This window comes from Peromyscus californicus, unplaced genomic scaffold (assembly GCF_007827085.1).
Source record: "Peromyscus californicus insignis strain IS unplaced genomic scaffold, ASM782708v3 Scaffold_8__1_contigs__length_139910024, whole genome shotgun sequence".
Classification (NCBI taxonomy): Eukaryota; Metazoa; Chordata; class Mammalia; order Rodentia; family Cricetidae; genus Peromyscus; species Peromyscus californicus.
Genome location: NW_026294606.1, coordinates 102117513 through 102181446, shown reverse-complemented (window position 1 = coordinate 102181446; position 63934 = coordinate 102117513). Strand labels below are relative to the sequence as shown.

General features: G+C 40.2%; 1 pseudogene; it reads left to right on the top strand.

Moving 5' to 3' along the window:
• Positions 1–4344: 4344 nt before the first annotated feature.
• LOC128104560 (mitochondrial fission regulator 2-like) lies at positions 4345–17577 on the top strand (annotated as a pseudogene).
• The last annotated feature ends 46357 nt before the right edge of the window (positions 17578–63934 follow it).

Below are 63934 nucleotides of genomic sequence, written 5' to 3'. Positions count from 1 at the left end.
TTGATAAAGGAATCAACCCATCAAGAGGATATACCAGTTTTAAACACAGACTCACCCAACACTGGATCACCTAATTACATACACGACAAATAAGTAGATGTGAAGAGAAAGACTGCAAAGCAGCAACAGTAGGGATTTCAATACTATTGTTTTAACAACGAACAAATGATGTAGACAGAAAATCCACAGGGGAACAGGTGACTTGATGTATTGGACCAAATCAACCTAACAGACAAACACACATCTATACAACAGGAGTAAAAAAAGTTAGTTGCTAGATAGGGAATTCAAGATCAGAGACAATGGTCAACTCCATCATTATGCTCCCCACCCCACCCCACCCCACATTTTACACACAATGAGAAATGAAAGGAACTTGGCTCTCTGAGAAGCTAGCTTGGATCTTTAAAATCATTGTTAGTTCCAAAAGGTCTGAGCACATGCAGTTCCCTCAGCCTCCCACTCTATGACCAGTATATGACCTTTGGGGCCAGTGTATGACCTTTGGGACCAGTATATGACCTTTGGTAGTGGTATTTCTCCAGTCAGGACAAATTCAAGAGAAAATGGCCACTATGTATGTCCTGGAGCTTCAAGTCAACACTGTGTGTGTACTAAAGACATGGTTACGCAATTCATTGCATAACTTATTTGTCATAAAAAGTGGAACAAGTCACATAATTCCTTGCTAAGCACTCCCCTCTCACTAATATTAAGAAGCAGCACTCCAACTGCCCATGTGGAGTCTTCACTCACTAGGTCCCTTGAACTGCTCACCAGTACTTAAGGTTTCTTTCAAGTACTTCATCTTCTAAATAAATCTGTGCTTGTTGGTCTACTGTAAATGGGTCTAAATTTTTTTTATTGGCAGTGTCAAAACTTGGACCAAAGGGACCTGGTCTCCTGGCTGACCTCCCTTATAACAGCAAGAGAATATCCATTTTTCTCAAGCACACATTGAAAATGCTCTGTGGCATAGCATATGTTAGGCCACAAAAAAGTCATAACAAATCAAGATTAAAATCAGACCAAATATCTTTTTTGATTAGTAACAGAAGAATTGTACAAAGTTCAATAATACATGGTGTCTTGTGACTGTGATAAAACACCCTAATAAAAGCAATGTTAGGGCAAAAGGTCTTATTTTAGCTCACAGTCCGAGATCTAGTTCCTCATGGTGGGGATGTCAAGGCAGCAGGAGTTTTAAGCAGACGGTTGAATCACACACACACACACACACACACACACACACACACACACACACACACACACACACAGACAGAGAGAGAGCAGTAAATGCACAAGTGATTTCTATAATGAAAGATCTTCTGTCAAGGAAATGGTCCCACAAGCAATTAAGACAGGTCTTTCCATGTTAAGTAAGATAATTAAGAAATTCCATGACAAAAATGTCAAGAAATTGGTCTCCAAGTGATTACAGATTTTGTCACATTGACAATTAACACTAACAATCACACATGGAAATCAAATAATACGCCCTTGAACAATCAACATATTAAAGAGGAAATTAAAAGGGAAACTGAAAAATATCTGTGGATACATGAATATGGAAACACAACATACCAATTAATAGATTCCTAGAAACAAACATGTTACTAAAACTGAGTCAAGAAGAGAGAGAATGTACCAATAATGAGTAAGGAGATCAAATCAATAGAACTTGTGTCAAATGAAAGTCTAGGGCAGCATGGCTTCACAGTGGACTTCTATGGAACATTTAAAGAAAGAATCCTGATTGTATTATTAACTTTTTTATTGCTGTGATGAGACACTATGACCAAGGCAATTTACAGAAGAAAGAGTTTATTTGGGCTTATGACTCTAGAGGGCTAAGAGTTCATCATGGACAGGAAGTAGCAGGCGTGGTAGGTAGCTGGAGTAGCAAGCTGAGACTCCTATCTTAAACTGAAAGCACAAAGTAGAGAGGGAGTGAACTAGAATGGCTCTAAACTCTCTAATGGTCCGTGAACTCTCAAAGCCTGCCCCTGGTGACATACTTCCTCCACACCTACACATCCAAACAGTGCCAGCAACTGAGGACCATGTATCCAAATGCCTGAGACTATGGAGGACATTTATCATTCAAATCACCACACCAATCTTTTGCAAACTCTTCTAGAAAACTGAAGAGGAGGGGTAAAGCTCTTATTCATTTTATAAAGTCAGAATTACCTCTATACGAAAGGACAATGTCACTACAATAAAAGAAAATTACAAGCAAACATACATGCAAAATTTTTCAACAACAAAATACTAGCAAACTGAATCCAATAGCACATTAAAAGGATCATTCATCATGATCAAGAGAGATTTATTTATGGAATGTAAGAATTATTCAACAAAAATCAATCAATATGATATACCATATTAACACAGATGTAAGGAACAAAACCCAGTATGATCCTCTCAACCAACACAGAAAAAGCATCAACAAAAGTCATCCTTTGATGATAAAAACATTCAACACACTAAGAATAAAAATAATTACCTCCTGACACAGAAAAACACCATAAATGAAAGACCCATAGTTAACATCATATGCAATGCTTGTGTTAGTCAGTGTTCTCTAGAGGCATAGAACTGACAGAATGAATATATATTATAAAGAGGGGGCTTATTTAGAGTAGCTTACAGGCTGTGGTCCACTAGTCCAATGATGGTTGATTCCCAGCCAAAAAGGCCAAGAATCTGGTAGTTATTCAGTCCATGAAGCTTGATGTTTCAGCTGCTCTTCAGTCTGCATTGGAATTCAAAAGAAGTAGGTTCGAATATCAGTGAAGGAATACTGCTGAGGCAGGAAAGGTGGACTTGTCAGCTAGAGTGAGGGTAAGCAGGCAAAATGTCCTTTTGTGTAGGCTCAGATTTAGAGAGGGCCTTCCTATCTCAAATGATTCAATCAAGAAAATCCTTCACAGGTGTGCTCAGCTGCTTGGGTTCTAGTTGATTCCAAATGTAGTCAATTGAACAACCAAGATTGGTCATAACAATGCTAAAAAGTTGAAAAGGGTTTCCACTAAGACCAGGAATAAGACAAGGATGCCCACAAGGATGTCCACTCTTGCCCCTTTCAGTCAACAGAGCCCCAGAAGTTCAAAAAGAAATTATACAGGAAAGAGGAAAACAAGTTATCTGAACAGAAGGGATAAAGGGAATTTGTTCAAGGATGATTGGTTGTACACATATAAAACCCTGAAGTCTCTAGCTGAAAATTATTAGAACTGACAAATTAATTCAGTAAAAAAATAAGATAAAAACCAATGCATAAAACCAGTAGTAGCTCTTTATAATAACAATGGGAACTATCAGAAAAAGAAATTAAGGAATTGCTACCATTTACAACACCACCAACAAAAATTATGAATAAACTTTACCAAGGAGAAGAAACATCTTTACACCCAAAACAACAATGAAAGGAATGAGAAATGGCCTAAGTAAATGGAAATGTGGCCTGTGTCATTGGCTTTGAAGAAGTAATTCTGATAATATGCTCATGTTATTGTAAGTTATTTATAGATTCAATGTTATCTTCATCAAAATTCCAATGTTACCTTTCACAGAAACATAAAGAGATTCCTAAAATTCATATGAAACCTCAAAAGGCCTCAACAGCCAAAGCAGTCTTGAGTAAAAGAACAAAGCCACAGTGACCAGAACAGCACAGTCCTGTCATACAAACAGACAGCCCAGAACTATACATACAATGAAAAAATAACCACCTCATCAATGGATGGCCTGGGAAAACCAGATATCTACATGTACAAGAGTTAAAATGGACCATTTTCTCATCTACACATAAAAATTAGTTCAAAAGGCACTGGTTATTATTTGCTTTTACTTTTTTTGTGGTGCTGGGGCAAACCCAATACCTCATGTGTATCATACAACCAATAAACCTAATATAATTATAATGTAATTGCATGATTTTCCATATCCCTTTCTTCTCTCCAAACCCTCTCATGTACCCCCTCTTATTCTCTTTCAAATTCATAATCTTTTTCTTAGTTGCATGCATGCACATACACACAAATGCACGTGTATGTATTCCAAAATATATAAATACAACATGCTCAATTCATATGTTACATATATATGATATAATTATATTAGAATCTCAAAAAGATTTAAAAAATTAAAAACCTTAAACTATAAAATGATTGATGGGGAAAATACTTCTCAACGCTGGTCAAAACAAAGCTTTCTTGGGCTCAATCCCAGTCACAGACCAACAGCTAGGTTTCAGTCGGCAGCTGATAATTTTTGGGGATCGATGCTGTGGCTGAGGGCTATGTCTGGGTCTGTGTCCTACCGTAGACATCTGTGTTCATGTCTGTGGCCCATGTTACTACCAAGGGTGATGGAAGAGCTGGCCCTGGTGTCCTGGGCACCAGAGAGCTAGTCCTGTCCCTCGTTGGCCACTTCAGCCAGAGAACCTCCAACCCCCAGAGAAATGGCCCCAGTATCGTGGGCACAGGAGAGCTGGTCCCAACCCTCAACAGCCCTCGGATAACTGCCCCCCTCTCACTGGCCACCACAACAGGAGAGCTGGCCCTGCATATGGGAGAGCTGGTCTGACTCCTCACCATGTGTGTGGGAGAGCTGACCATGCCCGCTCCTAAGGGGTTTAGTCTGGGTGAAGGCCAGGACTGACCAACTCAGCTACCACTCAGGCCTACATCCAGGTGCTGTGGGATGGTCTGTATGTCAAATGTGTTGCTGATTGGTCAATAAATAAATCACTGATTGGCCCGTGGCCAGGCAGGAAGTATAGGCGGGACAAGGAGGAGAATAGAGAAGGGAAGTGGAAGGCTGAGTCAGGGAGACACTGCCAGCCGCCATGATGACAAGCTGCCTGGGAAGATGCCGGTAAGCCACGAGCCATGTGGCAAGGTATAGATTAATGGAAATGGATTAATTTAAGCTGTAAGAACAGTTAGCAAGAAGCCTGCCACGGCCATACAGTTTGTAACCAATATAAGTGTCTGTGTTTACTTGATCGGGTTTGAGCGGCTTGGGACTGGCGGGTGAGAGAGATTTGTCCAGACTGTGGGCCAGGCAGGAAAACTCTAGCAACATCCAGGGCTTTGAGTTGGCCCACCCCAACATCTACCCCCCATCTATGGCCTGCTGAAGCATGTGAAGGGACTGATCCTGTGGAACCATAGCTTCAGGATCTCCATGACTCAGGGTAACAGCAGGATATCTGAGAGGAGTTTTGGTGAGGGTCCAGTATTGACTTACAGTAGCAGAAGTCAGAGGTCTCAAACCAGACCAACAACTCATTGCAATGAACATTTGCAAGGAAAGCTGTTTGGTCAAAAAAGTCTACTGTGTGACACACTGCAGCTCCCAAGGCCACTACAACAAATGCGTATGTGATAGAGAGGTGGGAGAGACAGAGGAACAAAGTATTTGTTTGTTTTTTCCTTTTTCTTTATTTTTTTTTATTACTTTTGGGTAAAGAGGCTACTTGGGTAGAGGGTGGACATGGAGGAACTGGGAGATGAGTGGGATTGGAATACATGGTGTGAAGTTCCCAAAGAATCAATAAAAAATGTTGTTAATAAAAAAAGCATCATGTTATAGCCCATAATCATATAGTTATGACTCCATTAAATTCTTTTCTTAAAATCTTCAAGAAACTAAATTTTCTTAACTTCAAAACTTACTACAAAGACAGGCATGGTGTCTCATGCTTGTAATCAACATTCAGGAGGCTGAAGCAGGAGGATTGTTGAGTTCAGTATCAGCCTGGACTGAAGCCAGTCTATACTACACTATGAGACAGTGTCTCAAACAAAGACAAAAACCAGAAAAACTCTGCTACACTGTTTTATAGTAATATAAAACATTACATTATAGTAATGTATATTATAACATAGTAATTATAACTATGTTATAAACATAAAAACATAGAGACAAATGGAACAGGATAGAGAACCCAAAATAAACTCTAAGAAATGGCCCAATTATTTACTTCAAGGGTGACAAAACTATTCAATGGGGATGAGAGAGAAGACAACTCTCTTCAAGAAAGCATGTGGAAAAAAAAACTAGATATCCACATGCAAAAGAGAAAGCTTGGACACTTAACATCAGACATCAAAATTGGGTTAAAATGGGTTAGTGACCCGAATGTAAAGGCTAAAACCATAAAACTCTTATAAGAAAACATAGGGGGAAAGCTTTAATGTATTGGATTAGACAAGCACTTCCTGAATACAACACACAAGGCACAGACAGCAAAAGAAAAAAAGCCAAACTGCCTCATGAAATTAAAATTTTCATGAAAATTAGAAGCTCTTTTTGGCTTCTGAGAACATTACCAGTAAAAGTAAAAAAGGAACCAACAAAATGGGGAAATACTTGCGAACCACAGGTCTAATAAGCGTTTGAAATCCAGACATATCAAGGTGTTCCACATGAAGCCCAACCAATTCCAATACAACCCATGGCTAACAATCTCACCATCTGAATCATCCATATGAGCCTATTTCTATTGGGTGTAGTTGGAAGTTTTCCTGTGTCCCAGCTGGCCGGCGGTCGGGACAAATCTCTCCCACTTGCATCCCCCAAGTAAACACACAGGCTTACATTAATTATAACTGTATGGCCATGGCTCAAGCCTTTTGCTAGCTAGCTCTTGTATCTTAAATTAGCCTGTAACTATTAATCTATGTATCGCCACATATTCTGTGGCTTTACCTGCGTCCCATTACATGTTGCTCCTTGGCATGTTGTCATGTCCTCCCCCCCCCCCCCCGCCTTCTTCCTGTCTCTCTTTGAATTTCCCGCCTGCCTCTAAGCTGCCTTGCCATAGGCCAAACGACTCCATTTATCAACCAATCAGAGCAACATATATTCTCAACACATACAGAAAGACATTCCCCATCAATTGGGCATTGGTTCTCTTGGTTCTATCTAACATAGGATCTTTCTCGTGTCCATTTTTAGCTTTGAGTACCAGTATTTAGAGAATTCTAATGAGGCAACTGATGGGTTAGGACAATTTTCCCATAAGACCTATTCAAGTTTGTCTCTTGTTGCAGGATATTCAATCACACTGTGAACCCCAAGACTGTGTTAATTGAATAAAGTCAACCTTGGGTCAGAAGGCAGAGCCAGCAACTAGTTGACAGAAAGTAGTTACAGAGAGTCAAAGAGAGTCCAGAAGATGGATAGAGAGATGCACAGGAAGTAGTAAGAAGGGACTTTGAGTATGGAGGTCTTTTTGGTTTCACACGGTGAAAGGATGCTCTCTTTTTGAGATACCAGGAAAGGAGGAAGGTCAGCTAGTTGCTTCTCAACCTCCCCGAGTTAGCAGTTTTTCGCCCCAGCCTCAGGCTCCAGAGTCTTTATTGGTAAAATCATAAGATATAAATTTAGATAAAAACAACAGTCTCTGGAGTAGCCAAGGACATAAGCACCTCACTAATAGATAAAGTACACCAGGATCTCTAATTAATTGAAGCTAATTATCAGTCCTTGGCTGGTCTATTTCAGGTTTACCCTTTCTTGTAGACATAATCAAATGTCATATCCTTCATAGTGGCCTTTGCATGCCAATATTGCTTCTATGTTTCATGATTTTTGAAATTTTTTGAAATTTCAAAGCCTCTGAGAAGTCTTTAAATGGAGATCCCTGGAGATACAGGAACTGATAGACACTTCAACAAGTAGATGCACCTCTAAATGCCAGATTCATCTCTCTCAGATGTCTCACAAGTTGGCCTCATAATTTTCTAGTATTTCGTTAATATGACTAAGCCTTGGATTCTTCTATTTTATACAATTTACCCTATTGTTTTCAGTAGGAGGGATAATCCAAATTAATGTAGAAGTCAAACTCTGCAAGTTACTTTAAAAAGATTATAAAATCCTGTGTGTGTCTGCTTGTACATGTGGATCAGTAGGTTCATACTATGGGTGCAGGTGTAAATATATGTGTGAGTGTGTGCATGCAGCAGGCAGGGGACAACCTCGTGTGTCATCCTTACAAGTGCCATCCACTTCCTTTGAGACGGTCTCTTGATGGTCTGGACCTCACCAATTAGGCTAGACAGGCAAGCCAGTGCACCCCTGGGATCCTCCTGTCTCTGCCTCCCTAGCACTAGGAATGCAGACACACCACTACGTCTGGCAATTTTATTTGAGTTCTGGCTGAAGTGTGAGCCTTGTGCTTGTGAGGCAAGTACTTTACCATCTGAGCCATCCCTCAAGCCATGGCTATTATTTGAAAATATATCTAATTGTCCAAGTAGAATTTCACAAAAATGTCAGGAGACCATTTATATCAAAATCATCTAGGATGTTGGTTTAAAATGCAAATTTCTAGCTGGGCATGATGATACCTGCTTATAGTACCAGTACTTATGAGGTGAAGGCAGGGCTATCAAGAGTTAAGTCCAGGCTACAGGCTAGTCTGTATGAACTGTATGAGACCCTGTCTCATACAGCAATAACATCAAGTACTAAATAAAATGGAAATTCTTGAATCCTGTCTCCAATGTGACTGACTCAGGACTGCATTTTACACCAAAGTCCCAGTTCCCTGATAAAGGGGGGGTTGCTTTGGCAGGTAGGAACATTTTCATAGTTTCTCATTGTCTTGTGTACAGCAAAGGTACTTTTATTTATAATGATGCTTGACCAGTCATAAACAAACTACCACTTTATAGGTGAATTAATGGAAATATCTGCCCTTTAAATAAAAGCTCCTAGTATAATCCGCATCTTTAGAGTGTAATTAAGTCCAGGAAAGACAAAGTAGAACAGGATTCTGCATTCGCACAACAGTCTTCTTTAAGTGGCTGGACAGACATACATATCTTTACACCAAAATCATTATATTTTAGACTTTTACTTAAACATAAACCATTAGCCTGAAACAAGAGACTTGTATCTATAAATGTAAGAAATCCAATGGAAAGAGAAAAATGAAGAAAATTTAATCTCATTACTAAGATAACAGGTCTTAATGGGAAACTTCAACAACAGAAACCATTGTATCGTTTCTCTACTAACTTGGGAGTCTTATTTCGGAATTTGTTAGATCAAAGAATTTCTAGATCAAGATAAATGATAAGGATGAACACTACAGAATATATTTAAACTTAATCATGGCTCTTAGATACATTTCCTATTAAAATTAAAATTTTCCATTGAGATGAAAATTTCAAGTTTAGGAAAAATGTGAATGAGTGTATTCTCTTACACAATTTGCTTCTACTGCTCCTTGGCAGCTGAAGGTTTGTGCTCAGTTCTTACTTAGTTTTACTTTAGCCAAGACATATAATAAGTAGCTTTTATTAACTTCAACTGAGGCATTAGTTATTTTAACCCCTTCATTTGATTAAGTATGTTTGTGTGTATATAAAATCATCCTAACAGTCAAATCCCAGGGCCTTGTACATGCAAGGCAAGTATTCTATCTCTAAGCTAGACCAGCAGTGCATGAAAATATTACTAATTTCCTTGAATGTGATTTCCAAAATGCAACACCATATTTTCTATAGTCATGCTGAAAAGCATGCACACGCACATACCTACATGCATGTGCATGCGCGTGCACACACACACCCTTATACACCTACATCCCTACACCCACACACCCCCACCCCTCCAATTGTGTTCTTTCACGTGATCATTGCTTCACTGGTAGGGACACTTTAATCAGCTTTCGCTGACCTCTGTCACTTGCCTCTTCCCATTGCTTAGCCATTTTCATAAATGTTTGCATAGTCCTTAATCCTTTAACCCGTTCTAACTGCAGCAAATCCCAGAAGTCCGTTCTTCCATCCAGGACCTTAAGCTCTGGTAAGAAGGTGTGTGTCTCTTGCTAGGTTGACCTGTCCTCTGGAGATTTTCAGTCATGTGTTTAGTCTGTGTCTTCAAGGCAGTGTTTTCTTTCTTTTTGTCTCTGCTCTATAACCGTCTTTCTAAAAGTTTCCATGAAACATTAAAAAAAAAATAAGCCAAACAAAAACAAAATAAACAAGCAAAAACTCCAAACTCACATTATCTGGGAAAAACACAAAACAACAAGGCTAATCAGAGAGCTTAAAAGAAAACCTACGAAGCAGGGATCGATCTGGGACACTGATTGTCCTATTCCTCAGGTAATATTACTCAGGTCAAAACTATGTTGTACTTTAACAAGAAGTGGCTATTGGCTGAGTCCCAGCTCTAACTGGCTCATGCTCTGCTTTCTATCTTGGGTTTGGAAGTGAACCCCTTATTCCTGAGCACCGGCACTACTGAGTCGGAAAGTGAAAGTGCAGTTTATGATTATGACTGCTTTCACACATGTGTTAAGTCAGGGATACAACTCTGTTGTACTTGCCGATATCCACACAGCTCTTGCCCACCTTTCACACATGTGTTAAGTCAGGGATAGAACTCTGTTGTACTTGCCGATATCCACACAGCTCTTGCCCACCTTTCACACATGTGTTAAGTCAGGGATAGAACTCTGTTGTACTTGCCGATATCCACACAGCTCTTGCCCACCTTTCACTTACCGGTACCGAGTAAGGGAGTCTGCCTGTTATTTCCTCTCACAAAGGCTCCGTTTCTTTATTTCTACCTTAACTACTATCTCCAAGAATAAGCTCTACTTTTGTTCATGAAGATAAACCCAAGTGCGGAGACTGCTAACCTCATTAGCAGAGACTGTGACTGGCAGTCAGTCCCTTCTTGTCATGTTTTAAGTCACAGAGAAGACATAATGCAGAGGTAAAGGACAGGGATCAAGAAATAATATCATTACTATTTACTAAGTATAAAGTAATTTGGTAAATTTCATGCCATATGGGCAGTTAATGTTTATATATTTGATATATATTTGAGAGAGAGAGAGAGAGAGAGAGAGAGAGAGAGAGAGAGAGAGAGAGAGAGAGAGAGGCCCTCACGTAACCCAGGCTGGTCTCAAACATAGCCAAGGATAACCTCCTACCTCCCTCCATCTCCCAAGTGCTAAGATCACATGACCATTACGTGCAGCTCCGAGGCTTCATGAAAAATAATGTTAGAATTAATGAAAGTAAAAATTTGGGGAAAACTTTGTTAGAAATCTATGGCTCTAACCATGAATATCAGACATTTCTCATTTTTGTTAAATACTAGAAAACAATTTAAGATTTGACTTAAGGACTTACAAAGTTTTTTCTTTTCTCTGTAAAAGTGAGGATAAAGAGGCATGAGAGGCACAGAAGTATCTGGGCTGCTTCTCTCTGTGATGCCATCTCAAATATTAAAAAAAAAATCCAAGTAGGCGCTCACCAAGTTACAAAGAGTTGAAACAACTCAGTGAAACACTTTGGGCACTTACAGTACATTTTCCGTTAGCTGCCTACTTCTTCCTTTGTTCAGATGTTTGCAGTGGGAAAGGGAGCTGTGCTGCTGAGAGACAATTCCCATAATGCACTATGGTCTGTGCTACATCTGAGTCCTCTGCTCATTAAGGATACCTATGCCTTTCCTCTTTGTTTTTTAAGAGGGCAGAATGCAGTAATGACTCAAATGCCCAGGCCTCTCCCCAGACATCATTTTTCTAACAGTCCGAGAGGAGCTGATTCAAGATCAAAGGTCAGAGGCTCTGTTCCACTTGCCAGCTGGCAGTAAGCTCCAAGGACGGAGGGTGCACGAAGCGTGACGATTCCTGAAGATGCTCGTTCACAGAGCATGGGCCGTACCCCCCACAGACACCTAGGAAATACTCATTTTATCCCATCCTGGTGGGTTGGAGAAAAGGGTCAGTTTTTTGGAGTGGTCTTGCAGAACTTCGCATGCTATGATCCCAGCTCAGAGGCTAACTTGATACCAATACAATAAAGCTGGAGAGTGGATAAAAAGTTTCTATTACAGATAAACATTATCTACCCTGGGGCTCAGGACACAACCATACACTGAATAAGAGGCAAACATCTGGAACCAGGGTGGAGAGAGAAACAGCAGCTAGCATGAGCACTCTCTGGAGTGACCAGAAAACTTCCAAATGGGGAAATCGTAATAGGAAATATGTATCTGTATTTATTTTGGGTGAGTTATTTTCCTCTCTGAACTTCTTTAGATTTTGTGTACTTTCCCTGTAACACATCCAGAATTTGGCTGTTTTTCCCCCTCCTAAACAGCTAAACTGAGATGCTGTATATAAGAAATGGAAAGTGACAAGATATGACCGAGACATTGGAAATCAATCCAAACTAAATGTGCTTCTTAACTATAAGTGAACAGTTGAAAACACTCCTCTTTTATAGCCATGGAGATAAATACTCTGTTTTTATTAGGAAAAAATTGCTTTGGACTGAATAAAGTCATTGGATTAACAAGTCAAAGCAGATGGCTTATTGATGTTTCAGAAAGGAGTTGCCAAGGTCTAGTGAAAACAGGGACTTGCTCCGAATTAACAAATTACCCTGGTATAGGGGACATTGACAGTTCAGCTCTAACAGATTTATGGGCTACTGCTGGGTGTTTTATCCCCATTTGGATTGTTACAATAAAATATTGTGGCATGAGTAACCTATAGCCTTATTGCAATATACTATACTGACCTCTGACCCTAAGGACCCAACAGCAAAACTGTGTATTAGGTTTTTAATTTGTCTTAATCTAACTGGATCAGCACTGGTGTTGTGTGGGTTATTTTGATGAGGCTGTTCAGTGTCATTAACACATGGCATCTGGTTTCAGATTTGCTAGGACTCAGTAAGTTTAGGTCTCAGAGATTAGAGAGTCATGTGTTGAGACCCAGAAATCACTAGCAAAGTGGCACACAGTTTGAGCCCAGAGAATGTATGACAAGACTGCTATTTCTCAACTTAGAAGGCAGTGTTTGTTTCTTGGGAAATTTCAGAATCTTTGTATTTGAAAATAGATCTTCAAATTTCATTTTTTTTCTAGATTTCTCTCTCTCATCACTTCAGATCTGCTTGATTTTTTGATATTGCCCGTTCTTTTAACTGTGTGTGTGTGTGTGCGTGAGAGAGAGGGGGCGGGGAGTGTGGGTATGTATGTCATGGTGTGCATACGGAGGTCAGAGGACAACTGTGAGGAGTCTATGCTTGCCTTCCACATTTGTATGGATTTGGGGGATCAAGGTCACCGGGCTTTTAACTGTGTGTGTGTGTGTGTGTGTGTGTGTGTGTGTGTGTGTGTGTGTGTGTGTGAGAGAGAGAGAGAGAGAGAGAAAGAGAGAGAGAGAGAGAGAGAGAGAGAGAGAGAGAGGGGGCGGGGAGTGTGGGTATGTATGTCATGGTGTGCATACGGAGGTCAGAGGACAACTGTGAGGAGTCTATGCTTGCCTTCCATATTAAATGGATTTGGGGGATCAAGGTCACCGGGCTTTTAACTGTGTGTGTGTGTGTGTGTGTGTGTGTGTGTGAGAGGGGGCGGGGAGTGTGGGTATGTATGTCATGGTGTGCATACGGAGGTCAGAGGACAACTGTGAGGAGTCTATGCTTGCCTTCCATATTTGTATGGATTTGGGGGATCAAGGTCACCGGGCTTTCATAGCAGGCACTTTAACTCCCTGAGTCACCCCACTTGCTCTAATACTGCATCTTATCATCATTTTTTCACAGATTTAAAAATATGTATGAATAGGTGTATGTGTCTGCGTGCCTCTTTGCCATTGCGGGGAAGGTTACCTGTGGAGGCCAGAGGAGGGTGTTGGGTTTCCCCAAGCTGGTTACAGCAGTTGTGTGGCTCCCGATTTAAGGTTGCCGACAAGTACACTTGGGCCATCTGGAAGAGCAGCAAGCACTCTTCACCCTGGCCATCCCTCCAGCCCCTGACACTAGTCATTCTCTTCTCATGGCTTGCATTCCTGCTTTTATGTCTTTATTATTTAAAAGTAGTTTATGGCTTCTGATAACACTATTATTGAAAATCCTTGAGCCAGGACTGGTGTGCTGTGCCAAAGGATGGCTTGCTTCTCTTTGACAGTTCCTCATTTTTGGATATCAGCTCATTGTTAGTGGCATTCTGTTCATGGGGATCCTTGGTTGAGAGCATGACTCTTTAAAATTCTTGGTTTTGCATGCCGCATGCTGAAGTGCTGTGGAGATGTTTTTTGATCTCAGTGACTTTTAACGTTGATTTCTCAGGAAGCAAGGTGACCACTGATGTTTAGAGGAAGCCACTGTCTGCTCTCCAACTCCGTCACATGCTCCTTTTCTCCCCCTTCTTTCCTCCTTCCTCCACCTACCTCACCACCCACACCACACCCTACGGACCTTAACGGAGAGTCAGCAGTAGTCTGACCATTTTTTTGAGCTCAGTCTCCTAATAAGACTCCCCTGTTCTTCACTTGGGATAAATTGTAGGAGAAAATTTGAACTTGAGGGGTTTTGTTTTTTTCCAGTGCAGGAGATTAAACACATGTACTCGGGCATTCGAGAAATAGTGTGGGTAGCACCAAGCCACTGTCTGGCCTCAGAACCTTGGTTTTATATGGGAGTCCTAGGGTTATCTCTGTCTTTCACAAATCCAATCCTTAAGTGCTAAGAATGGCAGCCTTCTCTAAGAACCACAATGTTGGCTTACACTCAGTTTCTTCATCCTCTTCATCTTCAGATTTGGGCCCTTATTTTTTTGTTAATTCAGTTATGCACGCAAAAGCTCTGTTTGGGGGTTTTTATTTGTTTTGTTTTACACTCCACACAGCAATATCTGACTGTGGTTCTAATGGTAACAAATCTATAAAACTGTCAGAACTGGAAGCCACAATCTTACTGAAGATACGTGCGTTTGGGGCTGGGTATGTAGTTCAGTTGGTGGACTGCATGCCTAGCAGGTATGATGAAGCCTTGGGTCCTATAGTCAGCATCGCACAAACCAGGTGTGCTGGTACAGGCCCATGATCCTAGTGCTTGGGAGGTGGAGGAAGGAGATCAGAAGTTCAAGATCATCCTTCACTACCTATCTATCCAGTTAGAGGCTGGACTACATGAAAACCTGTCTCGAAAAAGAAAAAAAGTTCCTTTTTACATAGATAAGTAGAAATAGAAACTTAAGACCCAGAAAATTAGTTCTCCTAACTTAATCTACTTCCTAAAATACTTTATGAATTACATATTTCATAGTAGCATGTTTCTTTTGTTTGGTCTATTTTATATATTCTGGGAATGGTATTTTTTAATTGGGGCCAACATACAGGATAAAATACCAATATCCCTGTCTCCATTTTTTTTTTTTAATGAACCAGGATCTTGCTGTGTAGTCCAGGCTGTCGTCTCAATCATCTTATTTCAGCACACCAAATACCAAGACTACAGGCATGCCCTGCAATGGCTGGCCGAATAGCCATGTTTTGTCACATCTGCAATCCTAGGACTTAGGAGCCTACAATGGGAAGACAAAGAGCTTGGGGCCAGCCTAAGACATAGAATGAAATGTTATCCCCAAACAAACAAACAAAACCAAAGCTTGAAATACAGTTAGTGTTCTAAGTAGCTGGTTTTACATAAACTTTAATTTCACCAAATTTATACTACAATAAATATTTGGCTTAATTATGGTATTTTCAAAGATATTTTGCATATATTGTTACAAATATGGAAAATGTTACATTAAATGGCCTCAAATATATATCAGAAATATGCAGCCATTTAAACATTTCTGTGTTTTCCATAGACTCAATCCATAACCAATAAATACAATTAATACATCACCCTTCTGCAATTCTAACATTCCCACCTGCCATAATCCTAAATCTGCTTATGGCCTGCTACAACTAATGGCCTAACCAAAATACAATGAAAACGAAGTAATAGAAGGGAGAATTAAACATTGTAGTTGGCGGGGGAGAGACTAGAGAGATAGCATAGTCAGTTAAGTGCTTGTTATATACATACACATAAGGACCTGGCTTCATTCTCAACACATCCCAGTAATGAAGCTAGGTGGATCCCGGAGGTTTGCTGGTCAGTCAGCCTGAGGGGCCCAGTGAGAAACTCTGAATTAAAAAACAAGGGAGAGTACTGGAGGGATGGCTCAGAGGTTAAGAGCATTAGCTGCTCTTCCGGAGGTTCTGAGTTCAATTCCCAGCACCCACACTGTGGCTCACTAGCATCTGTAAAAAACAAGAGAACGCCATCCAAGGATGACCTGTGGTCATACACATGTATTAACACATACACAAACAAAAAAAATGTAAAGTTTTGATAGATACCCACATCTTTTCCAATTAAAGGTAAGATCTAAAGTGAGGAGAGAAAATTATAAAAACAACAACAACGACACACCTGACATATCTGTATTTTCTTTGAAGAGATCTCAGATATATTTTATCAAAGTTGTGAATACATGTTTGATATAAAAATTTTAATGGCCTTTCTTACTCTGTGCCTTTGGGAAAGTTGTTATAACAAAGATGAGAAACTAATAATGTAATTCAAGGTCTCTATAAAAAAAATTTTTTTTGAGAGGCGGAAAGAGCGAGCCTGCCCTGGGGGGAGTTCAGTCCCTCAGAGTCTTCGTGGGGCTCAGTGGAGCCAGCCCTTCTCAGACAACCTGATGGTGTGCAGTGTAGCAGGGAGGTACCAATGAACAATGTTTCATTGAACTTAATTCACCAATGTCTCTCATAGTGAATATATTAAGAAACATGCTGGCATAGTTTGGTGTTCCCATAGACCAGGATTTGCTGACTTTGCAAAAATAAAGACCAGGGGTCTGCTGGGAGTCTCATTTGTATTATTGGGAGAATGCTTTCTTTATTACCTTGTTGAAGACCTAATTTAGAGTTGATCCCACACTTGAACTCTGAATATTCTGATGACTATGAACCTATGGTTCCATCTTCTGCTGATGTTTTATGTGTTGCGAATGATGAACAAGCCAGTTATCTCAGTATATGGAAAGAGGAGGAAGGGAAAATGACCTTTTCATGCCTTCAAAACTGATTTTGAAGCCATCATCACCTGCTCTAAGACAGAACAAAGCAGTGAGAAGATGATCTGCTCGTAAGGCTACCATTAAAAAGATAGCTGCCCTTGAAGATGACCTAACTTTCCTGCAGTCTCACATTGCAGTAACGAACCCAGCATGGACTGAATGTCCATCATTATCAGTGACTTCTGGGCCGAGCGCAGAACCAGATCACTTTCCAAGTTCGCTACTTCCTCCTCTTCCTCTCTTTCCTCAGTCTTCTCTCCAGCCTCTATGTTTTCCTCCCAAGCAACCTACATGCAACAGAGATAATTGGGCAGATGAAGTGAAAAGACAGCCTTTGGGGGTTAACAAGATGAATGATAGTCATCATTCAAAAAGCCAGAGAGTTAATGATGTTCCAAACATGGTGAGTGTTCTAAAGGACATGAATAAGGTCACCAGGTGGTAGACCCATTCAAAAGAGGAGAAGACAGAGTTCCCATTGGGATCCAGTGTCTTTAATATCTAATGCATGGAAACAGAAGGTTGCATTGTAAGATTTCTTTGACAAAGAAAATGGATCTTGAGACTGCTCTCCATTTTCTAGTGCAGAAATGTCAAGATTTTGATGTTACATTTCCCCAATAGAAAGTCAGTGATGTAAGGGAAGAACTGGTAATATAAAAGCAGTTATTCAAGGTATCTGAAGTGAAAGCTGTGCCTACACTTGGGAGGACAGATCCAGAAATGTGCTGTGTTATCCTTTGCTGCCTTTCAGAGGGTCACAAACTCCGTTAGGGTGATTAAGACTTATCTTGGGACCTATCTGCACCCAACCTGAGGAAGGGATTTAAGAATACTTGTCTCTGGTTTTAGAAGACCTGGCAGTTAAATGTCTACTGAAGAGAGTTGGGTGTATAGATTTTTTTCCCCTTTATGTGAGTGCTACTGAAAACGGAATACATGCTTCAGTGATTTTCCTACATAATTCTGGCTTCCTACTTAAGCTCCTTTGGATTTTTAAGTTGGTGTGATATGGTTTATTTGGCCTTCAGCAACTTGGAAATTTTCAATGAGTAAAAGGTGATAATTTTTCCATTAAGATAGTCATAGTTTTAGTCATATAGGATTGAACTTTCTGAAACTTCCGAGGTAATCGATTATCTTGACTGCCAAGTGCTGCACGCAGAAGTAGACTCTTGATAAGTTTTGTCCACACTGGCTTTGCACATACATATGCCTGGCATGTTCCCTTTGTTCTCGAGTACATTTGCACCTTATTTTTTTTTTGGTAAATAGACTGTACAATAAATGAATCTTTTGAAAAAAAGAATAATTTTTGAAATAATGTCAGTAATGTTACTGTTGCCTTGTCCATGCGATGAGTATATGTTTTTTCTGATCTCTTTTCTTAAATATGAGAAAGTGATCCATTTAGTAAAAAATATTATTCCAAATGTTATTTTCTAAGGGTGTAAGCAAGATTACTGAAGCTGAATGGAAAAGTGGTGCATAGTTTTTTCTACCCCATTGAAAAAAAAATCATTCCAAAATATCCACACACACAGTAACTAACTTCATTATTTTAGTACGGTTTGTTCTCTCTGTCTGTCTGTCTCTCTGTCTGTCTGTCTCTCTGTCTCTGTCTCTGTCTCTCTCTCTCTCTCTCTGTGTGATCTCTGTCTTTCTTTCTGTCTGTCTCTTTCTCCCTGTGCTCTCTGTGTGTGTGACTCTAGGATCAAATGCAGGGCCTTATGTGTATTAAGTGAGGGCTGTGCCACTAGCTCCATGCCCAATCCTTAGCATGAGATTTTTATTCAAGTGTGACTCATTTGACTCACCACTTAGTAATTTCTGACTAAGGTCGATAGTCTGTATTCAACACACATACACACACATACACACACACACACACACACACACACACACACACACACACACACATACACACCCCTTTGGATTCTGCCATCCCATCAATTTGTTTTCTATTCAGAAAAACAAAGGAACAAACATCAAAACCAAATAAAAACTTAGGAAGAAAAGAAGGGCAGTTTAAATATGCATCCACGACGCGAATACTTTTGAAGGCAAGGAGACGACGACAGGGGGTCACAGCTGCCTTTCAAGACCTCCCACCAATCCAGCAGTAACTCCAGTGGGAGAACAAAAGTCACCTGCACTTTGAGAAATCACCTAAGGTAAAATGGATCTGATGACTCTTTCCTTTCAAAATATGAGGGAAAGCCTCGCGTGATTTTCAAGTGGTAGTGGGGGAAGATCTGAAACCAGGGAGTTTATGTGAATTTGCAGGAGTCTGAGCTTTGCAGCATCTGAATGCTATACCTGAGGATGACACTGTGAAGAATGGACAGAGATGCACCTTCCATTGCCTCTCCTTAGGTGACTAGTGGACAGCCAGATGCTGTCTGGCCCTCTACGATTTGTTCTGCTCCTGCCCACCCGTGATAAGATCTGCAGAAATCATTTAGAAGGCTGAAAGATAATTTACTGTTTTTCTCTAAGCTTTCCACTTTCTACAAGCACCAGGTCCTCTCCAAATGAACTAATCCTACTGTAAAGAATTTCTGGTTTCGATTCTTCTAACCTACCAACAAGGCTTTGGATGAACTCTGGTACAAATCAATGGTCTTGATTTCTGGGGTTTTGCTTTTTGTTTTTACTTCACTGTTTTGGTGTTTATTCTTCTAAAAAGCTGTTTCTATGTCTTTTACCCCCTCTTTCTAATAGTCCCTCCCCGCCTCTATCACGAGATGGGTATTATGAAAGACAGAATTATAGAATTTCTATTTTTCATACCATCTCCAAATTTTACTTTAGAATCTCATGCTTTGGAAAAAAGTAAAGCCTCAGTTAGCACACGATTAAATATCTAGGCAAATCTTTTTCTTGGAAAAGGCCTTAAAGTGAATCTTTGGAGTCAGGACAAGAAGAATCCATGGTAAACTGCAGGACAAGAGGATGCTCGAGAGAGGTAAGAAACCAGGCATATCACTAGGTGACCCTGGAGTAGAAGCTGCTCTGGTTCAAGGACAAAATACAGAGAACGTGCTATCAAGCCTGTGTGTTAGCCTTGACCAATAACAGATGCACACCTAAGCAGTTTTGCTTCAATCAAACCACATCAAATGAGATTGTGGACATGTTTCAGGAAGGTACTGAAGCATTTTGAGTTTTATGTACCTTTCAGATCTGAACCAATGGCCATGCCACCACTCCTCCACTTCCTCCTCCTTTTCAGCGGTCTGAGAGTAGAGATGCCCTTATGTAGAAATATACGCCTGCTGTGTCTCCCAACCAAAGCAACTGTTTGAAGAGCAGGAGTTATGATAAAAGGCACTTATAGCAGTAAGTACTGCCTTAGGTAAAGTACTGAATACCTGTTTAGTTTTTACTAATCACCCAAGCAACTATAGCAGGAGCACATAAAAATACCTCTATATCTGCCATTCCCAAATTAGCCACATTTCCTATTATGAATTGCCTGTGGCTTATCGTTCATCTCATATTTTTAACCTATACAGAAAAAGGAAAGTTTATTTTAAAGGTACAAATGAATCAAATTTGTATTGTAAACAAAGTCTTCATTAACAAGTGGATACAAATTATATTTTTGAAAAGTAAATGTTAGGCTGGCTGATACACATGGGAGGCCTGCCCTTTTCTGAAGAGAAAGGAGGAGGAGTGGATGGGGGGGAAGAGGGGAGGTTGGTGAGGGACTAAGAGGAGAAGAGGGAGGGGAGGGAAAACTGATCGGGCTGGGAAATAATTACCTTTTAAAAAACTGAACAAAAAAAGAAAAGTAAATGTTAGCACAGTATGGTAGGTCACACTGAAATCCCAAACTTTGGGAGGCTGAAACAGAAGGATCACTACAAGTTTCAAGTCAGCCTGGTCTACATAGTGAGTTCTTGGGCTACAGAGTAAGACCTTGTCTCAAAAAATAATTAAGAAAAGCTAAATAATTAAAATGAATAACACAACGGCTAGTGTGAAATGTTTTACAGTTAGGAAAGAAGGCAGACTGGCTGGGAAGAGTTTCAGTGGGTAAAGTGCCTGTCACCCAAGTCTGAGAACCTCAGTTCCATCTCTTCACCCATTTAAAAGCTGGCCATGATGGCATGGGCCTGTAATCCCACCTGTGAGACCAAAGCTCCTCCATTTTTACAGAATAACAAGTTAATCATGTGATGGTGACACTGTGACCATGGAATGTCCCAATCCTGGTCTCCATGGTGATTGTTTAACCACAGAATGTCCCCCACCTAAGGGCAGCCAATGAGAAACGGTGACAGGCAACCACCTCCTTGTAAGTGAGATTAAACTATGATTTCTGGAAAGTCTCTAGAAACAAGCCAATCAGAAATGCATATGTATGGAAATCCCCTGGTACTGTAACCTTGTGGGTTTTGCCTTTAAAAGCTGTGCACAATTCAGACTGGGCACTTCCTCCAGTCTCCACTGCATTGGATGTGTTGGACGAAGTCCCTGCCTAGGCTTGTATTGCTCTTTGATATCCCGAATTAAAACCTTGCTTTTGCATTCCAGTATGCTCGTCTTCTGTGGTCTCTCTGGGGGGTCGAAATCTGGGCACAACACCACCCACCACTGGAACTCAGAAACAGCAGGATATCAGTGGCTCACTGGCCAGCCAGTCTAGGCACCTGCTGAGCACCAGGTTTGGTGTAAGACCCTGTCTCAAGAAATAAGGTAGAAAGCGGGAGAAGAAAACTGATAGCCTCCACATGAACGTACATGAACACAAGTGGGGACAGAGAAGGGGGTTACAAGTTTAGAAAGTTTTCAGAAAGCAAACTATTCCACTCAAATCAAGTATACAAGAAGGTCTCACGTGTTGAATGAGGAAGGTTGGTGAAAGAAATGAACTTTGAAAATGCATAGAGAAGCCGGGCGGTGGTGGCACACGCCTTTAATCCCAGCACTCGGGAGGCAGAGGCAGGCGGATCTCTGTGAGTTTGAGGCCAGCCTGGTCTACAGAGTGAGTTCAAGGACAAGCACCAAAACTGCACAGAGAAACCCTGTCTCGAAAAAACAAACAAACAAAATGCATCAAGAGCAGAGAATAGGGAAAATGAGAGGCTTTCATAAGCTAAATGTCAATGAAGGAGAGATGCGGGATCACCACAAAACATAGCAAGTGAGTATCTGGGAAAAACGTTAAACTAGTTCTTTCCTTCCGACTTTAAAAGGCTGAGAGTAGCCAAGGTAACCCAAATCATTACTGAGAAGCCAGGAAGTGAAACGGTACTTGAGCAAAACTACAAATGCAAATGGATAGAATCAGATAGAGAAACAATTGCAGATAATTAATAGTGTGAAAGTCTCAATAATGTTTTGGTTCCCTGGAAGTCCAAAGCCAAATCCATCATCAAAAGAGAACATCATAACAACCCAGATGACGCTCCCTCTAGGCTCTCGAGGTAGAACGGCCAGAGACCTTGCTTTAGATAACTCAGCATCGCTCCCTTTGATTCGCCTTCAATTGACCATGAAAAACATGCCCAGCTGATTACTAGCAGCCCTCTTTTTTTACAAAATTCATGTCAAGCTCCATAGACTTATCACAAAATCCAGGGGTTAATTTAGAATGACAACTTAAAAAGACAGCAATTATCATCAAATATTTTTGAATCCTTAATTATTATTTAATAAACCTTCGTGACGCTGGATAGATCCCAAGAAAAAAATTTTATGGCTTGGTTTTGATACGATAGAGTATGTACCAATGGTATTAAAGCCTCACTACTTCCTTTTGGTCATAGATTACCTGATAACACCCAGTGACAAAGAGTTCAGTACAAAAGGAGGAACTTCAATCTCACCACACCAACTTTAGAATTTGACTAATAGGTCAAGAATAAAGAATAGTGATAGATGGCGAAAGGAATGATAATAGAAAAATGATAAGGAATGGAGCTAAAACCCATATGGCTTTCTTTTTGTTGATATCAAAATTAAGCAAGGACTCCTTAAAGTTAATGAAACACACATCCTATATCCAAGTTTTATGGACTATGGTGGTTTAAATAAGAATGGCCCCCAAAGGCTCATATGTTTGAATGCTTAGTCACGAGGGAGTGGCCCTATTTGAAAGGATTAGAAGAATTAGGAGGTGTGGCCTCACAGAGGAACTGTGTCACTTGGGGTGGGCTTTGAGGTTTCAAAAGCCCATGTCAGCCCCAGGTATTCCCCAGTCCTCCTCTGCCTATGGATCAGGATGTAGCTCTTAGGTACTGCTCCAGCACCTGCCTGGCTGTGGCCATGCTCCCCACCAGGATGATAATGAACTAAACTTCTGAAACAGTAAGCCAGCCCCCAATTAAATGCCTTCTATTATAAGAGTTGCCTTGGTCATGGTGTCTCTGCAGTAATAGAACACTGCTGAAGACATGCACAAAGGAAAGACTTGACCCCTTTGAAATTTCTTATTCAAATTCTATGGTTGGATAGAGCAGCTCTGGGGAAATAGGTGGGAAGCACAAAGGAAACATCTTAAGACTGGCATCCAGAGACACTGGCAGGACTTGGAGGTGCTTTGGAAGTGACTTGGGAAGACTGATTTAGAAGACATTGCAGATTCAACTATGCATATCTCTACAAGTGTCAACATCACAGTAAGAAGAGACAAAAGCACCCAGCATGGTGGCTCATTCCACAAAGCCAGCACTTTGGAAACTGAGGCAGAAGGATTGCCATGAAGCTAGACTAGGCTACACAGTGAGTTCCAGGCCAGCATGGAGCTATAGAGTGAGACCTTGTTTTAAAAAATAATAATAATAAAAATTAAAAAAAATAAAGAAGCCAAAACCAAAACAACAAAAAGGTGTAATAATTTACTGAATGAATTACCATGAAAGGGTGAAATCCAGATGAGGCTATCCAAATATCTACATGATTTTACATCTTTAGCATACATGCTTTCTTCAACACAGTATAGGAAGCAGATTACAAAATAAGAGAGAATGTAAGTCTCTTTTCACGATTAGGATATGTGAATGACAATAATAAAGCATGAAAATCTAATGCCACAGTTAGGAAAATTCTATAATTATTTTAATATTTGGATAGTTTAATTCAAAGTATGAAAATGGCCAATAAGCTGAGGGTGGGAAAAACTTGAGAAACTCTGAAGAGACAGCATAATTGAGTAACTAAAAAGGGAAGCAGCAATAGAGCAGCCAGAATCAGAATAAATTACTCATTTATTAAAATGAAATAGTAATATCTTTAAAATGATAAATTCCTGAAATAACTAGACAAAAGGAAGCAATCAATAATTCTAACCTTAACTTTCAAAGGAATAGCAAGAAAATATCCTCAATTATCTTCCAAGTAGTTCTTAATAATACTTTCTAGAATCCTTGGCAAATTCACATGTGAGAATTATATAAATTCAGGTAATGGCCAGTGGTTCCTGATAAACCCATGTAATTCATTATTCCCCCAAATCAGTGATAAGTAAAGTTGATAAAGAAACAATTCACACATACCAGGACCATCAGGTTCATATTTATAGATCTTAGAAACCTTTAACTTTAGGGGAAGGGCACTGGGGATTGAACCAGAGCAATCTCAAGTGCTAAGTGAGACCTCTGCCAGTGAACTATGACCCCACTCTCCTAAGTTTCAAACCTCTTGGAATTTTGAGCATAGCAGACATTTACTCTCTTCTCCAAAACATTTTTACTGTTACCTGTGCAAGTTAAATACCATGTTTGTTGAGCCACAGTATGACAAGTATGGTAGCATTTGTGTGTGTGTATGTATTTTTTTTATTTCTGTCACAAACAAAAATGATTCTTAGATAGGACCATATTTGTTATACTCAAATGAAACATATTATAAAAAAATCAACACCAAAAATCAATACTAAAAGTCTAAAAAGTTCAGGTATATTGAAAAACTTCTTGAACTAAATCATACCAACTATTTCTTAGATTTTAACTTCTAAATCACATTTTGTGTGTGTGTGTGTGTGTGTGTGTGTGTGAGAGAGAGAGAGAGAGAGAGAGAGAGAGAGAAAGAGACAGAAAGAGAATGTGTGTGTGTGAGAGAGAGAGAGTGTGTGAGTGTGTGTGAGAGAGAGAGAGAATGTGTGTGTGTGAGTGTGTGAGTGTGTGTGTGTGTGAGAGAGAGAAAACTGTGTATGAGAGAGAGAGTGAGTGTGTGAGTGTGTGAGTGTGTGTGTGTGTGTGTGAGAGAGAGAGAGAGAGAGAAAGAGAGAGAGAGAGAGAGAGAGAGAGAGAGAGAGAGAGAGAGAGAGAGAGAGAGAGAGAGAGTTAGTTTACTATGGTCAGGACCAAAGTTTAATGATTTTGCTGGCCATCCTTATTACAATAGTAGCTAAAGAAAATGTTACTCTTCCTTATGCACATCATAAAGAATCCAGAGCTCTTCTCTATGGTAGCAGATATGTTGGAAACACTACATTTAATCACAAACTAACCTGACATTCACAAATATTACATGTTTTTAAAACAACACTTATTCTAGGTGCTAAGTTATACAATATTACTTCAGTTCACACCTTTATAAAAAGCAATATATCACAAGTGGTGACAGGGGGGTCAACCAAGGAGGATGACGCAAAGGGACCACAAGAGGCAAGTGTCAAATGAAGGAAACACACAGGGCAACCTGGAAACTTTTGAGGACTTCAACTTCTAACAGACAGTGAGAGCAAGAGGCTAAAGCATTGTCCCTGGGGAGGAAATCACAGGCCAGGTTTGCACAGGACTTAAACTCAAAGATGCAGTCTCCACCTTTCTCATTTGCTTCCACAGCCCCACCTACCTCAATATCGAGTCTAAGTCAACAATTTTGCAGAATGAATCAACAAAATAGTGATATTACAAAATCAAAAGTCATGTGATTCCATTAACATATTATCAGTACTGCTTTTGTTTTTTCAGTGCTAGGGCTCAAACCTTAGGCCTTGTGCACACTAGGCAAGCACTTCACCACTAAGGTACATCACCAGCCCTCATGCTTATGTTGTATGGAGACAAGTACTTGGTTGCTCAGGTTATTTATTGTTTTAAGATCTCTTGCAAAAATTAAAATCATTTGGCAACAACGCAGACAGGCAGTGAGGGCCTGAGTTCATGGGTACCATTTTCATAGAGAGTATCTAGAAAGCAATTAAAATGAAAGACAGTTGACTGTACACCTCAAATCAGGAGGCTTTCTGTGACACAAATAATCAAAATTATTCAATGTGGAATATTTTTAAGAATGAAGGGACAGGCTAAGCTACAGAGATGGAGATGGCTCAGTTGGTAGAACGTTTATCTAGCATACACGAAGCCTTGAGATTGATCCCGAGGCCCACATGAACCACTCATGGTACTGCACAACTGTAACCCCAGAACACTGCAGCTAGAAACATGAAGATAGAAGTCCAAGGTTAGCTGCAGTATATAGTGAGTTCAAGGACATCCTGGCTTATATGAGAAATTGTCTTAAAAAAAATAAAAGGCATGTTAGGCTTCAAAGAGCTCAAGGCCAAACGAAAAGGGCTGGATGCTAACGTATAGGTACAGATGTTCAAAGCTTAAATAAAAATCATGAAATGGCAGTTAATGATACCTACAATAATGATGCTAAGGAATAGATGGTTTTCTAAACAAATTAAGTTCTAGTTGATCAAAATCCAATGTTTAATAGCTCTAAACTGGATTTTCCCATGAATTATAGTCAGTGGACATGAATAGTTTGCCATCTATTACTGAAGTAGCTGTATAAATGGCAGTTACGATTCTGACAGATGGGTAAAGATCAAATTATGAGAGGCTTACCTCAAGGAATATAAAGAAGGCAACCTCTTGGGGTCTGCTATAAAAATGTCTAAGAATGTGAACACTCTGAGCTATTGCAGACAGAGGAACATCATGCCCCTTTTACTGCCCATCACAAAGTTTTACAAAGAATTAATGATCAACATGTGTCACTTATAGCCCTTCTACCTTTCTTGTGAGAACAGTTCAGCATTCTATAGAAGTGGATTCCAGGTTGTCTAAAGAATGAATGATTTAATAACCAAGCACACAATCCAGAGAAATAGAGCATGAAGTGACAGTTTTGTTGACTTGTTGCATGTTATATGAAATTTGTTACATTTTACAGAAGACAGACATATCTATTTTAAAAATGGATGGCTGCTGTTCTATTAACTTTTGTAATTCTGATACAATCAAATCACCTAGGGGCTGTAGAGACATGTGAATAGCCAAATGACTAACAACAAATATCCTCACAGCATTCAAAGGACTTTACAAAAGACCTGCTTAGGTTTGAATAGACAGCTTAGTAGATAAGAGCTTCTGCTGTGCAAGCATGAGGACCTGGGGTTTAGTTCCCTGCAGCCAAGTAAATGCTGGATGCTGTGACAGCTGTAAACTCAGCACTGGGGAGGCTTGGAAAGGTGAAGAGACAGGCAGGTCTCCTGAGCTTGCTGGCTGGCTCACCCAGTCTATCAGTGAGCTCTTGGTTCAGAGAGACCCTATCTCAAAACATACGGTGGAGGGCAAGAGAGGAAGCTATCAACATTGACCTCTGGACTGCCCATAGGTGTGTGCCTGCATAAACATGTGCACACACATACACTGCCCTCCACACACACCCAAATAAACGACTTGGTTAAATCCTCCATCGAATGTAAGGATCCCTTTTCTTAAATAAAAGATGAATGCATCTTTCAGCATCCTTTCCCCAACCACGCAGAGGTTCTCCTTCATCACCATGCCCCGTAACCTTGTGCACACACGGCTGAGACTGAGGCATCACCACTGCTCCTTCTGCTTTAACAGTGTTCATATATCTGCGACTAGCTGAAATTTACTGAGCTTAATAATCAGAAAATTGGCCTCAAATTGGCCACAGGTTTTTCTTGTGAAAACATTAAAAAAGAAACATTCTTAAACCACAAAATAAAGATTCAGATAGGCTTTTTTCATGCTGAGGCAACATTTTAAAAAAATCTATTATTTAACATTTAATCAGTATCCTGTTCACCTCTACAGAGGATAATGATTTATGATATGGCCACTGGAATATGGCATTACAAATTCCTACCTGCAGTTAATTTCTTTTAGTTGTTACTCATTTAAGTCTCAATTCTAACACACTTCTCAGATGTTATTCTTGTTTATGCTCTTTGTTCTATGGCTGCTGGGGGTGGGGGACCCATGTCTGCAGCACTGGCATATAGATACGAGGGAAGCCATGGCAGTTATAGAAATGAATCAAGCTTGTAAGTAACGGAAATAAAAATGAAGAACATTAAGAATTAGCTTATAATCGGAACAGAGAAACCATGGAGAGGGTAACAAGGTTGGCAAGGTGCTCTGAGGCTCTGTAAGAGTTTGTGTCTGAGGAAGGAAGGGTCACCTACATCAGCAGTTATGAATGGAAAGACTTGTAAAACTGCTCAGTATAATTTGCTGAAGATGAATATACTTGTCTGCAGTGTTCTGGGGCTTAATCATTTTTATTGCTACTTCTATTTTGTCGACAGTGCTTAGGTACCAGTCAGACATAAAAGGAGCTCTGTCTTCCAGATGTCCTTTTGCCAGAGGTTTGAGGAACAGAATATTCTTCCTGTGACATGCAGAGGATGCAGCCCTAGTCTCCCAAATCACCATATCATAAATTCCTCTCCACTTTGCTATTCATTCGCACCCTTAGGTCTCTCTGACCATTTGATGACTTCCAGCTCTCACTCCCTTTGAATTCCCATTTTTCTTTTATTGTTTTCCTCCTAATGCGGCAGCTTCTATTTTGGAGGGGCAGAACCTCACCCTGCTACTTCCATCCATCTTTCTCCGCGCTCTTGCTACCTTTACATTGCTTTAATGCCCTTCCTCACTTGCACCACCTCCTAATTTAATGGCATCTGTGAGTTTCATTAACATGCTTTTTACTCCGTTTTCTACATCATTAATGCAGCAGCCATATAAGACAGGACATAACACTGATCCTTGCAGCACCTAGACACGTTCCCTCACTTGATACATTGCCATTTATCGTTTATCGATATTTTTTATGGTTCTCTAGCCAGTTTTGAGTCCATGTGACTCTGCTTATAACTGGGATAACTTGAACTAATTGTGTACAGATGGCAAGAGTCACTGCATCAAAAGCTTCACTGAATGTGAGAAACACTACATCTAGCACAGTTCCGGCTTTACAGGGGTTAGTTGTACCTAAAAACCTTATCATTTCAGACCTTTGTAAGTCTAGCCACTTCTGTACATTTGCTTTTCTTTTAATATTTGTGCCATTATTTTCTTGTGAATACAAATAAAATAATGATCTTGTGGTACTGTATTCCCCCAAATATTGTGCATGCTAATAAACTTATCTGGGGTCAGAGACAGAGCAGCCACAATATTAAACATAAAGGATAGGCAGTGGTAGCACACGCCTTTAATCCTAGCATTCCAGAGACAGAACTAGGCAGAAATCCATGTGTTCAAGGATATAGACAGGCATGGTGACTCATCACGCCTTTAATCCCAGAAAGCGAGCCTTTAATCCCAGGGAGTGGTGGTAGAAAGCAGAAAGGTATATAAGGCATGGGGACCAGAAACTAGCATCATTTGGCTGGTTAAGCATTTAGCTGGTTAAGATTCAGGCTTTTGAGCAGCAATTCAGCTGAGACCCATTCTGGATGAGGACTCAGAGGCCTCCAGTCTGAGGAAGCAAGACCAGCTGAGGATCCAGCGAGGTGAGGTAGCTGTGGCTTGTTCTGGCTCTCTGAACTTCCAGTGTTCACCCCAATAACTGGCCTCAGGTTTGATTTTATTAATAAGAACTTTTAAGATTCATGCTACATGATCTTATTATTATTTTTTTTCTGTATTTCTTGTTGTGCATATACCCGCTCATGGAGAGGCCAGAGGCGGCCTTGGGTTTCATTCCTTAGGAGCTGTCCACCTTGGCTTTTGAGATGGGGTCTTCCACTGAGGCCTGGGGCCTGCCGATTAGGCTGGGCTGTCTGGCCAGTGAACTTCAGGGTTCTACCTGTCTCTGATCCCCCAGCGCTGGGACTCCAAACACACACACCACAGTGCCTGGCTCTTTGACATGGGTGGGAGTGATGGAACTCAGGTTCTCATCATACGTGTATGACAAGCATTTACTGAGAAAACATTCTCTTAACTTGGTAGTTATTTTAGAGTAGCCTAAAAGTTACAGAGAGCAGAGTTCTCACATCCCTTTCTCCAGTATTGGTATCTTACAAAACCCAAGAAAGTTCCCGAAAATCAAGGAGTCAACAGAAGAACAGCAGACTACCATTAACCAGAGACTTCTTCCTGTTCCCATTTCCCTTAAACTTGTTCTGTGCCATCGCATGTAGTGGTCTTGTCTGCCGAGTCTCCAGTATCTTAGACCCTTTCTCAGTTTTCCTTTTTATTATCGCTATTGATTGATTACTTGCGCGTCCCTCAAAATCTCTCTGTTGGAGTCTGATTACAGTGGTATTTGGAGGGAGAGTCTCCGACAGTAGGTCATGAGGACAGCCTTTGCACATGGGATCAGCACCCTTTTTAAAGAGACTGCAGAAAACTCCTTTACCCTTTCAGTCAAATGAGTTCATGGCAAGAACGCCTAAGAGCCAGGAAACAGGCATTCATCAGATGCTGAATCTGCCAGGGCCTTGACCATGAACTTCCCAAACCAAGAACTGTAGAGAAAGAAATGTTTATAAGCACCCCCGCACTAGCTGGTATTGCCATGTTGTGTGGCAGCCCTAAAAGACCAAGACACAATTACCTTGACAATTCTGAAGAGTGCTAGCAGGTTTATCCATGTTTACACACAGCATGAGAATTATAGGAAAAGTACCACTGACGCACAACAGCCTTCTCACTGCACCGTTCTGGAAGGCTTTGGTATTAGCCTAACCACGACTAGTCATGTGTTTTGGTCCTCTGGTTTAGGCATCATGCCTGTTTTACATTTCCATACTCTAGTCCACGAATTCTCAGCGAGGCTATTGCAATACACGAAACACAAACCCTGGTTTCCCAGAGCGCACATCTGTAATCTCTGTACTCCTAGGTGAGATGGGTGGTGGAGACAGAGGAATACCCAGAAATCACGGGCCATCTAATCTCATGTGCAGAGACGTGTTAGTCAAGATCACACCAGATCCTCCATTTTGGTTAAACAATGCCCACTCTTGAACTAAAATAACTTGATGTTCTACATTCCTGCCCTCCCTGCCCTGTCCACTCCCAGGAACAGCTGGCCATGAGAAACGTTTATCAGCCACCTAACACTCTATCTCACCACATACCCTACTTGGCTAGCTACCCCTAGAAATGACCACAGGACCAAAAAAAAAGGAAACACTTCAGTCCCCTTCCCCCTTTGCCCTTTCTGCCCTGTAACTACCCTACCTGTAGGTGGATGCCAGGCCCCCAGTTCTTAGACTAGAAACACCCCTTAAGTAGTCTTTTCCGCCTGCACTACTGTGGAATCACTCACTTCCTTGTCTGGCTTTTCTTCCCTCTGACCTTACCTGGAGAACAAAAGAAAGGCCCAGTCAGAAATGTGGTAGAAGGCAATGATAAACACTCTAGAGTGTTCTCTGACCTCCAAATATGTACACAGTGACACACATGTGCCTAGGGACACACACACACACACACACACACACACACACACACACAGACAGAGAGAGAGAGAGAGAGACAGAGACAGAGACAGAGAGAGATAGAGATAGAGAGAGAGAGAGACACAGAGAGACAGAGAGAATATACCCACAACAAAGAAAGAAAATACCTGAAGGAAACCAAATATTTTATATGCTAGTTTAAAAAATAAAAGATAAACACTGCTTTAGTTATTCTGGCTTTCATAAAGAATGGAAGATCTTAAATTAGATAACCCTCCTTACAACAATTATACACTCTAAAATATAAGAAAATACTTGCAAACATTATTTAACCATCAGAAGCAGACAGCACTATGCCAGTAGATGGCATTTCTGTTGATTTGACTTGTCCTAGCAGGTTACTCCCTGGGCTACAGGGCACACAGGAAATAGAACTTACCCAAGAACTGGCAGTTGGGGTGGGAGTCAGAAGTTGAAGTGTCGGGCTGCTGGAGCAGCTGGAAATTGAAGCAGGAAATCTCTAAAATAGACAGCAGGAGAGGAGGGGGAATTGCTTCGAGATCCTTGGCAGACTCTTCAACTGTGCATAAGCAGTTAAGGTCCGAGAAATTTAGAACTAGCAGAAACTTAGGAGCTTCCCAATGATGAATCACATTAAAGAGTGAATTCCTTAAAATTACTAAATATTCTCAGACTTTTTAGAAACCCCAGAAGAAACATACCTTAATTTGAAAGTTCCATTCCTAACAAAAGAAACAAAACAAAACAAAAACAACAAAAAACCTGAAGCAAAACCTAAAACCAAAGGCTCTAAAGAATCAAGATCTACTTATAAAATACTTATTTTCTAGAGAAAATTTAAAACATTCTTCAGAGGAACACAACAGCACCAAGAATTTCCCAAATACATTGTTTACAATGGTAATATATAACAAAACTTTACAGGATGGGGAAGGGGGGCACAAAGTTGCTAAGGTAACTGATAGCACTGGGAGAGAGAGTGTTGGTCCCCTCCCCTCAACCCAACAATCCTGTTTTTTTGAGACAGGGTTTGTCTGTGTAACAGTCCTGCCTGTAGATCAGGCTGGCCTTCAAGTTCTGGGATTAAAGGCATGGGCCACCACTGCCCAGTGGTTTTCTTTAAGAGTATGGCCCCCACTAACTAGGTTGACCATGCTCCAGTGGAAGACCACACACCCAGCAGTATGTGGGCAACACAAATTTTACTTGATAGGTAGGAGAGAGAGAGACAAAGAAAGACAGAAAGACACACAGACAGACAGACACACACACAGAAAGAGAGATTGAGAAAACACAAATTTGTGTTAGTAGGGAAGGGGCAGAGCTGGATCTGGAAGGAGTTGGGGAAGGGACATGAATACCATCAAAATATATCGTATGAAATTCTCAAAGAACTAATTAAAAAAACCCGTATAAGCAAAGAAAAATATAATAGTTAAGGAGAAGCTGCCAATAGGAAGAGACCTACTGACCATCCAGATGTCGGAACTAATAAGTAGCCTGAAGGCCCATTAAGGGTAGCCAAAGAATGGAATCTATCTCCAGGTGGGGACATGCCACTGTCCCCTCCCTTAAGAGATAATACAATTAGGCAGGTCAACCACCAGGAGGTTAGGTTTACCTTAAACTATGCTAAAGAGGTAGGAGGAATAATTAACCCTTTAATGAGATAATATACTTTTCCTTCCCAGAATCCTCACCCTCAGTGTAGTCCCAACAAGGTGCCTTTAGGTTCCATTGAGTCTGCTCACCTTTCTGAGTGAGTATACAAGGAGTGCAAATATAAAGAATTTCAGAGTTATGGAAATTGAAAATAAAGTCAAAAGCAAATGGAAACCCTATGATTGGAAGATTCTATATCTACAATTTTGTTTTTAAATCAGAAAGAAAACCACTCAGTGGAATTAACAGCAGATGGGATAGTATCAATGAATTTGAAGACAATTCAACAGAAATTATCTAAATTGATGTGCAAAGAAAAAAAAACTGATGAAAATGACCAGCTCCTAGACAGCACATGCACTCAAGATCAAGCAATCTATCACATTCACATTTGGTATTTCAAGGGGAAACAGAAAATGGGGCACATGAAACAAAATGCTTACTAAAACATTGCTCAAAAAATCCACTGGTACAAAACCAAGAAAATGCCTATTGAGCTGGTTGATCTGGGGGTAGTTTTCTTCTGCAATTAATTTTCATCCTTTCCTTCTACATCACATCTCTTCCCTTTCCTTTATGACTATAGTCTGCATTGTTTCAATTTTATAGCATTTACAGAAACACAATGTAAATTACTTATAAAAATTATTTCTAGATGTAGCCAATGTGGAGAGGCAAGTTCTTGTTAATCAGATTTTTTCTTAAAGTGAAGGTATATGGACTGATAAAACATGAACATTAAAAATGTCCATACATGTTCCTAAATATCTTCCCCATTTTGTGAATGTGGACTCACAATTCTGATCCTCTTGCCTCAGTCTCTCCCCATGTGCTTGAGTCACAGGAGTGTGCCACCCCACCTGGCTCTCCTCTCTCTCACAGGAGTACGTATTCCCCTTTGTTCATGAATGATACTTGTTGGCTTGTACTTTCAATGTGCAATGCCCCTCATAGGCTTGTGTGTTTGAACACTAGGTGTCCGGATGGTGGTGCTGTTAGAGAAGGTTGTGGAACCTTTAAGGAGGTGGAGATTTGCTGGAGGAGTCAAGTAGGGACCATACCTTGAGGTTTCATAGTTCCACTTTTGGTCTCTCCCTGCTTCCTGTCTGCGGTGCAATGTGATTTGACTGTGCTATCCCTTCCCCACCATGATGGACTCTACCTCTTTAAAACTAAGCAGAACAAACCCTTCCTCTGGGCGGGTGGTGGTGGCACACGCCTTTAATCCCAGCACTCAGGAGGCAGAGGCAGGTGGATCTCTGCGAGTTCGAGGCCAGCCTGGTCTCCAAAGCGAGTTCAAGAAAAGGTACAAAGCTACACAGAGAAACCCTGTCTCGAAAAACCAAAACCAACAACAACAAAAAGCCCTTCCTCAAGCTGCTTGGATGCGGTATTTTGTTGTAGCAACATACAAAGTAACTAAGGCAGGGCTCTTCCTTTCTTCCCTTCCCACACTTGGTTCACTTGTTACTACTGCTAATAAATAAGTCAGCTAATCTGAACTGAAAGCAGAAAGTGTCTTTTTTTTTTTTAACTGCTTTAAGTTTTGAGAGGAAGGTTGTGTATTTTAAAGTCATATATAATCATACTATAAATTTACTTTTGGCCCCTGGATAAAAGCCACTTACAGAAAGCAACTATAATTAGCATGCCGCTTGCATTTGTGATCTGCCTTAGGTAAACTGATATTCACGGGCGTTTGCCATCTTTAGTTGTGATGTTTCAAGAACTTTGTACCCGCCGCAGAAACAAACTGGCAAAAGCAGTTCACCATCAAAGTGTGTTAAAAACAGGACAAAGAATGAAACTTACCTTCGTCTAGCAAACTGAAGGCAAAGAGTTAACTGACAACAGTTGAGTAAGCAGTGTCAAAGCCAACCTGGGTCTCCTTCCCATGGAGACTAAAGAGCAAAGACAAATACTCTATCATGCAGAATAACAGTGGAGGCGTCTATTAGTAAAACACCGGTTCTGCTTGGGCTTCCATACTTCATACAAAGGACACAACCCATCCCTCAGGGACAATTTGTGATTCATGTAAGCTTTGTCTGGAAAATTCACGAGCTCATTCTCCAAATGAGCAGTAATTAAGAGGTAGGGGTGTGACCTGTGAATACGTTATGAAGAGAAGTGTGCTGGAAGGCTGCTGAGAACGATCTCGTTACTCTTGGAGAGAAACAAACAAGAAGAGATGTTGTTTTCTATTGCTGGATGCAGTGTTAAAGACAAACTGAAGAGGTCACCTTGTGAGACCCTGGTCTGAAAACAAGGGCAAATGCTTTTAGGATTACAGTGACAGTCTGGATTCCTGAAATGTCACCGAAAAACTGAAAAAGAAAACAAAACCACACACCAGTGTGGGAGTTGTCTTACTCTGAAACTGCTCTTGTAGGGGTGGGGCTTGCTGGGGATCAAATCCAGGGCCTCAGAACATACACTAGGTAAGCACTCTACCACTAGTTATACCTGCTACCCCCGAACCTCTTAATAAAGAATACATTTTAAAATAACGTTAAAGATTAGGCTACCTGCCACCACCCACAAGGCCCCCCCACATCCCATCCAACTCTCTACCCAGCCAGACTTCCCACATCCTTTCTCCAGGGTCTACCCCAATGAGTCAACTTGACCCTTCCCTCTAGGTACTTGCCCCCAATCTATCATATCTGGTGTCCAGGATCCGATATCTAGTGTCCAGGCCTAATCTGACTACCCATGCTTGTGCCAAAATCAATCTCTAGGTTCCTGCCAGACCCACCCTACTTAACCACAGGACACTCTCATGCCACATCCAACCTTTGCACCTGTCCAGATCCACCCCCACCTCCAGGCTTGGACAAGGAAGCACATCCTAGTGCCCTCTATCCACCTGATATGATTCTTCCCCCAAATTTCCAAGCTCTGGGACCAACTCCCACACATCTCTCTTCTGCCTCATCTGCTTTGTCCATATCAGACTTATAACTAACACAAGAAATCCACACGCCCAGAATTCATTGCAAAATACAGAGAGTATGATAGATCATGCCAGTATCTCCTCTCCAAACCTCTCCCAGTTCTGTAGAAATATTTGCCAGTTAGAATCACCTAGATGAACACCAGGATACAGAATTTAAGAGAACAATTATAAACTTTCCCAAAGAACTTAAGAAGACACAATAAACTAGCCCAATCAAATTAAGACAAAAGAATTTAAGGAAAATAAAAGCCATGATGCTCCCACAAAAGACAAACATAAAGAAATGACAAAGACAACGCAGGATTTGAGAATAGAATTCAATAAGGAAATAGAAACATTAAAGAAGACTCAAGCTAAAAGTAGGAAAGAAGTAGAAACTAAGGAAACACATACCCATACAGATAAAAGTATTGCACAGAACACCAAATAGACAACAACAGAAAAGAAAATCCCACAACATATCATGGTTAAAACACCAAGTATACAGAACAAAAAAAGTGTACTAAGCACCACAAAAGAAAAAAAAAAAAACTAGTCACATTGTTGTATAACAAAACTCTTCCTGGGGAGATGCAACAAACATGTCTAGTCACAACAGACCAAAGTATGGATACCACCAAAGTCCAACTTGGTGAGCCAATGAGTTTTATTGGGGTTATTAACAGGAATATGGGTAGCAGTTACTTGCAGGAGCAGGAATAATTAAAAGACAGATGCACCATTAAACCCACCCATGGGTGACAGCTCACAAAAGCTAGGAACCTGGAGCATACTGCACAGCCTGCTGGTAGTTCAACATGTCGGAGAGTGTTCTTTCCAAGTGATTCAGTTGGCCTGCACCTCTTCCCGGCAGCTCAGCTGGTTCCTGCTTCGTCAGGCAGCTGGGCTGGTCTCAGAGTCGTCTTTGCAGCTTGTCTGAAAGTCTTCTGTGTAGCTTAGCTTCCTGAGTCATCCGCACAACTTGGTTTTCTCAGAGGGACTCTCAGCTTTTATTGCTTACTCTGGCATGGAGGGGCTTAGTGAATCTGGTCAGTTTGGGGGAGTTCTTAAAGCTATTTTGAGTTGTTTGGCTTCTTGCTTATAGAGCTACCCTGCAGAACAAAATGTTTTCATATTGGAAGAAATTGTTAAACTACTCACATATAAAGGAAAACCTATCAGAACAACAGATGATTTCCCAATGGAAACTTTGAAAGCCAGAAGAGCCCAGAGCAATGCACTCCAAGTCCTACAAGACCATGCTGGCCAGCCTAGATTAATATTACCCAGCAAAACTATCCACCATAACTGAAGGAGAAAGAAAAACTTTACTGAAAAATTTCGTATCTAACAAACCAAACCTAAAGAAACAAAAGGAGCCGGGCGGTGGTGGCGCACGCCTTTAATCCCAGCACTCGGGAGGCAGAGGCAGGTGGATCTCTGTGAGTTCGAGGCCAGCCTGGTCTACCAAGTGAGTTCCAGGAAAGGCACAAAGCTACACAGAGAAACCCTGTCTTGAAAAACCAAAAAAAAAAGAAACAAAAGGAAGCAATTTCTCAGGCTAAAGAGAGAAGTGAGCATAGCTGAGAGATTGTTGGAAGAAATACAAAGTCACAATTATTAAAACACAAAACACCACTGATAACACAAACATCAAAAAATCATATGACTGCAATTAAAATACATATTTTAATAATCACTTTAAATATAAATTGCCTCAATTCTCCAATAAAAATAAAAAATAGGCCAACTAAATGTATCAAAAAACAAAAATCCCCCTATCTTGTCTACAAGAACATCTTAGCTTTAAAGATAGGTACCACTTTTGATTAAAAGTATGGACAAAAACACTCCAATCAAATGGGACCAGGAAGCAAGCAGGCATCACTATCCTAATATCTGACAAAATAAACTTCAAACTGAAACTAGTAAGAAGAGATAAAGAGGGACACTTCATTCTGATCAAGAAAACAGTTGCCAAAGATACATTGCTCTCCTAAACACATATACATCAAACTCTGGTTCACCCAATTTCATTTAAAAAAAAAAAGTACTACTGCATTTAAATACACAGATTAACACCAATCCATTATAATAGATCATTTCAATAACCCACTTACTCCAATAGACAGGTCATCTGAACAAAAAAAAAAACAGAGAAACATCAGAATTGATATCATACATCAAATAGACTTAACACATCTATAGAATATTCCACCCAGGGGCTGGAGAGTGGCTCAGAGGTTAAGAGCACTGACTGCTTTTCCAGAGGTCCTGAGTTCAATTCCCAGCAACCACATGGTGGATCACAACCATCTATAATGAGATCTGGTGCCCTCTTCTGGCCTGTAGTCATACATGCAGACAGAATACTGTATACATAACAAATAAATAGATCTTAAAAAAAAAATATTCCACCCAAACATCAAAAAATATACATTACACTGAGCAGTACACAAAAGTTTTTTTCTTTTTTCTTTTATTTTTATAACTATAGCAGTTTGAAAGAAAATGGCCCCCAAAAGGGAGTGGCACTATTAGGAGGTGTGGCCTTGTTGGAAGAAGTGTGTCACCATGGGGGGTGGGCTTTGAGTTCTCTTTTGCTCAAGCTTCCCTCAGTGTGACTTTCAGTTGACTTCCTGTTGCCTGCAAGACATGATGTAGCACTCTCAACTCCAGCACCACATCTGTCTGCATGCCACCATGTTCCTCACCATGTTCCCCACCATGATGATGATGGACTGAACCTCTGAAACTGTAAGCAAGCCATCCCAATTAAATGCTTTCTTTATAAGACTTGCCATGGTCATGGTGTTTTTTCACAGAAATAGAAATCCTAACTAAGACAGAAGTTGGTACCAGGGACTGGGGTATTGCTGTGATAGGCTTGACCATTTGTTTGGAGTAATATGGACTTTGGGAGTATGGGTTAAGAAAGCAGTGGAATGTATTAAGCGCTGCTTAATGGGCCATACTAGTAGGAACATGGAAGACAGTGGTACTGAGGGTGATTTGATGAACTGTGGGGGGCTACCTAAAGAGGTTTCAGAGAAGAAGAATTTTAGTATTTGGCCCAGAAACTGGTTCTTGTGATATTTTGGTGAAGAAAGTGGCTGCTTTTTGCCCTTGTCCAAAGTGTCTGCCTGAGGCTAAAATGAAAGGTTTGGATTAATTTTGTTGGCAGAAGAAATCTCAAGACAGCCTAGCATAGACTCTGTAGTGTGGTTATTAGTGGTAACTCTAATGACGATTATAGTGAAAAGGAACAAGCTGAGCAGAGTATATTATAAAATGAAAATTTTGAGTAGAAAAAGAGCACTAGGAAGTAGAATAGAGCTAAATCCTGTGTTCAAGGAGATAAACAGATTAAGAAATAGAATAAAGGGAGTGATGACCTCAAGGCAAGATCCCACCCAGCTAATTTTCCAACTTGTGAAAAGAAACTAAAGGAAAGCTTAGAGCCAGGTGTGATGGGGCACACCTTTAATCCCAGCACTGGAAAGGCAGAGGTTAGCAGATCTCTGAGTTTGAGGCCAGACTGGTCTACAGAGCAAGTTTCAGGACAGCCAAGCTTAGGTAGTGAAGGACAGAAAGCTGGAGAAGATGTAATTGACAAGAGGGCCATGTTCTAGCCCCAGTAAGTAGCAGAACATGGCAGCTTCGGCCAGGTGGTTCTGACTTTAGAGTTAAGGATAGAAGAAATGGGTTATGGAATTTGCCTCCACACCTAAAGAAAGCCACTGAGGCCAGGCATGTGTCAGGGGTGTCCCTGAATGGAGGCCTAGTAGAGAGGCCATTGCCTAAAGCTGTGAAATTGAAGCCTGGATTGCCTTGGAGGACTCAAGATGTTAGAGATGCCAGAGCTGTGGGATACCTGCCGAAGAGATCTACTAACAGGTAGCAGAACCAGCAGAAGAGAAAGAAGTGCTTTGCAGTCAACAAAGCTGAACAGAGTTGGAGATCTGAAGAGCATTTTGACATCAGATTGAAGATGCAGACTTTGGAGTTTGCTCATCTGGTTTTTGGTCTTGCTTTTTGTCCAGTATTTCTTTGCTTTGCTCCCTTCCCTGTGTTTTGGAATGGTAATGCATGTCTTATGTGTTATTATTCCTAGCCACTTTTGGAGTCACATGACCACGCATGCACTGTCAGCAGTCAAGCAAAAACGCTTAGTCACTCCAGGGCCTTATGTCCTACATAATCTGTGCACAGCATGGTCACGTAATCTGCATGCAGCATGATCACGTAATCTATGCGCATACATGGCGTAGCGACATAAGCCCATATACGTATGTGTGAGGTTACCTATAAAAGCAGGCTCTACCCGTTCCCCACTCTCTCTCCCTCTTGCCAGAGATAAAGTGCACCTCTCTCTCTCCACCCTCCCCACCTTTCTTTTCGGTAGGCCAATCCACTTCCACCCTTTCCCTTCCCTAATAAAAACTCTTAGAGTGGGTTCCATTGTACCTCATGTTTTCTTGAGCTTGATAAATAACACTGACAAAAAAATAGCACTGTGCCATTATATGTTGAAAGTATGTTATCTGCTTTTTTTTTATTTTAATTTTTACAAGGAATTAAGAGATTGCCATTCATCTCAGAAGAGACTTTGGTCTTTGAAACAAGTTTGAGACTGTTATAGACTATGGGGACTTTTGATGTGAGACTAAATGCATTTTTTTTCATTATGATATGGCTATAAGCCTTTGGGAAACAGAGAGTGGAAATTAGTGGCTTGAAAGAAAATGGCCCTTAAAGGGAGTGGCACTATCAGGAGGCATGGCCTTATTGGAGGAAGTGTGTCACTGTTCATACCTTCCCTCAGTGTGCCTGCCAGTTGACTTCCTGTTGCCTGCAAGAAGTAGGACACTTGGCTATTTCTCCAGCACCACACCTGCCTGCATGCTGCCATGCTCCCACCATAATAATGAACTGAACCTTTGAACTGCAAGCAAGCCACCACAATTAAATGTTTCCTTTATAAGAGTGCCAGGCGGTGGTGGCACACGCCTTTAATCCCAGCACTCGGGAGGCAGAGCCAGGCGGATCTCTGTGAGTTCGAGGCCAGCCTGGGCTACCAAGTGAGTCCCAGGAAAGGCGCAAAGCTACACAGAGAAACCCTGTCTCGAAAAACCAAAAAAAAAAAAAAAAAAAAAAGAGTTGTCGTGGTGTCTCTTCACAGCAATAAAAACCCTAAAACAATAACATAATTTCTTTATTAATTCTTTGGGAATTTCATATCATGTACCCCAGTTCTGCTCACCTCCTACCCCCATACCCTCCCCACACCCTTGCAATGTCCCCCCAAAAATTAACCAAACTAAATAAACAATTAAAAAAGAACATCTTTGCTCCTCTGTCTTTCCTGCCTCTCCGACACCTCTTCATTTGATTTGTGGCATTAAGAGTCAAGGTTTGTCACACAGTATACACTTTTTTCTATTCAACCTTACTTGCAAATGTTCATTGCAAGTGAGTTCATTTGCAATGACTTGTAAATAAGTCATTGTCTGGTTCAAGGCCTCTGGCACACCATCATCACTGGACCCTCATTGGAACTTCTCTCAGATATCCTGTGGCCGCCCAAGTCATGGAGATCCTGTGAGTGTCATTCTGCAGGACCAGTCACTTTAAGAACTCCAGCAGGATATAGATGGGGTAGATGTTAGGGTGGGTTAACCCAAGGCCATGGATGTGGGCCTGGGTGGCAGCTGAGATGGTCAGGATGGGCTACTATAAAAGCTTTTCTAAACTAGACCACATCCTGGTCTTTACAAATTCAAAAGGATTAAAATAACTCCTTATATTCTATCTGACTATAATGCAATAACACTTAAAATTGACGGTAAACAAATCTCTAGTAAATATCCCAACTCCTGGAGATTAAGCAACTAATTACTGAATGAGCCAAAGAAGGAAGAAAGAAAACTTTTTGTAGAAGTAAATGAGAAGGAAAACACAACACAACCAAATCTCCAGGACTGAAAGCAGACCTAGAGGGAAAAACTTAGGGCTCTAAATGTCTACATTAAAACGTCAGAAAAAGCACAAATAAATGACTGAACGATACATACAATTCCAAACAACCAACAGCATAGGCTGGAGGGGGTATGGTGAAAACAGAACCCTCATTTACTGTGGGTCGGACTGCAAACTGGTGCAGCCACTGGTAATCAGAGCGGAGAACTCTCAACAAGCTAAAAGTAACTCTACAATATGACGAAACTATACCACTCTTTGGCATGCGCCCCAGACTCAACATCCCACTCCACAGATACTTGTTCAGCCATGTTCACTGTTGCTCTACTCACATAACTAGGAAAAGGAAACTCTAAATGCCCTTCAGTTGGTGAGTGGATAGTGAAAATGTGCTACATAAAACAATATGGACTACTGTTCAATGTTCAAGAAAAATAAAATCACGAACTTTGCAGGTAATGGATGGGACTAGAAAAGGTAATGAGTGAAGTAACCCAGACACAAAAAGACAAATGTCACATGTTCTCTCTCGTTGGAGGCTCCTAGTTACAAATCTTCAGATGTGTGTGAGTGCAGACCCTAGAGTAACTTCAGAAACCAGGAAAGTAAAAAGGGGCCATTGCTGGGGTAGGTGGTGGGGAAAGTAAAGATGGGAATAGTAGGGTATAAGTGATCTGATCATGGGGAAAAGGAGGGTAAAATGACAGGAGGTCTGAAACAGTTATGAGAATTATACTATTAACTATCTTCTTTAAAAAAACTATAATATATGTAGCTGTGTATAAATACACACACATAGTTTAAATGAAAATTTCTCATGTGGGCTGACAATGCTTTCTCCAAGAGTCAAAAACCACCTACAAAAATCCCAACACAAAGCATGAGCAGCCCTCTTTCAAGCCGTTGGTCAGGGTTGTTCTAGAAGACTCTCAGAACATACAGTCTATTGCTATTGTCCTTGGTTGTCCCCCAACGGGAGGAAGTAAGTCCCTATTGCCAAAGATACCACGTATTTTAGAGACAGGGCCCAGAGTTTCCTGAGATGGAACTGACCTGAATGCCTCCTTCCTGAGGACTAACTTTAATGGTATCACAAAGCACCACGAAAGCTTCCAAAGAAGGGAAGCAACCAACAGTCTGACCTAGCTAGGATGCCTATGAACCACGACAACGACCAACATTGCACAAGCAACCTCAGAGTGCAGTGGTGGCATGCACACCTGGGCAGTAACCAACAGCTTTCGAGTTGGTAGTAAGATCTGCACAACAACAAAGAAACCATGTCTGGTACTGGAAACCTAACAATTACTTAGGACTAGTGATGTCATGGATCTTGGAGAAGAACCTACAACAACTACTTTACTAAAACTGCATAATCCCTAACTAAATTCTAAATATTTGTCCTTCTACCCACAGATAAGTCCAGTCCTCACCCCTCATCAAGGAAAAGTTCTCTTTGCAATAGCCGGAGACTACTGCAGAAAACCACAAGCAATCAAAATGCAGAATTGTAGAGCCTGATTCTAGTGGATCATAACTCTGGCATCTACGCTCAGGAAAAAAATTGACAGAGAGACAAAAAGATTATAAGAACCAGGGGATCAGAGAGTTTGTTGTGAGATTGTATCTCTTAGTAGTGTCAGAAGCTACACCCATAAAAAGTCTCACCAACATGACTGCCTAAGCAGGAGCTGAACGAAGACAATGACAATGGACATGCTACTGTGAATGGGAGGGAGATCACAGGGCCTCAACCACACACAAAGAACTACAAGCAAAGAAGGATGCACAGAGCAGGAGACATGCTCTTCCCGGAGAAGAGCACACCAACTGCTTATCCAATACCAAATGGTCAGCCCTGAAAACACACACACACACACACACACACACACACACACACACACACACACACACACACACACACACAGCATTATACAGACTGAGCAGGTTATACATATATATGCACGCCTGTAACAACAATCATTGAAAAAAGAGGCCATGAGTTTGAAAGAGACCAAGGAAGGGTATATGAGAGATTTTGGAGGGAGGGAAGGGAAGGAGAGGGAATTATTTAATTATATTATAATCTCAAAAATAAAACTACTAATAAAAATAATGTTGAACTAGAAGATTTAAAACCCCAGGTAAAATATTTTTACTATTTAATTAGTAGGTCTATGACATTGTACTGAGTACAGCACCTCAACTACTTTAGTAGAGTAAATTTCTAAGACTGATGCTCATTTAACAAACGAGGAAGCTGTTTATATAAGTTAATATCACCAGAGTAAATAGTACAGCTGAAGATGAAATACTTTATTACTTCAAAGTAAGGACTTGCAAGAGTATTTCCTGAACTTCAGGCTTACTGCTATTTTATTAATTTTACACAAAGATATCTTAAAACTCATTATTACCTTGTATTAGGCAGTGTTAATTTCCTGGCATTGCCCTCAGATTTGAAAAAAATTTTTAGAGGAAACATGAGACTATGCCAATAGTGTTCTGAATTCAGAAGGAAACTCTTAAACTACATTGCTTATTTCAGCAGCAAGGCAGTTTATAGAGACTTGTACTGCAGGTTATGAAGGTATGAATCACTTTGTCAGGTCTGCATCTGCTGGGATATGTAGGAAGGTCACCTTTGACTAATGGGAATTCTCAAGTGTACTATCAGTTCTGTTCACAGTGACTGTTAATCCTAATTGCAATTATAATATGCTTAAGGGCTTACTTAGAAATCACCAATTACTAAAAATAAACAAATGTTTACAGAGTATTTGACTACATTGTAGTAGTGTGCTAGCTGAAAGAGACACAAAAGAAATACAAGCTATGAAGTATTAGCTAAGCAAGGATATTGGCACTCACCTTGTAATTCTAGCACTTAGGAGGTGGAGGCAGGAAGATCAGGAGTTTAAGGTCATTCTACACAGTGAGTTCAAGGACAACTTAGGCTAAATAAGACCATGTCTAAAGATAACAAAAACCAACAACAACAAAATCAAATAATCAAACACAAGGTAGATTAGCTAGCCTTAAAAGGTATACATAGACAGCTTGTGGGTGAAGAGAGCAAATGAAGTCCTGAATGAATGTGTACTGTTGACATGAGCACAGCCATGTCAAGGTCCATGGCAATGGCAAAGCCTTTCCCTGCTCCAAGTCCAAGTGTTAATCAATGATTGACTGATGTGTACAGAAACTACCAACCACAGAACAACTTCCTTATCCTAGATGACTGCAACCTGAAACTGCACCCTATAGACTTCCTGCCAGGATTAGCTAAACCTGTCTCCTCATTCAGCTGTCTACAATAAACACATCTCCTCATTCAGACATATAAAATAACTGCCAAGGTTTGGGGCTGCTGCTGCATCGCCATCTGAGCCCATGGCTCACCCAATCCCAGCTTTTCTGCATTTGGTCTGTGTGTCTGTCCTTTCTTCATTCCCTCGCTGCCCTACTCAGGTCAACCACGAAGGCATTGGGAGATGAGAACTCCCACAAAATAATGAGACTCAAATACAAGAAAATGCACTAATATACAGTTATAATGAAAAAAGAGAAATTTAGATAAAGGGGGAAGTTATATAATCAGTAGGTGAGTATATCTGTACAGGGATAGATAGCCAGCGCTATATTTTTTAAGTATGTTTTTAAATCACAGCTGGTGTCTTTTCCTAACTTCATAAGGTTAGGGAAACAAGTAATATTAAATCAACACTGACAGCGCTGGTTGGTGGCGCACGCCTTTAATCCCAGCACTCGGAAGGCAGAGGCAGGTGGATCTCTGTGAGTTCGAGGCCAGCCTGGGCTACCAAGTGAGTTCCAGGAAAGGCGCAAAGCTACAGAGAAACCCTGTCTCGAAAAACAAAAAAAACAAAACAAAAAAAAAAAAAAAAAAAAAAAAAAAGCTTTTGCTCTATATTTTTTCCTCCCTTCAGAGCTATCGGTTGACAAGATTATCCTTCTCCAATTGAATGAACCTTACAACTTTGAAGATGGTTTGACCACCCATCTGAAGATGCATTCCTAGGCTCTCAGTTTTATTCTATTGGACTTTTATTTATTCACATGCCAGTCTTAAACTGTTTGGATAATGGTAGCTTTGTTTTAAAATAAGAGTTTATACCCACTAATTTTTTAATTTCTACATTTTTTAGTTATTCTGGCCTTTTGAAATTCCATATAGTCAGGATGATCTTAAAAGTCTATTTTAAAAAATTGATACTTGGATCTTGTTAGGTCTTGAAATAAATCTGTAAATCATTTTGGGGTCATACTATTACCTTTAAAATATTGTTTTCCAATCCATTAAAATAGGATACCTGTTTCTATCTTAATCTAGTTTCGATATAAGAGCAGCAACTGCTCTTAACCACTGAGCCATCCATCTCTTATTTAAAATCTTTTTCTCTACTCATCAGGGTTCAGTGTGGAGTGGTGTGTTCTTAAACGGAGGTCAAAAATTGAAATAAGTAACTTACATCAAAATTCTGAGGAAGGGTCATAAAAGATTCAGATTCACATGCTTCACCCTGGACAAGTGAAGAGGTTTCCACAGTTTATCTAATTGTGTTCATTCCACCTCTTCAGTATTCCTCATCCATTTCCTCCTATCGCCTCTACTCTAGTTTAGGACTACTTCATCTCTTAGCCAGTGTCTATGTAGCAGGCTTTCCTTGCCTCTAGGACACTTCCAACTCTCAATTCATCCTAGACACTAGGGTCTTATTAATCTTAACAAATCACAGTTTTAGTCATTTAATGTGACAAGAATTTACTAAGTACACACTATATATTAGATGCTTTAGGGGAGCATGCTCTAATGAAGGTGTTCATCAGAATTATTTAATGAAGGAAATATTTTCAAAACATAGATTATCTACCATTTGTCCAAGTCTACTGCACTAGAATATTCAGATCTAGTGCTGAGAAAGGTATATTTTTTTTAAAAAGTTCCTCTGAATTGCTTTACTAACTCCTTTTAGTTAACAATAGCCTGATCTACAGAAGGACTTACACATTCCTGAATATTTTAGAATATCTAAAAGGAAGTCTTAAATCATATGTGGATAGCACTAAACTCTACATATACTATTTTATTATTTATTTTAAAAGCTTGGAATGGTAAAAATAACAATAATAAAAATAACAATTATTAACAAATGTTATACAAGTGCATGCTTTACTGCTATTTTGGAGTGAAATAAAAGCACGGTCATAACACTATAGTGGGCCTAATGACTATGATAATTAAGTGACTAACAGGTGGGTGATAGGTTCACTTCAGGGAAGTTATACTTGACAGAGATGATTCACATCTTCAGTGATATGAAAGAGAACAATACAAAACATCGCCATGCTATGTAGAATAGAGTGCTGTTCAAAACCTAAGGATTTTCTCTGTTATTTTCCATTTTAGCATTTTCAGTTGACTGAAACTGCAAAACGAAAACAAAAACAAAACTATGATAAGAAGAGACTACTGTAGCTTCATTTTTAAATAAAATATTTCAAAAATAAATTATGTTCTTAAGAACAGAGCTACTGGAACTCTTCAATGTTTGTGGGAAACTGATGTGTCTCCTATCTAGTATGGCATTTTTCAAAATAATGGTCAATTAAAAATGTAATATGTGAACCCATGGAGTCTGAGAATGTTCCTTGGGTCATCCAAAAACATACTTAACATGCCTGATATCTATCATAAGAAGCTATGATTCCAAATGAAGTAACATCTAGTGACTTTTCAAACTGATACCTTAGATGTCAAAACTAATCTGAAGTTTTTTTTCGTTTTGTTTTGTGTTTTTTTGTTTTGTTTTTGAGGGAGGACAAGTTTTAAATGTCTTTTGTCTAGACAAATACACTGATTTCTACAAACCCTAACATTCCTTATTATCTTATACCAATTTGATTTACATATTTATGTCATCTATAGATCTAAAACTGAGATTCTGGGAGTTGGGTGGGTATATGAAGGAGATTGAATTCAGGGCTTCTGAAGGCTGGGCAGACACTAGTGGCTCTGATTCCAGTTTGAGGATTTTCTAATGACAAGTAACTTATCCCAAATATTTCTGCTTTGGCACTGCTGCTGTTATGGGCTTCACTGTATCCCTCCAAAACTTCCTATCCTGATGTTTCACCCCTAAAAAGTAATTACTTCATGGTAAGATGTTTAAAGGGATAATTAAGTAGAAATGAGGTCTTTAATGTGGCCCTAACTCAGTAAAATGGTGTCCTAAAAAAAAAAAAAAGGATAAATTTGGAGTTAGATGTGTATATAAATAAAGGAAAGGCACAAGCAGCCATGGCACAGCCATCTACCAGCCTGGTGAGAGCTCAGGAGGAAACCAGCCCTAGTACACTGCAATCTGAGACATCTAGTCTCCATTACTTTAAGAACATACATTTCAGGGCAGGCAGTAGTGGCCACACCTTTAATCCCAGCACTCGGGAGGCCGAGCCTGGCAGAATCTCTGTGAGTTCGAGGCCAGCTTGGTCTACAGAGAGAAATCCATATCTAGGACAGGCACCAGAACTACACAGAGAAACCCTGTCTTGAAAAAGCCTAAATAAATAAATAAATAAATAAATAAATACATAACCATACATTTCTGTCCTTTAAATTATCAAGTCTATTATTTTGTTAAGGTGACCCTAGCATATTACTATACCTACTAACCACATTAACACTAGTCTAAACTTGTTTACCATGTTCAAGCTACTCTGCCAGTAACAGTGGTGAATAAAAGTTCAAGTAGCTTAGCATTCTGTGTCCAAAGCAAAAATAAAAATATTCATAAATGATAGCCATTATATGATATGCAACAAAAATGTCAAAAAGTTCTGCTTTCATTCTACAAAGAGAGCAGTCTGTGGGCTATGATATGAAAGGTTCAGATTTTGAGCTGGGGTTGAAGAATAAGTAGGCTTCAACTAAGTAGAGGGGAGAGAAAAAATGTAGAAAGGCAAGGGTCTGCTACAAGAAGGAACTTGTTTCCTTTTAAATAGATGTAACTTAGGTCGAGCTATCTTTCTCTACTTTCTACTCTCTAAAAGCACCATATACTTTAAAATTAATGTCCTGTGTCCCTATAAAAATTAGGCCTTCTTTCCCTTGTCAGATGAAGTTGAACTGACTTTGTTCGTTTTAATAGTGGCATCCAAGGATACTTTAGCTCATCATTAAGTTCTCTTGAGCTTCTGCTGAGTTATTTTATCTTCAAATGACCTATGTAGGCAGTAAGCAGTTTGTAGAACATTCTGTCTTGAATTCTTGTGTATTTCATAATCTCTCGCCTATTTATCAAATCACATCACATTAGATGGCTCTAATAATGCAGGTGTCCTGTGTTTTAAGTGCCTCTTCTTAAGACTGTATTACTCAGTTCATTAATGTTTCATATCTAAGTATTGTAACATAGTTAATTTTTTATTTAATGAAATTTCAAATCTTCAGGTTGAGAGGAAATTACTCAGAATGTCAGCCAAGCTATTCTGAAAGTGCTCATCAGCAAAGAGTTTTGAAGAAGTTTTGTTAAAGAGTTGGGAGAAACTTAAAGACATAGGTCTAAAGCTTTCATGAACACGTTGGAGTCGAAATTCTTCTAAAGAAGCAAATTAAATTCAGTACACGCTTTCTCTTAGATTTCTGGATGGCAAGAAATTAACAGTGATTTTTCTGATTTGTTCCTATATGCTTTTGTTTTGTTTTGTTTTTTCAAGACAGGGTTTTTCTGTGTAGTTCTGGCTGTCCTGGAACTCGTTCTTTAGACCAGCCTGGCCTCAAACTCACAGAGATCTGCCTGCCTCTGCTTCCAGAGTGCTGGGATTAAAGTGGTGCGCCACCACCACCCGGTTACAATATGCTCCTTTAAAACTAAGTTTGTTTGTTTGTTTTTTTCAAAAGCACAGAAGTGTCTGTCTCTCCAATGCTTCTGGAAAGCCCCATCATTTCCAAAAAGCTTATTTTCTTTGAGAAGATAAACCTGTTAGACGTTAACCACCTGACGATATTCACGTGTAACGAGAAACGGGAAGACTCAGCTGAATTAGTTTTATCCTTGAAATGGTTTGATTCAAACCACCAGTGTTTCTTACCATTGGATTTAGAGACAATTAAGAAATTAAACCACAGAGCATGTTACAGCAATAAAAAAAAAATCCAACTCTTTGTCCCTTTGTCAGAATTCTGGGATAAGAAAGAACCGTAAGCCGGGCGGTGGTGGCGCACGCCTTTAATCCCAGCACTCGGGAGGCAGAGGCAGGCGGATCTCTGTGAGTTCGAGGCCAGCCTGATCTCCAAAGCGAGTTCCAGGAAAGGCGCAAAGCTACACAGAGAAACCCTGTCTCGAAAAACCAAAAAAAAAAAAAAAAAAAAAAGAACCGTAATTTAGTGGGCTAGGGTGGTACCCATCACTAAAGAGTCTCAAGTAGGAGAAGGAAAACCCATGTAACTGTGGGATTCAAATTGTACCCAATATTTAACGGCAGAAAAATGGACTGCAGCTAAACAGCAACAACAAACACACGGTAAGAATCTCCGGGACGTTCCCAGAGTCATCCTTTCCATTTTGGTGTGACCAAGTGGGTCACTGAATTTCACAACCTGCATATAAAAAGGTGGTGGCCACACGCTTACCTTAGAGGAACCCTTTGCAGAGTCTAACTGCACAGGGAAATAGTCTGCTGAGAGAGGAGAAAGGAGGCGGGACTACTGGTGTGGCCCTAGCTGGGTCTCAGAGCTGCTGTCAAGACCTAAACTTGGTCCTTCAGCAGCCCGCCAGGAATCAACTCAATAGCCCCACCCTCCCTAGCCACGCCCACCGCCCGAGGCGTCTGGCCAAAGCTGGGCTTCCATTGGCTCCTCTGGCCTTCACTCTGGGCCGTCGCAGCTGGGCCCTCTCTTTGGAAAGTGTGGCGCCTTCCCGCATGGCGTCGGGTGGGCAACTGCGGGAAACGGAGGACTTAAGCAAGTGAGGAAAAGCGTGCTGGGGGCGGGCCAGCTGCAAGCCTCCTCAGAGGGGTGAGGTCAGCTTCTTGGCTTTCCCCTCAGGTCCAGGTCCTCCCGTCTGAGGTGCCATTGCGGCCTTCTTTGTGCCCCTGAGGGGAAGCGCTGCTGCCGGTAACCTTCCGCAGTGCTCCCGCGCTCCACACTCCTCCCAGTTGGGTTTTCCACCCCACTGATCTCTTCCATCATATCCGCATCTCCATCACCAGCACCATCAGAAACGTTTCTCAGGGCATCTGAACATGTGGGAAGAGGCTCTCAAGGAGCCTGACGAGCACGCCACCGCCCCTCCCAGATGGAGCCCAGAACATTCCTCGTGAAGAAAGGATGCTGCTGGTTTCCTCCCAAGCCCAGAAGCAGTGACCTTCGTGTACAAAGCCTTACGTTGAAAGCACTTTCTAAGGTGCTGCAAAAAATGTAAGTTATCCCCTTGAAAACGTAGTTATTTTGTTCTTGGACAGACCCTATTGATACATACGTTTCCTATTTGGGTTATGAAGACTGTTAGATTTTGAAAAGACTAAATGTTGATTGGAAACCGCCTCTGACACTTGACCTGAAGCATAAAATTAGTGGCTGATTGGAACCTCTCTTCCCTAACCTATGGCTTCTCAGTGTATTATCACACCCCTCAGTGTATTTAATTTCCCTTGAAATTGGTACCCTGTCAGGAGATTTATAATGTATCATCAATAGCTTTCCTCAGATCCTCTCTGGGGATCCTCTATTTCCTTTCCAATTTGATTATTCAATATGAGTGTCTAAAACGGATTCTTAAAATTTGTTTTTGTAAGTAGTGGGAGGAGATCTCAGTTCTCTTACAAACCAGAAAAAAATGGAGATTTTCTTGAGAATATTACATGTACAAAGAAAATGTTATGTCACTTTCAGAAAGTTTTAGACTCATCTGTGAACTATGAATTCGCTGGAGCTCTAGAAACATTATTTCTGTATATTTTTAAGTGGAAATAATATAAGCAGGAAAATCATCTAGATGTTTTTCTTTAATGAAATGGCTTCATTTTATGTATGTTGGAAGAAATGGCTTCAGGTTTGTGTGTGTGTGTGTTTAATTGGCTTTCAAAAAAAGTTCTGTTGCTATTTTTATAAGTAAAGTTTTGTTGGTACCCCGCCATGATTATTTAGTTACTTATTATATATGACTGCTTTTGTGTGGCAGTGTCAGAATTGATTCCTGTGACAGACACTTTCTTATCCCTTACAGAAAAAGATCTGATAACCCTTGGACCAGGGTGTCCTTTTGCAGCAGAATTGATGGTGTCTTGTTTGTTTGTTTGTTTTTTTAATCTAGTTTTCATGTATGTGCTTCTGTTTCTAGTTTATCTCCTTTGTCAATCTGTGAACATGTGTAATAGTGTCTTAAATTACTCTAAGTAACTCTAAAATAAGAATAGTCAATAGGGCAAACTGCTCTTCTATCCCAACACCAAGCTGTTTTAGCCTTTATAGCTAACCGTATGATGTTTTATGATCAGCTTGTTAAATGCTTTAAGAAATCTTTCAAAGTCTTTAAGTAGCATTTCACTGAATATTCAGATTAATTTAAGAGGAAGGAGCAGCCTTCATTATTCAGTTTTCTTGTCCATGAACATAGTATATCCTAATGTCTATCAACTTAAATGTGACTTTTAATAACTGTTCTTTAGAGTTTTTAAGGAGATTTGGACTTTATTTTGCTTTATTGTGACTGTTTGGTTTTAGAATTAGAATAATGGTAGCTGTATTTAAGTGATCTTAGATGTATAGTGCACTTCTCTAATTTTTTCCAAAATTTCAGTATTAGGGGCTCCTGAGATGGCTCAACATAAAGGTATTTGCCGTTTAAGCTGGGAATCTGAGTTTGACCCCTAGAACCCGTGTAAAGGTGGAGAGCTACTGCCACAGACTTGTCCTCTGACCTTCACAGCGCACCATGGTGTGTCCCCACACACATGATAAACACACATAATAATAGTGTAGTTTTAAAAAGTAAACAGGTTAAATACGATGTTTTTTTAATTAAATGTTTGATTAAACACACCCTTCGGCCTGGTATTTTCTTTGTCAGGAGATTTTAATGAAGTTAAGAAAATGGATGGCTCCAGAGTTGGTGTCGTGGGTAAGAGCACTGGCTGCTCAAGCAGGAGAACCTGAGGTTAAATGCCAGCACGTGCCAGCACGCACACAGAGAGCCCGGTGTGGCTGCAGTGCACCTGTAACCCCAGCCCTGTGAGAAGGGAAGACATTTTGGCAGTGTCATGTTAATGGACTGCTATAAAACAGCTGTTTTTGTCTGCCTTATTTCACTTAGTATAGTAAATTTTAAAATTCTTCCATATCATCCCATAGATAACCATTTCTCCTTTTTACGTATGAATAGTATTCCATTATCCACATGTACCACAGTTTTATCTGTTTATTAGATCATAGATATCTGAGTTCTTTGTGGTTTGGGGCTGTTAGGAATGAAGCTGCTATAAATGTTTTCTACAATTCTTTTGTGTTGCTGTAAACTTCTCTTGTTGCTGAGTTACCTGGGAGTGAAACCGGATCATCGGACAAGTATGTGTTTAAGTTAACTAATGTTACCAAGTATTTTTCCATTGTTCCTTCTGCACGCATTCCCTTCAACAGTGAACAGCAGTTCCAGTTATTACAGTTCACGTCAACTCTTGGTATTGTTAGTGATTTCAATTTTAACTTTTCCAGTAGGTAGGTGTGTACTGATGTCTCAATGTAATTTTCATTCTCACGTCTTAGATGACTACTTTTATAGAGCATCTTTCATGCATTTGTTTGCTCTCTGTACACTTTTGGTAGAACACCTACTAAAACATTCTAAGTGTTCACTGTTTTCCTCAGAATCAGTTAATATACACCAAATTGTAAATGTTTGAAGTGTACGTTAGTAAGTGCTGACATAGTACAGCCATGAAACCATTATTATAATTAGATTAATTATTGTGCATGCTATGATATGAATGAACCTTGAAAACATGTTTGGTGAGAGAATCAAATTCCAATTTGTCATATGTTTTATTAGTCCACTTTTAGAAGATGCCCAGACTATGAAGTCACAGAGACAGGAAGTAGCTTCCTGATTGTTAGGGATGCTTAGAGGTTAGGAAATGAGTGCTGGTGAGTGGAGAATTTCTTTTGGGATAATGAAAATGGTCTGGAATTAGATGGTTGTGATTGTTACACAGCTATATGAATGCCTTAAAAAATTACTGAATTGTACACTTTAAAAGAGTGGATTTTATATTATATAAATTATATTTTAATAAAGCTGTTTTAGTAAAATGGAAAAATAATATTGTAATCCAGTTATGAGTTAATTGTTCATAAAGCATTGTTCATAGTTGCAACAACATATGTCCATAAGAAGAAGACTGACTATTAATTGGTTTTATATTCTCAAATAAAAAAGTAAAGCTGTTAAAATAATGATGTAAAAGGGTGGTGGTGAGATGAGTCAGTGAATAAAGACACTAACCACCAAGCCTGATGACCTGAGTTTACACCCTGGGACCCTCATGATGGTGAAGGAGAGAACTGATTGTTACAAGTTGTCCTCTGGCCTACATAAACAGGGCATTCTCTCTCTCTCTCTCTCTCTCTCTCTCTCTCTCTCTCTCTCTCTCTCTGTCACACACACATACACACACACAGAGTCTCTCTCACACACAAATAAAGTGTAAGAAAACCATAGAACACTGTATATCAGTATGATCAATGATCAGTCTCATAGTCTGAGCCAAAAATGTTGCGAAGTTATGTATAACAAATGCAGAAAGCTTAAACTATATGGAATGTTCTATAATTTATTGGAAGTACAAAATAGCATAGGCATCATAAACATCAGTCTTTAAGCAGTAATTAGTTGTAGAGATAATTTATGTATTGTGTACCTGTTAGAGATGGGTGGAGTAGGGAAGAGCAGGAGCATATTAAAGAAGACTTCATAGAGTGCTTTAACATAGTTGGCAGGGGGTTTTATTCTTTCCTTAAACTAATTAAGAAAATGATGTTTCGGGGAGGGCTGATTTGCATACATGAAGCCATTATATTATTTCTTTAAAAAAGATTGTATTCTCCACTGGGAATACCACAGCAAGCAAAAAGGTAAAGAATGATGGCCTGTAAGCAGTATTACTAATGCATATTTTGCATTTAGTACTGCTCTCAGAAGTTAAATCAATGCTGTATAGAGGAGTTTTGAATGATAACAAATAGTCTCAGAGGGAGGAAACCTGAGGATGTGGAGCATGAGGAAAAGCCATAAGCATCTCTTTCTTACATGGCGTAGATGCTCAGTTTAAAGGTAATCACCTAGTCAGGAGGTCCCCTGAGAAGCAGATTACATAAACTGGAACAAGAGGTCATGCCGATGGTTTCTAGTTCATAAAAAGATTTATTGATATCAGGTCACTTTCTTATAGCAAGGAACTCTAAAGACTCAATCTTTGTCCTCATGAGAGTAGAACTTATTTCAACTATACTATCAATCCCCGATTTCTGAGATAAGAATGTTTGGCCAAGTCAGGCCTGTTTAGAACTGTGAGTTAGGAGGCAAGGGTGGTTTAAAAAGTACAGCCCACAGAGATGTATGAGAGTCTAAGGAGGGCCAAGGGGTTAGCAGAAACCCAGACCTTCAGAACACAGACAAGGAGTAGAAGAGCTTTGTATAGCTTCTTAAGTGTAGAGACATTCTCTGGTGTGGGCTTGTGTCCCTCACTAAGATGGTTATTTAGGTCCTACCCGGACTGAATGGAATTAAAACAAAATAATGTTGCAGGTATCATCGGACCATATTGGGTTAAACTTGACCCTTTCCCTGTAGCTGGTGTTTGTATAAGGGAAAGGAAAGGGAAATTTGAATGGAGAGCAGACAGATACTGCAGGAACGTGGCTGTGGGATGATGGAGGCTCTAAGCTGAGGAACACCAAGGATCACCTGCAACCAGCAGCAGCTGAGAGGAGGGAAGGACATTTATACATTTCAAAGAGAGGATGACTGCTGCAGCCTTGATTTTAGACTTTTAGTCTCTGGAATGCTGAGCAAATAGAGTTGTTTGAGGCTAGGAGTTTATGGTCATTTGTAACATGGTAAACTAATATATTCCCTACTGGGCACTACTTGGTTCTCTCTCTCTCTCTCTCTCTCTCTCTCTCTCTCTCTCTCTCTCTCTCTCTCTCTCTCTCTCTCTCTCTTTAAAGATTTATTTATTTATTACGTATACTGTGTTCTGTCTGCATATACACCTGCAGGTCAGAGGAAGGCCCCAGACCTCATTATGGATGGTCGTGAGCCACCATGTGGTTGCTGAGAATTGAACTCAGGACCTCTGAAAGAGGAGCCAGTGCTCTTCACCTCTGAGCCATCTCTCCAGCTCCACACTACCTGGTCTTCTATAGCAATTAGGAGTGTTGGACATCCATCATTGCCTCATTTGTTCCTTCTGACTGCACTATTTGCTGGTACTTTTGTCTTTTTTAAAAAAAGGTGAACTGAAGTTGCTAGAAAGTTGGCTTATCAAAAAAAATCACCACATCAAAGTGAGTAAGGAAAACAGGGGTTCTTTCATTAATTAGTGCTAAACTTGATACTTGCTACATAATGAAAGAGTAAATGCAGACATTTTAACTAATGCATTTGGAACTTAAGCAACAGATATTTTGTACCTCTTTCATAAACAAAGATGTGACTTCTCGATTATCATTGTAAAATTGATATCTTCTACTATATTAAATTTCTCTTCTTTTAGAAAAAGGAAGTAGAGGGTTTTGCTGCTTTTTTTTCTTAATATTAGAGAGACTTCCACTTTGCTTTCTACACATGAGTGTCTGGATTAGAGGAGCATTGGGAATCTTCATCATCACTAACCTCTAAGACAGATAAAACCTGCTTGTAATTTTAAAAGTGGTGTTAGTTCCATGGAGACACACAGATATATGGATCAGGAGAGATCTAGGCCCTGAAATATTAGTCATGCTTCAAGATATTCCTGTGTGTGATGCTTGAGACTGACTCTGAGGCCTTGTGCATTCTATGTGACTTGCCCTCTTTTTACAATGGTAGTTTGTGGTAAGGTGCCATTCTCACACCTGGCCTGTGTTGAACTTACTCTGTAGCCTGTGCAGGCCTAGAACTTTGAGATCTTCCTGCCTTAGCCCCCTAAGTAGATGAGATTAGAGCCATGCACTGCCAAACTCAGCTAAAGATTTTCCTTTGTTGCATTTTCTTTTCTAGAAATTATTGCTGTAGTTTGGAAGTCCCACAGTGTGGTGATATATTGTGTACCCTAATAAACTTTGCCTGAAGATCAGAGAAAAGAACAAGCCACTAGATTAAACATAGAGGCCAGAGAGTGGTGGCACACACCTTTAATCCTAGTACTCATGAGGCAGAGATCCGTCTGGATCTCTGTGAGTTCAAAGCCACCCTGGACTACATGAAATTGACTCAGTCTAAGAGAGAAACAGAGCCAGACAGTGGTGGCACACACGTTTAACCCCAGTACTTGGGAATCACAAGCCTTTAATCCCAGATCTTGGGATCTCATGCCTTTGCTTGGGAAGCACACATGCCTTTAATCCCAGGAAGTAATATGGCAGGGTGGAGAAAGATATATAAGGATTGAGGAGACAGGAACTAAAGGCTCTTCAGGCTGGGGAGTCCTAGAGGTAAGAGATGGCTTGTTCCTTTGTCTCTCTGATCTTTTTTTTTTTTTTTTTTTAAGATTTATTTATTTATTTATTATGTGTACAGCATATGTGACTGCAGGCCAGAAGAGGGCACCAGATCTCATTACAGGTGGTTGTGAGCCACCATGTGGTTGCTGGGAATTGAACTCAGGACCTCTGGAAGAGCAGACAGTGCTCTTAACCTCTGAGCCATCTCTCCAGTCCCGTCTCTCTGATCTTTGAGCATTTACCTCAATATCTGGTTCTGGGTTTATTAATAAGACCTTTAGAAATTCGAACAACACTACATGTTAAAGGTTTGGTCTCCAAGTTGGTTCTGTTGAGATGTAATGAAATCTTTTGGAAGCTCAGCCTTGTAGGAGATCTGTAGGTTATTGAAACCATGCCCTTCAAGGGGATTTTGAGACCTGGCATGTCCTCTCTATTTTCTGGCTAGAGATTTAAGCTCTCACTCAAATAAATGGGCCCTCTTGGATGTGCTACCCTTCCCAGAGGCCCATACCAGTGGTGCTGCCCAATTTGGACTAGAATCTCCAGAACCATGAGCCAAAATAAACCTTTCTTCATACACAGCCTGTGCTAGGTGTTTCATTATAGCGATGTAAATCTAACTAACAGATTGTACGTTAGAGGTAGTAAGACTGAAGAACAGTCAAATGATTATAAAGACCTCCAATAGTGTGGTAAGAAATAACTTAATTATTTCCCAAGACAAAAAGAAACTCTTGTAAATTTAAGTTAAAGTTATATCATGAAAAATAAACTATATCTCCAAATGCCAACATTTACTTTTTTTAAAAGAAGATTCCTACACTATGGAGGAAAAGATAGATTGCCATCTCTTATAAATAAATACCTGTATATAGAATACAAAACTCATTAAAGAAAACAGTAAGGTGGTAGGCTGATAAAATTGCTGTACTGGGGGTTGGAGAGATGACTAGTTAAGAGCACTGGCTACTCTTGTAAAGGGCCCAAGTTCAATTTCCAGAACCCACATGGTGGCTCACAACCCTCTGTAGCTCCAGTTCCAGGGGATCTGATGCTCTCTTCTGGTCTCCATGGTTACCATGGTGCACATACATATATGCAGGCAAAACACCCATACAAATAAAGAATAAAAACAAAAATAAAAGCCCTTGCTGTATTAGATGGAGGAGTTATTGGTCTTATCATTCAAAGGGTTCCAGTTTTACAGTTGTATAGCTGCAAGAGATGAGTCCGGTGGTTAAACATGAGACCCTTACTGTCATTCCCAAGTAATAGTATTAACTTACTGTATTGAGGTACAAAGTAGTTTGTCAACTACGTATTTTCAGAATATTTTCTACCCATCTGAAACTTGACTTTAAGTTTTAGATGTCATTCCTAGAACTATTTTTATTTTGATAATATATAATTTATCCATTCTTAAAGATTGCATTTTATTTATGTTTATGTGTGTGTGCATGTGTATCTGTGTGTTTGTACATATGTGTGTGCTAATGCCCACAGAGGCCAGGTTAGATTGATGATGATAAATTTTGTGTTGAGTTTTATGCATAGAAAGGACCAGGATGCATTTTTTTCCCACATGGATATCCAAACATTCTCATTCTCATTCTCATTCTCTCTCTCTCTCTCTCTCTCTCTCTCTCTCTCTCTCTCTCTCTCTCTCTCTCTCTGTGTGTGTGTGTGTGTGTGTGTGTGTGTGTGTGTACATGCGCATGTACCTGGCGGTGCTCACCTCTGCATGTGTAGGAAGAGCGTCCTCTTCCTCTATTGCTCTCCAGCTTATTTTTTGAGGTGAAGTCTCGCAGTGAACCTGGAGCTTGCTGTCTCAGCTTGTCTGGCTAGGCATCAAGGCTCCTGGATCTGCTTGTTTGCACTCCAGTAGTGTGGGGGTTGCAGCAGATGTGCATTACAACAGCTGGCATTTATGTAGGTACACTGCAAGTACTTCACCCACTGAGTCGCCTCCTCTGCCCAGAATATCCGGATGGCCCATTCCCAGTTAAAGTTCAGGTGCTTCTGTTAGTGAAAGCATACTACCTATTTTTGCAGCCCTTTCTGTGGTAACATTTATAGCATTATGGCAATCATAACATTTATGGCAAGGGAATATAATTTTACTACTTGACCACAATGAAGAATAACAAAAACAAACAACAAAAGCAAGTAGAAGCTGCTTGTATTTGGAAATGACTGGCATTGACTGAGTTTCCTGTTTGTATGACTTTTTTTTTTTTTTTTTGGCCACAGTGCATGGACCATAGTAGATATCACATCATTCAGCTAAAACTTGAATGGAATATTAACAGACTTCTTGGCATGTACAACTGGATTGAGGAGTTGGGATATTCCCAGCAACTGGAAAGAGCACAGGGAAATGACAGTTCCCAAGTGGAGGAGCATAAGTTCTGTTTAAAGACTCCCTCCTCTCTTGACCTGACCACTGAACTTGCATTAGACAGCTTTCAAGCAGTACTAGCAGAGCTAAAAGATCCGAAGAGAGGAAAGGTAATTGGGTGCTTGACTTCCACCAAGTTAATTGCCTATTAAAATGAAACTATTAATGTTCTTTTAAGACTACAACCTAATTCATAATTTCTGCAACACCCAAACTATTTGTAATATAGTAAAATATAGACATTCAAAGAAAGAGTAAAATGTAGTATATGCACAGGAGAAAAGGCAGTCAATAAACACCACAAATATGTTTCCATGAACAGGGGAAAATTCTAATAAATTAAGGAATAGAAATCGCATCAGAAAAACTAATTTTTTTAGGAAGCCTAGAATTGAACAGTATAACACTTTCAGGTGTACCCCTATGCTTCACTAATCAGGAAGCTGAGGCACAAGCATCGCTTGAGCCAGGAGTTTAAGATCAAACTAGGCAACATAGCAATTACTTGTCTTGAAAAGACAATTTTAAAAAGTGACAACAAAGTACGTTGTGCTAGAACTGTTTGAAGTCAAGATTATGAAAAAATATCTCCGAGCTGGTGAGACAACTCAGTAGGTTTAGGTACTCACTCTGCAAGCCTCAAGACCTGACCTGGATCCCTGAAGCCCAAATAACACGGAAGGAGAGCAGCACCTGCCCAGAGTTGTTCTCTGAGCTCTGTGTGCACACTGTACCACGTGTGCCTCCACGGCATGTACTCAGACACACACAATAAGGATTTAAGAAGAACAAAGTCATAAACATTTTTAAGTAAAATAATTTTTTTCAGTAAAGCTTTAAATTCAGAAGCATTTGAGATATGCAGAAAAATTAGAAAGTTAGTATGGAGAGGTCACACATAATGAAAGTTATTTCCCTATTACTGTCTTATTTCACTGAATGAAATTTTATTGATTCATTATTAACCGAACAAAGGTAATGAAGTCCACATTTTATTCTGTCCCAAAGTCCCATCGAACACGCCATGTTGCATTTAGAATTCATGTCTCTTTAGGCACCCTCTCCTTGATCTTTGTCATACTTTGCTTGATGACCTTGATGTTTTAAAGATTATTGAAGTAGCTTGCAGACTGTCTCATTATTGGGATTTGTATTTTTTTTTTATGTTTTTATTCTAGTTATTCTAGGTTTGGGAGGAAAATCACAGAAGTAAAGTGCTGTTTTCATCATTTTTTTTTTTTTAAACAGGGTCATACTGTCACCATTATCTAACCTCAGTCTTTGGGCTGACATTTGTCATGTCTCTCCGTTGTAGAGTCACTCTCTTTTCCTGATTTTGTGTTATGCATTCTTTGGAAAGTAGACATTATCTACACAGTTCCCATTTCAGGAGCAGAGAGCTATGGCTTACCTGTAAGGGCAGAAGAAAGAGAGAAGTTAATTGGGATTTTTCTTCATAAGACCAGTCTGTTGTCCCTTGTTTATTTGATTACACTTATTGATATCAGTATAGAATAATGGTTTGTTTGTGTCTTAAGACAGGATCTCACGCAGCTCAGGCCTGACTCAAACTTTGCTCCATAACTGCAGATGGCTTTGGACTCCTTTACTTCCTGCTTCCACCTCCTAAGTCCTGGGATTCCAGGTGGATACCATCACAACTGGTTCGAGTCATGGAATATATTTTTAAATCCAATAGGACTTTGTTTTGCTAAACAGATGTTTCTAGCTTTGCTCATTGATAGCTCTCTTGTTTTTCTCTTGGATTTGTTTGACATAATTTTTCCTTGTAGACATTTCTACTAAAGTACTCCTTCACTTCCTAGTGCTGTATGTTTCCATGTGCGTTTTCAGTTATTTTTTATGTTCATTTACTTATTTATTTGTGTGTATGTGTCACTTGCATTTATCACATTTTCCACACAAAAGGGACATTGAAGGTCATGAGCTTTATATGGACTAAGAAAGGAGAGAAAGAAAAGCCAAAGCAGGACTGAAGATGGAGAGGTAGCCAGCTGGAGGAGCACCTCCATACTTTATGGGCTGTATGTTGTGTGAGTCTGGTTTTATTGAAACTCTGTGAAGATCTGCTGTAGTCACAACCTAAACTATCCACCTGTTGGGTGGCAGCCTGATGGTAGTTAAGAGGAGAGTTTCTTGTTAGTCAAGCAGAGTGAACTGGTGGTTCCACTTAACTGTTGAGTTCCCTCTGTACTTACATTTCAGTGTTCAACTGCATCTAGACATGTTGAGTGGTTAAGAAGTATTTGCGGAGAGTTGGGGATTTAGCTCAGCAGTAGAGCGCTTGAAGCGCAAGGTCCTGGGTTCGGTCCTCAGCTCTGAAAAACAAAAAAACAAAAAACCTACATTTAGCCAGGTGGTGGTGGTGCACACCTTTAATCCCAGTACTCGGGAGGCAGAGCCAGGCGGATCTCTGTGAGTTCAAGGCCAGCCTGGTCTACAGAGTGAGATCCAGGACAGGCTCCAAAGCTACACAGAGAAACCCTGTCTCGAAAAACCAAAAAAAAAAAAGTATTTGTAAAGTTCTTCCAACTGCCAAGCACATGCCAAGTGTCATGTGAGTATATGTGAAGTAAAATGAATGAATTACAAGGCTTGTTCCACCTGTTTCTTAGACTATCTTGCTGTCCTCACCTGATGGTTGTGAAGAATAAAGACCTGAAGGTTTGTTTTGTCAGACCATGGTACAATATCCACTTAGAACTACATCACTCTGGAAAAAATGAAACAAAATAAGGAAACTCGCCAAAATATGAACCATGGCTTTGACAAGATGACTCTTTGTAGTTCTTTTTTTCCCCTGTAATATACTCATTTATTGGTGAAATTATTAAGGCCACTCCACGTAGTTAAAAGGGAGGTTTATTTAGTGGCGTAACTTACAAGTGAAGGGATAGGTAGGTTGCAGGGTCTGGGACAGACGTAGTGCAGTCTGGCGGTGTTCTCTGGAAAACTCTGCTCTGTCTACCTCCAGCGTCCAGGGTCGAGGAACCAAGAGAGGTGGCGCATCCGGATCTCGGTCTTCAGGGCCCTCCCTTGGCCCTGCCTTGTAGGTGTGACAGTTACCAAAGCCTCAATGACAGTTGGAACTTCCAGATCAAAGCTGGAATGACTACCCACTACACTCATTTTTAAAAGGTTTCTCATTTTTATTTTCTCTTTATTACTAGTTCATATTATTATTATTTTTAAGGTATCATACCTTTATCACATTCACTTATTCTTTCTTACTCCCTACCCCTGCCTTGGATTCCCACTTCCTTTCCAATATTGCCCTTTAAAAGACTGTTTTTAGACTAGTCTTAGCTTCACTGCAAAGGAAAGCAGAGTTCCCATGTGCCCCTGCTCCCTGCATGCACAGTCTCCTTCACTATTGATATCCTGCACCAGAGTGATACATTTGTTACAACTGATGAATGTCCTTGACACAGTGTTATCACCCAAAGTCCATAATTTACATTACAGCTAACTTTTGAGGTTTTATAGCCCATTGGTTTTGATAAATGTATAATGGCATCTATCCATCTCTTTATTAACACACAGAATAGTTCAATGCCCAAGAAACCCTGGACTTGACATATTCATCTCTCCTTCCCCACTAATCCCTGGAAATCTCAGATCTTTTTCCAGTCTCCTGAG